Here is a 72,089-nt window from a genome sequence, read left to right as displayed (position 1 = left end):
GGATTTTAGCACACATTTCTCAAACTCACACTTACTCTCACACACTTGCAAGCACAAGAGGCCGTCCCGACACCCTCGATTTCTGCACTCGAGCCCCCGATGAAGGTTCTACGCTACCGAGATCCCCGAGAAGCTCGAAGACGCAACTTTCCGCAGTCGAAGTTCTTCCCGACTCTAGCCCCACCCTCTCCAAACCGAACAAGTGAGTTCATACCCCTACTTTTCAAGTCTTTTCATGTTTTAGGGGGGGGGGGGGAATACAAGTACAATATAAGAAAACGTATCGTTATAAATACAACATCTATCCTACTTTACGTAGAAAGTATAGTATTTTACCAAGTTATTTTCAATAGAACATACTTTCTGGAAAAACTATAATGGGTATAGTTTACAAGTTACTCATACATTCTTACGTATACACATTGAAAAACGAAATACTTTCATCTAAAGTAAAACAAAGACTTTCTTATCGTGAATCTGTTTATACTAAGTGATGTGACATATTCAACTTCAACGTACTTTCTAGTATGCATTTCAAGTCCTGTATTATAAACCATAATCTCTTGGAGGGAGAGCGTGATACTTTTGTATGGATCTATACGGGATTGACAATCCCGCACCTAAACTGTTAGCTACAATTAGACCGGTAGGTCTGGGGTGACAAATGTCATAACACTACAACACTTGAAGAATGTTGTTACAGGCAGTCTGTATCGATAGCATGGTTATAAAACTCATACAAAAGTATAAAAACAAACATGATTTACGAGACTCATAAATACATTCGGTATTTACTTTATTTTGAGCACAAGATTTATCTTTATCATTGAAGTACGAAAGATACTAACGCCTTTCGACTTTGGGAACTTTTTGAAAACTATATGTGGAAAATATTGGATTTTCAGGAAACTACATTCATTTACTTTCCTCCAAAATGACATACTTTTCTATACAAAAACTCTTATGAACTCACCAACTTTATTGTTGACACTTTTTCGAAACCACTTGTATTTCTCAGGGAATCGGTAATACAGGTAACGGCCATCTTTTGAAGAAGGAACGCTATGGCATTTATTTTCAAACATTTTAAACCATCTTATTGTAATATTCTTTTGGAAACATGTATAATGCCACAATGAACGATTTTATTATATATATGATGGTTGTGTTACTTTCTTTACGATATTCGATTGTTATGATACTACGTGAAGTCATCCACCCCTGAATGTTTCCGCCATTCTGGTTTGGGGGTATGACAGATTGGTATCAGAGCATTGTTTATAGTGAACTAAGTATATCAAACCACATAATATATACAAACTATAAATGAAAAAGGGGACCAAAAACCCTCTGACAACACGTTTTCATAAACGACACATTTTCTTTTAAAAATAAACATTTTTACATGCATGCATCGGTCTCGTATCATAACAAAGTTTTCTAAAAAGTATTAAGACGAGTTGCGACGCTATGATTGGGTCTCGAGGTACGTAATCAAATCGAGAATAAATATAGCCTGATCAACTATATTTACCCTGGATTTGACCAACGTATGTCGAGGAATGGTCGTAGTGAACAACGAGTCAAAAAAAAAAAACTTACCAAATAAAAATTTCTACATTCTAAATTCTATAGGAGTATTATTATAAAATATAAGGATAGTAAAAACTTGCACAAAATATAGCTAAGCATAGGATGCCATAAAATAGAAATTTCTTTTCTTATAAAATTCTTATACCTCTATCCTAGTACAGACAAAATGGCCGGATTCCATATACCGGGAGATCCCTACTACCCAAACCAAGGTAACGACAGATGGATAGAAGAAGATCCGGAAGAAGACCCGAAGGAAATCGAAGAGGAAGTCGAAGAAGAATTCGAATTCGAAGAGGAAGTCGAAGAAGAATTTGAATTCGACGAAGAAGTCGAGGAGGAAGAAGAAGCTACTGATGGGACAGAATCCGAGCCGGAAGTAATCGACCCTCCCGCTCCTCATCCTCCCGAAGTTAGAAGGGCTTGCCAAACTCCCATTTCCATGTGGGGAAGCCATCTCTACTACTGGAGCCGCCAACTAGGTGTACGCCTTCCTTTCGGCATGTGTCGAAATTTTTACAATGTCAGTGGGGGAGGCTTAGCCGATCGAGCGCTTCCCGTTATTGTGGGCACTATAGCCACCCAAAACTACCATGCGGACATGCAAGTGGCCAGACTTCGTGAGATCAATGCTGCTGCACAGGGTAACGCCGCAGACATCCGTCGTTTGGAAGGACTACACGAAGGTACCCAACTCCATATAGGGACGCTTCAAAACCAAATGGAGGTAGCACTTGCAGAAATAAGATAGATGAAGGAACAACAAGCGGTTCTTGAAAGGCGTTTAATGGGAGTCAAACAGTCGGATGCAAAATCTAGCTCCAAACGCACAACACGCCGCAAGTAGGACTTGCCCAACTCCAACAATTTTGATATAGAATAGGACCTCGGATAAAGTTATTCTTATTTTCCTTGAAATTGTACTCGGAGACCTCTAGATAGGTCAAAATTTTCCTAAAAACATGAAGCATAATGTAACGCACCGTAGGTGTGCCATATATATATATATATATATATATATATATATATATATATATATATATATATAAAGTATGTCTTTATATACCTCTCGAAACTCAACGGATTATTAAAAATTGCTATATCTACTTTGAAACCATTAACTAATGTCAAACAAATTACAAGATATGACTAACCCTCTAGTGCACAATTGTCAATTCATTAGAAACTTATAGTCGTTATTATTATTTCTCTACCAGAACATGCCTCCTCGTAGATCATTATGTAGAAACTCAGCTCCAACACCACCTCCACCACCCCCTCCAACTATGGATACAACGATGTTCCAAGTTGCTATAACAGCCGTTGTAACCGCAGCGATGACACAAATCAGTAACAATGGGTCAAGAGGAGGAATAAACAGCTCTACAAGTGGCCATAACCAAGGTCGTACCGGGGAATGTACTTACAAGGACTTCACCAACAACAAACCTATTCCCTTTAATGGAACTGAGGGAGTAATGGCTCTATCCCAATGGATAGAGAAAACGGAAGCCGTGTTCGAGATTTGTGCATGCCCTGATGAAAGCAAAGTGAAATTCGCCGCTTATACTTTCTACTAACGAGCCCTAACGTGGTGGAACGGTCACGTCAAGGCACTAACCCTACCGGTGCCGAACTCCATGGGTTGGGAGAACCTGAAACGAATGCTCCTACAAGAGTACTGCCCTAGAGGCGAGATTCAAAAGCTTGAACAGGAACTGTGGGACCTTACGATGGTAGGCTCGGACATCGCAGGCTATACCAATAAATTCAGCGATTTGGTAATACTTTGCCCAGGAATGATGATCCTGGAAAGCCAAAAGGTGGAAAGGTATATTTGGGGACAATCACCCTAACTTCGAGGGAGTGTGTTAGCCTCCAAACCCATGACATTCGACAGTGCCAAGGAACTGGCGCAATCTCTCGTCGATCATGGTGTTTGTCAGAGTGTCACGACCGTCGTCACCGAACCAACCAAAGGAAGCAACAACAACGACAACAATGCAACAACAACAGCAAGAAGAAGTTCTGGAACAAGAGGAAAGGTCAAACTTCACAAGAACCTTCAAAGAAACAAATGGTGGCGGTCCATGCCGCTACTACCCCCACTGCAACCCTTGCTACCCCTACGCCAACAAAGTAATATGCTAGGAACCTACCAAAGTGCAACAAATGCAATTACCACCACCACGGTAACTGTCGTGAAATGCACTGTAAAAACTGCGACAGGAAAGGGCACACTGCTCGTTTTTGTAAGGCACCGGCGCGACCAATCACTCAAGTTCCTGGTACTGGAGTAATCCAGGCATGTTATGGGTGTGGAGAAACTGGGCACTTCAAGAGGGATTGCCCCAAGGCAAGGAACGCTGGCGGTGTTGGGAGAGTGCTGGCAATAGGACAAAATGAAGCAATAGCGGACCCTACGGTAGTTACGGGTATGTTTCTCCTCGACAACATTTATGTATGCATACTATTTGACTGCAGTGCGGAGAGAAGTTTTGTGAGTCATAAATTCAAACACATACTTAATCAAAAACCCCAACCAATCAATAAAATATTCACTGTAGAAATGGCAAATGGTAAAACGGAAAGCACAAGCAATATGTACGTAGGATGCACATTAAATTTAAACGAGCACTTATTTCAAATCGACCTTATGCCCATTTCAATAAGAAGTTTCGATGTCATCATCGGTATGGACTGGTTAAGCCTTCACCATACCGATATACTTTGTCACGAAAGGGCCGTTCGCCTCAATCTGCCAAAAGAAGAAACTCTTGTCATTTATGGTGACAAACCTAGTTCAAATTTACAAATCATCTCCTGTGTTAAAGCACGAAAATATCTTCGCAAAGAATATCATGCCTTTCTAGCCCACGTAGTAGACAAGAAACGAGAATCGAAGAACATTAAAGACATTCTGGAAGTCTGCAACTTCCCAGACATCTTCCCAGAAGACCTTCCAGAAAATCCCACCAAAACGGCAAGTCAAGATCAGAATCAACTTAATTCCCAGAGCTACTCCGGTAGCAAAATTGCCATACCGTCTAGCCCCGGCCGAAATGCAGGAACTGTCCAGCCAACTAAACGAGCTGCTGAGCAAAGGCTTCATCAGGCCAAGCTTCTCACCATGGGGAGCACCAGTCCTATTCGTGAAAAAGAAGGACAGATCCTTCCGCATGTGCATCGATTACAGAGAACAAACAAACTCACCAAGGAGCGAGCATATTTGTTCGATCAACTACAAGGAGCGAGCTACTTCTCAAAGATCGACCTAAGATCTGGTTATCACCAACTGCGAGTACTGGAGGGAGACATCCCCAAAACGGCATTCCGAACACGCTATGGTCATTAAGAGTTTGTAGTGATGCCATTTAGATTGACAAATGCACCAGCGGTGTTCATGGACTTGATGAACTGAGTATGTCGTCCCTTCCTGGATAAATTCGTAATCATGTTCATAGATGATATACTCATCTATTCAAGAAGCCAGGAAGAACACAGCCAACACCTCCGCCAAGTTTTGGAAACATTGAGGGCAGAGAAGCTATACGCGAAATTTTCAAAATGCAAGTTTTGGATTCGGGAAGTAGACTTCCTAGGTCACGTTGTAAGAAAAAAGGGAATACATGTGGACCCCTCAAAGATCAAGGCAATAGAGATTTGGACGACTCCAAGAACCCCAACAGAAATCCGACAATTTTTGGGACTCGCCGGATATTACCGAAGGTTCATACAAAACTTGTCGAAGATTGCCAAGCCACTTACCACCCTAACTCAGAAGAGTGTGACCTTTGACTGGGGAGAAAAATAAGACATCGCGTTTCAGACACCAAAGCGAGCCTTATGTAGTGTGCCCATCCTAACCTTGCCAGAAGGAACAGAGGACTTCGTAGTCTATTGTGATGCGTCAAACCAAGGACTTGGGTGTGTCCTAATGCAACGAGGGAAGGTCATTGCCTACGCCTCAAGGCAACTAAAGAATCACAAAGTAAACTACACGATGCACGATCTTGAACTAGAAGCAGTCGTTTTCGCTCTAAAGATATGGAGACACTATCTTTACGGCATGAAATGTACAATCTTCACCGATCATAAAAGCCTCCAGCATATCCTCAACCAGAAAGAACGTAACATGAGACAAAGATGATGGGTGGAGCTACTAAGTGATTACGAATGCGAAATTCGATATCATCCCGGAAAGGCTAACGTAGTGGCTGATGCACTCAGTGGAAAGGAATACTCGGGTCGCAGAGTGAAGTCTCTAACTATGACAATCCATTCACACATGTCCACGCAAATCAAGGAAGCCCAAATAGAAGCTCTAAAATATGAAAATGTAACAGGAGAAGCCTTAAGGGGAATGGATAAGAAGCTTGAAGTCAAGAATGATGGAGTTTGTTACTTCATGGATCGGATCTGGACACCGAAGTTTGGTGGATTCAGAGAAGTCGTCATGAACGAAGCCCATAAGACACGATACTCCATACATCCCAGCTCTGATAAGATGTACTTGGACCTCAAGAAACTGTACTGGTGGCCAAACATGAAAGCCAAAATTGCTACCTACGTGAGCAAATGTCTGACGTGCGCCAAAGTCAAGGTGGAATACCAAAAGCCCTCGGGATTGTTACAACAACCAGAAATACCCGAATGGAAGTGGGAGCGGATAACCATGGATTTCATAACCAAATTACCCAAAACGGAAAGCGGACTCGACACCATCTGGGTGATCGTCGACAGGTTAACTAAATCCGCGCACTTCCTACCGATCAAAGAAATGGATAAATTGGAGAAGCTAACTAGAACATACCTCAGAGAGATTATACAATTGCATGGTGTACCAATATCCATTATCTCGGACTTAGACAGTGGATTCACCTCAAGGTTCTGGCAGTCGCTGCAAAGATCCCTAGGCACGAGACTTGACATGAGTACTGCATATCACCCACAAACCGACGACCAGAGTGAGAGAACCATACAAACCTTAGAAGATACGTTGAGAGCTTGCGTCATCGATTTTGGCAAGGCATGGGACACCCATTTACCCCTGGTCGAGTTTTCGTACAACAATTAATATTTTTAATCGGTGTTGATGTTTATTAGTAGAGTACAAAAAATTATTATTTTTGGTATAATTAGTTTTTTTTTATAAAAAAAAAGCTTAAATATTGAAAAAAACAAGAAAATTAAGTGCGTTTTTTTCGAAAAAATAAAGTTCGTTTTTTATATATATCATCATGGATCTCTATGGAAAGAGGACGAAAAATTATGAACAACGGTATATTCGGATTTTTTTCGATAAAAAACTTGGCCTGAAAAAAAATTTAAATAAAAAAAAGGAAGTGGGTTTTGTTATAATCCGATACATGTGCGTCCATTATAAAAATTTACAACCCTTTCTTTTGCCGTTGATCGCTTTAAATTCCGACGCTTTAGATTGGTTCATTGAATAATAATGATTATCTATTGAACATTTCTATATATATATATATATATATATATATATATATATATATATATATATATATATATATATATATATATATATATATATATATATATATATATATATATATATATTACATGAATGACCCATTTGATTTTGGTAGTCTACATGTTTGGTCCCTTATTCTTTTTTTATTATTATTACTTAGACCATCCTATAATTTTTTTTGTTTCAAATTCAGTCCCTACCAAACATTAAAAGACAATATTTCCTTTTTCTGTTTCTTTTTTAGTATTATCATTTTTTTTTAAAAGTCCCACAATCACTCTCTTTCCTTATCAACCACAACCACATTTATCAAGCTATATTTATTTGTAAACAAATCGTTGTTAGCATTCTTACACATCCATATTTATCAAGAAAAGTTTATTCTTTGACAAAACCTAACTCATATAAAGGACATTTCCCATTACATTAACCATTTATACCCCATGTCTATATTTTTATATGCTTATATAAAACACATATATCAAAGAAGATTGATTAGGGAATTAGGGAGAAGAGTTAAGAAGATTGATTTACTTTTCTTATTTCTCGTAACTTACGCTTCCAAAAGCATTACCATTGTAACCCATCTCTTCTAGTTTCTCCATGCAGATCAAAACCATGTTTGCTGGTTTCTTGTCGGAAAGCTCGTCGATATCGTTCGTTCATAGGTTTATACCCATTTTTTTCTATATCGCATCGTTAGAGAGAGGGGGAGAGTTTGAGAGAAAGAATAATGGTTGAGATTTTTGGACATATCTATAAGCGAGACTTCTGTTAGTAGGGGTTCTGAACCTATAGGAAAAATAAAATGGGAGAAATTTTTGTTCATTGAAAAACTCATGAACTGTTCGACATTCCGACGCCAATAGATTGAATCTACCACTTCTACAATAAAGACATAGATAAAAACAAGGTAGTGCAAGGGAGTACGGTGAGGGTAAGGCCTTTTCCGATGAAGTCGATTTCCAACGATGGTGTTTTTCTGGTGAGAGAGGGGGAAGGAAAGGAAATATGGCGATCTTAGGAGACCACAATAAAATAAAATAGGGTACCCATTAGGGAAAATGGGTGTGATTTAAAATGGGGGGTGTTCCTAATAGAGTTTTGTTTACTAAAATACCAAATAAAAAATCTATTAAAGGTAATTTTGACATTTTAAGTCGACTAGGAACCAAAATTGTAAAAATCAAATTAAAGGGATAGTCTCAGTTACAACAAAAAAATTAGAGAGCAAGTAAGCATAATAAATATACCCTAAATATAGTCATTATTCATTATACTATTACATATATATTAAATTGACATTATTATAACAATATGGTTTAAATATAGTTTTCTTGTTTTAATAAAATAACACCTAACTAGAATTAATAATATAATTAATAATATAGAAATAACTAATTTGGTTACAATTTTGTAATTATATAATTATATAGAAATAAGTAAAAATCTAATAAGTTGAAAGGTATTTTTGACAATCTAAATAAATTAAAAATATTGTATGGTATATATTTTTGGGTTTTAAAAATAGTATAGGTTGGAGATGAGATATTATTTGTAGGGTTGACCCAATAAAAATTGAAGTTGGGTGACAACCCGGATCCCGTCTTAATAAGCCTCAAAAATTATTTTTAATATATATATATATATATATATATATATATATATATATATATATATATATATATATATATATATATATATATATATATATATATATATAAAAAGTGTGTTAAAATATTGTTAAATTTGTCTTTATTTGAATTGGTTAACATGCATTTCTTTCTAGGCCTTTTTTGTATAATCTGGATGATGATTTTAGGTTCATTTATATAGGGATGAGCATACGACCCGTTGGATCGAACCGAACCTATAAAAACCCGGATCGGACCTAGACTCGGACAACCCAAACCGGATTTTCATTTTAGTGGCCGGTTTTCGGGTTTTGTTTTTATCAATATTTGGGTTTTGGGTTTGGTCTGGACCGAACCCGATATACGGGATTTAACCCGCACCGGACCGAAAAACCAAATGTTATTAAAAATGATGTTTTTTCTTGTTAAAAATGTAGTTTTTTTAATAAATATTGCAGTTTTTTTTTTTTTTTAAATAAAATGAGCTGTTTTTATAAATAAAAGCAGTTAAATGCAGTTTTTTTTTTAATAAATTTTGTACTTTTTCAATAACTAGTGCGGTTTTTATAAAAGGAACTATTTTTTTCTGTTTTTTATAATTTTCTTTATAATTAAAAGTTGTTAAATACAGTTAAAAAAATGTAGTTTTCTTGATAACTTTTGTATTTTTTTTGTAGACACCTCATTTGCATGTGATCAAAGTAGAGTCCTGCAACGTACGATAATAGAAGAGGTGTAATGTTCACTGAAACGTCTAAAACAAAAGCAGAGTTGTTGCCGGTTTTGTGAAAACCGTTGGTACAAACTGTTTTACAGGAAATTATAGATGTTGATCAACATCTAGAAACGTGTTCAACAAAAGTGCATCTTTGTCACATGATCCCCGGACATGCGTAACAAATACAAATATTCATGTTCAATAGAAAAGTTGAAGGATTTCACGTGTTTTGACGTAAATAACAAAGACACGAAACCCATTTTGTAACCTGGAACATGATCAGACCAAAACTGTAAACAACACGGTCAAAGTCTAATTTGGTCCAAAACCCAAAACCCGGTTTCGTACCCGAAACCGGACCAGACCAAACCCGAACCCGATACACTCTAAATCGGTCCGATATTTGGGTTAGTTAATTCACGATCTTCGGTCTTCGGGTAGGTCGGTCCGGTCCGGCCCATTGTTCATCCCTACATTTATGCCTAATATTTTAAAACTTTCGTTCACAATGGCCTTTTAGCACGTTAGTGTGACAACCCGATATTTTTCCAAAGCAATGTAACACGTAAAAGTCTAATACAACGAAACTATTTGAAATCAACGAGATTAACCTCAAAAATAAAATGTTCACAATCTAAAGTTGGGATGCATCAAATGATAGATATCGTGTCAAGGTTTCCAAAAACATAAAGAACATTCAAAACCGAGTTATAATGAAAAGATTTCGACTACTCAAATATTCACGACACACCCGGTAAGACATTATTAAACGTAAAATAATAAATTTCAATAAAATGCATTTTAGCCTTAAGTATCTAAAAAAAGTCGTAGATTTCGTTAAATGGTGAACGTGCATAAAAAGATCACCCAAATTGGGCCTCGTATGAAGAAGTTAAGAATTTTTAAAGTTTCGTAACGGTAGTAGAAAGCTAAAAACTCGAATTGAAGATCGAACGGTATTTAGCTAACGCGACCTAAACGAGAGTTGAAGGTCTCCACACTGGGAGTAAGATGATAAAAAGACAAACGAAAACAGATGCCGGATAAAGAAACTATGAATTTTTAACGGACTTTAGCAGTCCCGTCCTATTAAAAACATAGTATTAAAAATAAAGTCAAAACTAGCCGATGGAGCCTAAATGAAAGTTGTAGAGCATAGTCTCACCTACGCGTGGATATAAAGTACGCAAAAAACGGAGCTCGTACGCAAAAGTTCTGGAATTTAGAAGATTGAAGCCGGGATTACGCCCATCGTAATTCAGGAGTACGCCCAGCGTACTCTGGTGCAGGGTCGAGTCCCATCGGCTGCAGCTCTACGCCTAGCTAGACCGGAGTCGTAAGCCATGATGCAAAGTTACGCCCAGCGTAACACATACGCCCAGTGTACTCCGGTGGTACGCCTAGCGTACTCGCGCCCTCAACTCTATAAATAGAGGGCATAAGCTCCGAATTTTAGCACACATTTCTCAAACTCACACTTACTCTCACACACTTGCAAGCACCAGAGGCCATCCCGACACCCTCGATTTCCGCGCTCGAGCCCCCGATGAAGGTTCTACGCTACCGAGATCGCCGAGAAGCTCGAAGACGCAACTTTCCGCAGTCGAAGTTCTTCCCGACTCTAGCCTCACCCTCTCCAAACCGAACAATTGAGTTCATACACCTACTTTTCAAGTCTTTTCATGTTTTAGGGGGGGGGGGGAATACAAGTACAATATAAGAAAACGTATCGTTATAAATACAACATCTATCCTACTTTACGTAGAAAGTATAGTATTTTACCAAGTTATTTTCAATAGAACATACTTTCTGGAAAAACTATAATGGGTATAGTTTACAAGTTACTCATACATTCTTACGTATACACATTGAAAAATGAAATACTTTCATCTAAAGTAAAACAAAGACTTTCTTATCGTGATTCTGTTTATATTAAGTGATGTGAGATATTCAACGTCAGCGTACTTTCTAGTATGCATTTCAAGTCCTGTATTATAAACCATAATCTCTTGGAGGGAGAGCGTGATACTTGTGTATGGATCTATACAGGATTCACAATCCTGCACCTAAACTGTTAGCTACAGTTAGACCGGCAGGTATGGGGTGACAAATGTCATAACACTACAACACCTGAAGAATGTTGTTACAGGCAGTCTGTGTCGATAGCATGGTTATAAAACTCACACGAAAGTATAAAAACAAACATGATTTACGAGACTCATAAATGCATTCGGTATTTACTTTATTTTGAGCACAAGATTTATCTTTATCATTTAAGTACGAAAGATACTAACGCCCTCCAACTTTGGGAACTTTTCGAAAACTATATGTGGAAAATATTGGATTTTCAGGAAACTACATTCATTTACTTTCTTCCAAAATGACATACTTTTCTATACAAAAACTCTTATGAACTCACCAACTTTATTGTTGGCACTTTTTCAAAACCACTTGTATTTCTCAAGGAATCGGTAATACAGGTAACGACCAACTTTTGAAGAAGGAACGCTATGGCATTTATTTTCAAACATTTTAAACCATCCTATTACAATATTCTTTTGGAAACATGTATAACGCCACAATGAACGTTTTTATTATATATATGATGGTTGTGTTACTTTCTTTACGATATTCAATTGCTATGATACTATGTGAAGTCATCCACCCCTGAATGTTTCCGTCATTCTTGTTTGGGAGTGTGATAGTTAGGCTCTCCCAACCGATAACGAAAGGGATGGCATGGCGGTAACAAGTATCTTGGGTTTCCTTTATTTACTCTTTAAAAAAAAGGAGAAAAATGCAGTGCTACTCCAGCAAGGTGCCTCCATGTTTGTTTAAATAATGTTGAATAATAATACATAATCTCAGAAACACTGATATGATTAAAACTATAAATCTTTAAATATTATTAAAAGAGAAACCTTGTGATATCATTTTCAACAATCAGGGTCATTAATTGTGTTTCTTTCATATCTTTTCCACCTTTAGATCGTTACGCTGACATCATCATTTGGTCAACCCTTTTCTTTGGTTCACCAATTTTATAAAATCTATTAATGACAATTACTTTTAACATTAGGAAATCTATTAATGACAATTAAATGTCTCCAAAAATAAAATTACTTTAAAAATTAGGAAATTTATTTATAACAATTAAATCTTACAAAAATAAAATAAAATAATACACCACCCCACCCCCTCATTGTGCGTTTCTTTTGTTCTGGTTTGAAAATCACAAACACATGCATTATTTTCCTTTCAATTTATTGTAAGGAAGAAGATATGAAAATCAATGGTGCTGAAAGATATATAAGAGATTATCCCACTAATTTCAATGATGTGTACGTCTTCTTTCACAACGATTCAATCGATTCTCCCTTCCACGACCTTAATTCCAGATACAATTTCTCCTCCAATGTCTATGTGCACAAACAATCCATAATCTTATCTCTTTTATTCCTCCTTGTGTAACCTCGAATCCCTTTCATCTTATGATCATAACCACAAGCACTCATCTATTTCGTCTCCTTCTTGTTCATCATATTTCTTGCGTTTCACCTTAGGGCTCTTCTGTCACACCCCAAAACCAGAACGGCGGAAACGTTCAGGGGTGGAGGACGACATGTTTAGTATCACGAGATATGTATATGGTAAGCAAGTAATGAACAACCATTTTATTTAGAAAGAAAGTGTTTACAATATGTGTGTTCACAAAACATAGAGTTCATAAACAAATAACAAAACAAGACTTGAACCTATAATGCTTCATCTTCTGAATCCCCATCAGGAGCACATGGCTAATAGCCTCCTGAGAATACAAGTTATTTGAAAGAGTTAATCAGCAATTAAGCTGGTGAGTTCATAAGATTTTAGTGATGTGAGTAAGTTGTAAAGCGTTGTTGAAAACGTATATGTAAAAGTGGTGTAAGCTGTAAGTTCTGTTTTGAAAAGATTCGCCTGTTCCCCCTATAAAATCATGTATTTCCTACTTGAATGAAAGTTAAGTAAAATGATACTACAAGCCTTTCTATGGTTACTAAGTGGGTACAAGTTATATAAGTCTCAGAGTAAACAAACAATCGATTGTGCGTATCTGCCCTAAGTTTACAACCCAACGAGGAACAAAAGTAAGGCGGATAGCACACATCCCATTGGTTGTTAGACCGTCATCATATATAACCCTGGTGTATTCACTTATTACTCATGGAGTTAGTTGTAATGATTCCTTTATATCTAATGAAAATCTCTTTAAGAAAACCTATATTTCTTATAGTAAAAATAGTGACCACAGTGATTACTTTTATAATAGCTTAGTTTATACTGCTATATATAATTTGATATCAGGTAGAAAGTTAATTGGGTGAATCTGCCCTAAGTCCACAACCCAACGGGGAACAGGAGGTAAGGCGAAAGACACACATTTAACTGACTATTGGGTATTAGTTTTATATATCAACATGGTGTATAAACTAAGGTATTATAGGGTTACTCACCTAAAGTCTTTAAAATTGTACCGGTTTAATAAAATGGATTAAACCCTTTACTGGGAAGTTTCTAGTTTTGAATACTCAAAAGTACTGACTTTGGAAAGTACGTTTTCTACTAGAAAATCGTGCTCTGACTCTGTATCCTATAACCAGACCCATATCTGGTACTCTTATGATGACTTACTGTATACTAAGCATACATATATAAAGAATCAGATAGATAATAGATTCAGTGAATCTGTTCCAAGCCCACAACCCAACGAGGAACAGGAAGTGAAGCGGAGAGCACACATCCTATTAGCTATCGGAACCTATTGGTATATATGTATCCTGAGATGTATACATTAAGGAATCATAAGACTAGCATTATGGTTCTATCCATTAATCGTAGCCTTCTACCAAGGCATCTTCTACTCTGTGCTAGACCCGACTGTTCCTTTGTCGATTTGTAAAAAAGTATATTTTCCCTAGTTTATAATTATCTTGACTAGAAAATAGTTCAACTTTCGAGTGGTACTGTCACTTTATGAAAGTAATAGGAAAACAAGTACACAGATGTCGTTTATAATGACATACGGATGTACTAAATAACCTAAAAACATATTTGTTTTATTACGGTCATAATGTGAAGGCTAGAACCCCTACTAAACGCTCTCCTTGTCAAGAGATTAAGGGAACCAAACGCGACCCCTACAAATTCTTGCAAGCCGTGTAATTCACATTAAAGCTATATGATCATGTATACCCAATATAACTATCACCTTTTGTTTAAAACAATCAGTTAGTGATTCATTGGTATAATTAGATCTTGTTTGTGTGTTCTCATGCTATAGCAACCTATCTTTTTTGTTATGTTCTGTTTTGTTCTGTATCTCTTTACTACATGTTCTGTATGGTATTGTTTGATTCTCTTCACTGTTTGTTTGATTCTTGCATGAACTGACTCTTTGTGTGCTTCATTGTACTAGAAGTAATGAATAGCATCTTCTAAACTACACCTATTATAGTTTACTAATGTTCTACTTGCACTATTATTGAAAAGACTCATTTATCTACTAAGTTATGTATGTACTTTAAAAACGGAGTTTTGTGTAACTATAAAGTAACATAATTTTAAAGAGTTTTGAAATGTTTTGACAACTTATAAATAACATAAGTAACATTTTGAAAGATGTTTAACAACAAACATTTACACAATTATCATTGTGTTCAACTTGTATCCCCCCCCCCCCTAAACAGTTTAAAACAGTTAAAAGATTCGTTATGGGGTATGAACTCACATGATGTGGGCGATTAAATCGGGTATGCGGGTAAGGATGATAAGTTCCACGAATGAAGTACCGAGACACAACAAGTCCTAAATGACATATAGGGACACATATTGACATGCATATAGTGTTTATAAACAACTATATGAAAGAAAACACCTTCCGGGACTAGGAAACACATTGGTTAAGTGTTGGAATCACATGTGATTCATCAAAGGGAAGTGGAATGACCAAAACATGAGTTTAAGGCCTTGTGACCATCACTCATTGAGTTTAAGGTCGTAAACCCATGATTTTACTACTGTAAACTCATTACACTTTGACCATTTTGAGTTTTGAAGTCTTCCAAGTCATACTAAGCATCCATACTTCATGTTTAAGCCTTAGGGAGTGTTTGTGGCATCACCACACTCTTAAATTGAGTTTTCGGCCCATGGACCACTTTTCCATGTGGTTGCGGCCGTAAACACATATGGGTGATGGTATTTTGATTGTTTTGAGTCCTAAACACATCAAGGTAAGGTGCCAGGCTAGTTTCCAAGGCATTAAGAAAGGATAAGGCACACTTTGGCACCAAAATTAGGTTTTACGACCCAAGATGTTCTTGGACCGTAACTCTTTGTCCTTGTGATATTTGGATGATTTCAATGATATCTAGGCATGTAATACACTTTAATACACTCTAGGGTTGAATTACTTACAATTTGGGGCGAACGGTTGAAGATCCTTGGGAGAGAAATCGGGTTTTCTCTAGTTGAAATGGAAGAAATGAACTAAAATGGCTAAGTCTTACTTATATAGCCTTGAGGGTTTACGACCCTAATGTCATTTTGGGCCGTAAACTCTAAACTCTTGGGGTTTTTGGAACCTAATTGATGTATAATAAACACTAGGGCATCCTCTCTCCAGTTATCTCTTGAAGCACTAACTTTAAACCACTCAAACTTATTCTAAAAACTTTGAAAGTTAGCAGAAACAGTTTTGACTTCAATTGAAGTTGATGGTTGTACAGAATAGAAATTTTTGGGTTGTCACATCTTCTTCTTCCAGTCAATTATTTGTTTCTCCACACAACGGCTTATAATTAATTTGTTATGTTTCGATTTCTAGTGCTTATTTCTCTATTTTGATGAAAAAAAAACCTAAATCTACACTTGCTTTCAGGAATTAAGGGAATCGTCGCTCCTTCTCCGCCTCCCTCTTTCTATCTATTGCAGAAACTGGAAAGACGACATACACACACAGTTAATGCGTTCGTCATTTTTAATTTGTTCATAGGTTTGTTTTCTACACCACACCAACCTCTTGCTTTGCATTTTATACGATTTTTGTTACGGTTTCTTCCTTTCCCTCAATTTTTTTTCACCATTTTCTGTTTTTTTATATCGCTTTTGTGTGTTTACTTTTTTCTTTAGGGCTATCTTGATGTTGATTTTAGATTTTTTTAACTCAATTATGATATGTGTTCTTGATGCCAAGTTGTCAACTGGCATTCACCCAATACCTCAAGAACATCTAATACCATTTTGCAAATACCCTTTGTTGATGGTATCGTCAGATGAAAGATAAACAAAAAAGGGAATAAAAAAGAGGAGTCAATTTGCATCAGGTAGCAATTCAATCTTCAAATATGTTTCTTGCAAGATTTTTTATGTTGTTAGTGATGGAACATGTAATATGATAGTTAAATATATCTCTTTTTTGTATTTGCCTTTAGCTGTAGAAAACGATAAAATAGACAGAGATGTTGTCGTCAAAGGATATTAGGTGAGTTATTAGTTCCTTAAGTAGTTGGTAAAATAATATAAAAAATGGTCAACATTTATTTGTATGATCATAAAAAATAGAAGTGGTAAAATATTTTTATGATTTTGCCTCTAAAATAAAATGAAACTTTACTTTTGAACTAAAAAAAAGAGTATCTTGGGGCAAAACTTAGAAGAACTCCCAAAATAAGACGCCTAACACTACGGTTGCAAACGAGCCCGAAAATAAAATGAAACTTTACTTTTGAAGTACCTGAAACAATAAATTGAAACGGTAAGCCCGAAAGCTTAGTGAGTTACCCCCAAAATACCGATACACATACAGTCTACATAACAACATCAATGTTAACATATTATATCAATCAAAACAGAACATCATGCACTGGGTCCACAACTTTACAAGCTGGACTACCCCTGGGCCCTAAGTACGAGTCTGGAATGCCTATCGGGCCCTCAACTAGATCTGGAATGCTCTCAAGTCCTCAGTATGAGTCTGGAATGCCTACTGGGCCCTCAACTCATATCTGGAATACTCTCGGGTTTGTTGGCTACCACACGGAGCAGTACAACCTCAACCCACTCCACATAACATGTCGACATGTAACAGATAAATGCACATACACGTAATCAATTAGTATCACAGGCAGTCCTATAGATCTACCCGACTAGCATATCAACTGGCATACATTACTGACTCAACTCAACATACCAATAACTACTAGGATATCAAATCCAATAGGCCGGCCTTGGTGCCTTAGACCCCTTAGTATAGTGAGAATAACTCACCTCGCAACTGACGCCAGAAAACTAGAAAACTTCAACTCACGGATCACCGATATGAACTTCACTACCTATAATTACCATACAACCCTCTTTTCATAAGTTCCCAAATTATCAGAATACCCTCAGAAGTCATCTGGTCAACTCTTGGTCAAAGTCAATGCCCACAGTCAAAGTCAACAGTCCATGTTGACTCAACTCGTCGAGTGCAGTTCACCGACTCGTCGAATCCCTTTTGGACTCGAGAACTTGTGAAATCCTTGATTGGCTCATCGAGTCCTCCTTTAACTCTCCAAGCTCATACGTGTCCAAGAAACGGGGGAACTTTAGTCGAATCGCCGAGTTTTCTAACGACTCGTCGAGTTTAAGGCAAACTTCAACGGACTCGTCGAGTTGTTCTTCAACTCGTCGAGTTGTTCATCCAACTCGCCGAGTCCTTGCAGGCCTCCATCCATACAGACGCTTTTTAAGCAATGGCAAGGCTCTAGAGTACAGATCCAAGCCTCTAAGGCATTTTTATCACGTAAAGTTGCGAACTTTACGCACATGCAAGGTTCTAAAGGCTCTAAATGACCAATCTATGCTTCCAATGGAGTTTTACACCTTGGGAGAGTCTCATTCTTGCACAAGTTGGAAACTTTATGTACTAAGAAGCCCAAAGGAGCTCATTCTGACTAGGGGTGTAAACGAGCCGAGCCGAGCCCGAGCCCGAGCCTGAGCCTAACAAAGCTCGAGCTCGGCTCGTTTAATTTGAGGAAGCTCGAGCTCGAGCTCGAGCTCGATTCGAGCCTTAAAATGAAGCTCGAGCTCGGCTCATGAACAATTTAGTGGGCTCGCGAGCCTAATCGAGCCTAAACGAGCCTCTATGTGTGTGTGTCTATATATATATATATATGTGTGTGTGTGTGTGTGTGTGTATATATATATATATATATATATATATATATATATATATATAGACCCGTTTAAGCTCGTTTAGGCTCGCGAGCCCATTAATTGAAGCTCATCTCGAGCTCATTTAATAAACGAGCCTCATATTTAGGCTCGAGCTCGGCTCGGGCTCGTTTAATTCGATCTCGAGTCGAGCTTTTAACGAGTCGATCCCGAGTAGCTCACGAGTAGCTCGGCTCACTTACACCCCTAATTCTGACTTGTATTTTGTAACCATGCTTATTATAAGTTGATATGTACTAAGAAGCCCAAAGGAGCTTAATTCTGACTTGTATTTTGTAACCATGCTTATTATAAGACAAATTAAATAACTAATACCTACTTTTTTTAGTTTATTCATTTGCATAGATCATTAAAGTGATTTATAATAAGCATGGTTACAAAATACAAGTCATATCAACTTATTCTTAATATTTTGTAACCGTGCTTATTATAAATCACTTTAATGATCTATGCAAATGAATAAACTAAAAAAAGTAGGTATTAGTTATTTATATTGTCTTTCCAGCTTCAGAAAAATTAGCTTATGGAGTTATATAAGGAAAAGACAATATTAAAGAAAAAGAAATTAAAGAAATAATTGAATATTAAAAGAATTCACTTATAAGAAATTATACCTTGAACAGATCATGGATGATCCATGTGTTTATGTGCTTTTCTGGTTTTTTGGTTTAGGTCCATTATATTATTTTGCAATTTTGGTCCGTGCTTCATGGTTTATTACTCACACCGTTAATTTAAGTTTCTCAAGACTTATTAAATGACTATTTTGCCTTTTTATATTTTGTATTATTAATCATCTTTATAACTATCCGTAGGGCCCACCACCATCCACCTCTTTCCCGTTACACAATCTTCCTTACGTCCCCTATCAGTTTTTGCTATTAGCAGTCCTTACTCAACCCTTTTTGCATGATATAATTTTTATATTTTGTACTATTAATAAAACCAACACCCTGCAAAGTAGAAAAACGCAATGCATACACCATGGTGTTTCAATCCAAAACCAGAAAACTTGTTTCCATAATATATTATATTTTTTGAGATGAGGGAAATGTGAAACGTAAGTGAAAAGGTTGTAGGACAAGTGGGGGTCAATGAAAGATGTTAAATTTGACATAAAGACTAAAAATGCTAAGAAAACAGGAGTTAAGTACTAAAGCAAAGAAAATTTTTGAAACAATGTAAACACAAGACAAAAATTTTGTAATTTGGTTTTTCTTTTACCGTACATAAATAATTTTGAGTGGTCACTCATTTGATCAATGCATCAAATATGTAGAATATCTGCATTTAATGGAAATGTGGTCACTCTTAAATCTTAATAATATATAATAAGAAAGAAAAAATTGCAAAAATGGTCCTTGTGGTATATAATTTTGGGGTTTTAGTCCAAACCTCGAGTTTTTGTGAATTGATGGTCCTTTTGGAGTGGTTTGTATGTGAAAATAGTTCATCCGAAAATTGAAATGACTATAACACCCTTGGGGTATTTATTTTTCATTTTTGTTTCATTTTTTTAATTTAATATTTATTTATTCATTTTAACAATTAAAAAAATAACAGAGGTTCTCTCCCTCCCTTCCTCCCCCCCTCTCTCTCTCTCTCTCTCTCTCAACATACATGGTAATACACTCACGTACACCTACTCTCAATTTTTCCAGATTTTTTTTTGGTTTTTAATTCTAAACACACACAGTGCTCAAAAATCGATTTGTATGTGTATGTTTTCGTTTTTGAAATCGATGTGTATGTTTTCGTTTTTGAAATCGATATGTGTGTGTATGAATCTGAAATCTACCGTCGCCTCTTTCCTCCTCTATGTCTACTCTGATTACTTAACATCTTCCCACCGCCTCAGGTGGATTACGTTCTCAGAGATAACCCTAGAAGGGAGGCAGCATTAGGGTTTTTGCAAAGGATGTCATCGGAGAAGGAGGGAGAGGAAGTCGTCGTGGGTGTTCTATGGTGGTTCAATGATGACGATGCTACTCACAGAGGTTCCATATGCTCCTGCTACCCCAACACAAACAACAACGACCCTTCTCTACCACTGCAATCTCCATTGTGCTCTTCAGCCTCCTCTACTGTTGCCATCTCCACTGTCTAAAAAGCCCCTTTGGCACCCCCAAGCATCCCCCATCGATGGAGATTTAGATTAAGTTAATGCTGAAAGTGATCGATCAGAAAATTGAGTCTACTTCAGCGGGTTTTGTAAGTTGAATCAAATTGATTCAGCCAACAGAGTGTTAGATCGGATGAGAAATCAAGGGAAACTTGGATTTGCTATGAAGGTGTTTGATAAGCTACTGGAGCTGTAAACCTATGGTGATTACTTACACAATTTTGATCAAGGCCACCATTTTTGATGGTGGGATTATTGAAGCGATGAAGCGTTTTGATGAAATGTTGTCTAGACGTCTTCAACCCGATATGAATGTGATTTAGGGATTTTTGAAGTGATTGGAATAGAAAAAGGCGGTAGCAGTAGGTAACGCCGAATGTCTTGGTGGTCGGAAAAACGACTCCAACTCCGGTGGGGAGTTCTTGGTCGTAAATGAAGGAGGGATGGAGAGAGAGAGAGAGAGAGAGAGAGAGAGAGGTAGGCCTTATTATTTTTTTAATAATTAAATGAATAAATAATTATTAAATTCGAAAAAAAATGAATTTAAAAATGGAAAATAAATATTTCAAGGGTAATACAGTCATTTAACTATTCACAGGAACCAAAAACGCAACGAAACTAACTTAAAAGGACCACCAATCCAAAAAAGTCATGGTTTAGACTAAAACCCCAAAAAAATGCATACCACAGAGACCATTTTTGCAGTTTTGTCTATAATAAATAAAGTTAATATTGTTAAATATAAGACTAAACTGCACAAATGGTCCCTGTGGTTTACACAAAATTGCCACTTTGGTCCAAAAACGTTTTGGCTAGCACCACAAGTCCAAAGTTTCCATTTTCTTGCATATTTGGTCTAATGGGTTAACTTCCGTTTGTTTCTCTCTGTTAAGTTATGTTTGACTAGTCAAATCAGGGGTATTTTGGTCATTCCCTATTTATGCCCTTTATTTTATATTAATAAAGGAGAGTTCGTATGTATGCATTGCCATACGGATAATATCGAGCCTAATTCACATTTATAGTCCTTAAAAACCGTGAGTCGATACAATTTCCCTCCTCATTGACTGAGGATCAAGAACCCTAAACTGATTAACAAGGTTGATAGCTTCAATCAGGCGAGTTTCGTAGTGAATGCATATACCAATGTGGCACTTAAGGTTGTCAAGCACGTCATTCGACCCAAGGGTGGTTTATGGTACGTAATTTTGTTTTTGATCATTTTGTTGATTTTCTTACAAGAAATCATACCTTCTGAACTTTTTTTTTTGCTCTTGTGTTGAAGATGGACACCCTACATTGTTTACCATCAAGCTACATCATGGAGGTGAGTTCACAAAGTTTCCAAATGTCAACTACATTGAGGGTACTGTGACGTATGTAGATATAGAAGAGTTTTCTATTCACGAGATGGATGCGATTATGAAAGGGTTAGGATACTCAGTTCCTCCGGTTATCTACTATCATTTTCGAGTGCCAAAGGGAGACATGCATTTTGGGCTACGGGCCCTGGGAAATGATGATGATGTCCTCAATCTTTCCCAGTATGTGAAGGAGCATAAACTGATAAGGGTTTACACCGAGCATGGTATTACTAACTTGCTTACTTACTTTATGGCTCCTAAACCTGTAAGAAAAGTTATTATTGAGCAATTAGAGGAGATCGATGAACATCAAACCCCACCAACTAATAACCAACCCAGTGGCATGCCACAAACATGCATACCACCTGTGATAGCAAATGAAGCTGCTTTAGCCTTGTCAATATCCCCTGAATATAATAAAAAAAGGGAATTTATCAAGGACAAACCATTATCATCATGTATTAAGAAATTGGTGATGGATGATGTTAGTGTTGATAGGATTGGTGGGAATAAGGATGATGCAGATAATGAAATTGACCACGGATTTAATGAATTTGATGAGGAATGTAATGATATTAACCGGGATTTTAATGAATTTCATGAGGCATGTAATGATATTAACCAGGGATTTAATGAATTTGATGAGGCAGCTAATGACTTTGATATTGGATTGTACCAACAGATTTTACAGTCTAATGAACAGAATGTAGATGATGAGGTTCATGAAGGTGAGGAAAATACAGTTAATAAGGAAGTCACTGAAGAAGAGAATCATGACAGAAATGAAATGAATGATGAGAATGTAGAGATGAGAGATTTTGCAGTTGATGATGGAAGTGAAGATAACATAGAGATTGATGAAGACAATACTAAAAGAAGTGATGAGAGTGAGGACAGTGATGATAGTGATTTCTGGGTGGATGAAGACAACATCATCCCTGATGTAGAAGTAGACATGAGGGATTTTTACATGAATATAGATCTTGAAGCAGAATTTCTTGAAAAAAGATTACCAAAGCATAGAGAGAATGACAGTGATGAGGTCAATGAAGAGTTGGGTGTTATAGATAATGATCAATGGGATTCATTGGATGAGGGTTCTGATATAGATAGGAAAAGAAGAGCTGTAATAAAGGAATTGGGGAAGGAGACTAGGTGCTCTCAAGGTGAGATACACAAGGTAACTTTTAGGATAGGACAAAAATATAAAAATAAGAAGGAGTTAAAGGAAAAGATACAATTGCATGCACTGGAAACAAGAAGGAATATATTCTTTGTGAAAAACGACAAAATGAGGTTAAGGGCAATCTGTAAAGGAACTGTGGCCTTTAATGATGGTCATGTCAGTGAACCTACCCCTTGTCCTTGGGTGATACAAGGTTCTAGGTCAGATGTAAATAGTAATTGGTTCATAAAAACTTACAACCACGAACATAAATGCCTCCAGACAAGAAAAGTTAGATCTGCAACGGCAAAGTTTATCTCTAAGCAGATAATGGACCAGATTGAATCCAACCCAACAATCCCAGTCAGAGCTCTTCAAGAACAACTTCAAAAGGATTATCAAGTTGGATTCTCTATTCACAAGGTATTCAGGGCCAAATCAACTACAAAAAAACTTGTCCAGGGTGATTACAAAAAGCAATATGATGTTCTTAGAGATTACATCCTGGAGTTGCAGTCTACTAATCCAGAAACCACTGTGAAGTTAGAGTTTGATTCAGAACCCAACCTAAGTGCTACCTCAAGAAGGTTTAAAAGGATGTACGTGTGTTTGGGTGGAATGAAAAAGGGCTTTAGAGCTTGCCTGAGGGATTTTCTAGGTTTTGATGGGGCATTTATGAAGGGCCCTTTCCCAGGACAAATTTTAACTGCAGTTGGGGTAGACTCCAACAATGGAATATACCCCCTAGCTTATGCCATTGTTGAGACTGAGAACACTGACAGTTGGAAGTGGTTTCTAGAGTGTATTGCAGATGATCTGGACCTACATGCAAACTCAAACTTCACATTTATAAGTGACAGACAAAAGGTTTGTAATTTGTTGTTTATATTTGACATATTTGGATGTGCTATATTAACTATGTTTTAATTCCTTTACAGGGATTGCAGACTGCCATTTCTCAGTTGTTCCCATGTGCTGAGCACAGGTTTTGCCTTAGGCATATACATGACAATATGAGAAAAACATGGAGAACTAATGAGTACAAAGAACACTTGTGGAATTGTGCTACAGCAACAACAGTACCAGAGTTTAATCATAGGATGCATCAATTCAGCTCATATGATGTAGAAGCTTATAATTGGTTGAAGCAGATTCCCCCACAACATTGGGCAAGAAGCCACTTCACAGGTATATACTTCAACTTCCAAATTTACCCTTTTGTGTTGGTATATGTTTGATCCTTTTGTATTAGTATATGTTTGATCCTGACAATATTGTGGTGTTTTCAGGCAGAGCAGTTTCATATATGCTTCTAAATAATCTTTGTGAAGTTTTTAATAGCAAATTGATTGAGGGAAGGGACAAGCCACTGATATCCTGCTTGGAGTACATTAGGGAGTATATGATGAAAAGAATATGCAATGTCATAAAGGTTCAAAAGAAGTGTGTTGGTCCACTAACCCCATCTGCAACAAAGATCATGGAGAAGAATGTGAATTGGGCATCTCAGTACACAGTTAGGTGGAATGGGTCAGATAAATACCAAGTGCAAGGGCCATGGCAGGATCAACATGTTGTTGATATGGTTGAAAGAGTATGCAGTTGTAGGAAGTGGGAATTAACAGGACTCCCTTGTAAGCATGTCATTGCAGTCCTAAATGACAAAGCAGATAATGGTGAGGAAGTTGGAGAACTGCACACTTATGCCCACAGGGTGCACTGGCTAGAAACATGGAAAGCAGCTTATGTGTACAAAGTAGAGCCTATTAAAGGTCGAGCAATGTGGCCTATAAGTGAATGCCCAATTAAAATCACCCCTCCTATACACAAAAATCAGCCTAGAAGGCCAAAGAAAAAGAGGAGGCACTCAGCTGAGGAGAAAAGCCAGAAGAAGGGAGACAATGTTGCTAGTGGTAGTGGGAGTCAAAGCAATATTGCTAGTAGGAGTGGAAAGCTTACAAGAAAGTTTATCCAAGTAACCTGCAGCAAGTGTAAAATTAAAGGGCACAATGCTAGAACTTGCAAAGGGCAAGGGGGTAAGTGATTGGATTTCAAGGGATTTTGATGTTTGTAGGGGTATAAGTGTCTTTTTGGGATAATGTTATGTTTATGTGTATTGTATGTTTAGTACTTTCTGTGTTTTGGGGTTTAACCATTTTGGATGTTACTTTTGGTACTTGATAGTGTACCCCTGTGATGTATGGGAACAATTTACACTGGATTTAATGTAATGATGTCTTGATGTTATTGTAATGTATAATTTTTTGTTGTAGAAGTTGACCAGTATACCCTTTTAAACAAAACATACATTTGTCATTGATAATGTGTAAACTACATACAAAATAAATTGATCAATATGCCCTTTTAATCAAAACATACATTTGTCCATATACAAAATAAATAGACCAATATGCCCTTTTAAACAAAACCACAAGATAAAACTGCACACATGGTCTTATGGTTTACACAAAATTGCCCAATATAAATTGACCAATATGCCCTTTTAATCAAAACATACATTTGTCCATATACAAAATAAATAGACCAATATGCCCTTTTAAAAAAAACCACAAGACAAAACTGCACACATGGTCCTGTGGTTTACACAAATTTGCCCAATATAAATTGACCAATATGCCCTTTTAAACAAAACATACAATTTTCATTGATAATGTGTAAACCACATACAAAATAAATAGACCAATATGCCCTTTTAATCAAAACATACATTTGTTATTGATAATGTGTAAACCATATACAAAATAAATAGACCAATATACCCTTTTAAACAAAACCACAAGACAAAACTACACACATGGTCCTGTGGTTTACACAAAATTGCCCAATATAAATTGACTAATGCCCTTTTAAACAACACCACAAACAAAATAAATTGGTCAAAATGTACATACCAAATATAATCACCATTGACAAATTGCTGCAAAACATGTCTTACATTGCTTACATTATAACCAAAAAAGACTACCACAAAGTATTGCCCAAAAGATTACATTGCTTAAACAAGATACTACCAAAAACCTTAAAACACTACCCAAACCATTACATTTCAATATACTGCTTAGAAACCAGCCAAACCATTACACTTACAAACCACCCAAACCATTACACTTCAATCTACTTCTTATAAACCAGAACAAACACGAACAACACCCAACTGCATAACAGGTAACACTTGAGTCTTGTGTTTTGTGACTTCACTTTGTTGATTGACCTCAGCAGCCCAGGTATAATAGCTTTTGAACGTTCACAAATTGGACCATCAAACCACCCAATAAATCGACATTTGGATCCCTTCAAAATTTAAGAATCAAAAGAAGATCGTAACATCTAATGGGAGATTTATACTGAAATCCAAAAAAAAAAAACAAAATGCGTACCTCAGTAGGGCATCCCCAGAAGCGTCTACCTGGATTTTTATCAGTCCATGCTGTGCGAACTATGGCCATTTTACCACAAAAACAAAGCACCATTTTTGATTTTGATTTCTTGAAGAAATCGGTCGGAGAGTTGCAGAAGATCAAAATGAGAACGACGACAAAGAAGATGGATTGGGATTCGTTCTTATTACTCTCCTTTATTAATATAAAATAAAGGGCATAAATAGGGAATGACCAAAATACCCCTGATTTGACTAGTCAAACATAACTTAACAGAGAGAAACAAACGGAAGTTAACCCATTGGACCAAATATGCAAGAAAATGGAAACTTTGGACTTGTGGTGCTAGCCAAAACGTTTTTGGACCAAAGTGGCAATTTTGTGTAAACCACAGGGACCATTTGTGCAGTTTACTCTAAATATAATAAACACACAAGCTCATAGGTGTAGAGAAGTAACCAAAAAAAACTTACTGATAAATATTTAAAAATAATAATATGATGGTTAAAAGAGTTCCACACTTAGCAATGTGGGAAATCTAGCCTACTTTTCCAATCTTAAAAGTGTAGTGATGTAGGTAATTTGTCCACGTTTTTAAATTTGGAGTTTTAACTTTTTTATCATATATTAAAGTGTAAAGATTTAGAAATAACTTGTCAGGAAACATTTCTTCATCCAAGTTAATAATCTTATACACTTTTAAGTGTGAATACATCCAAAGAATTGTGTAGAGTTTATTTATTTCTTGTAGTGTGATATGTATATTTGTATATGTCCATACGTATACACACTCACACATATTTACATACACATATTTACATACACATAGACACATAGAAATAGAAATGGAAATTTCAATGACATCACATTCGGATGAGGATATCATAGCTACTTTCACCTTTCATCCTCCACAACTCTCTTAGCTTCCCCAACTTATATACATGAATGCATCTCAAATTGCTACAGTGTTTTTCAATTTCACCAACACAACTCATCTCAATGTTAAATAACATTTCAAAGCTTCCAAAATAACTAACATGAAGCTCTTCCAGACGACCCAACAAATACATGTGATTAACTGGAAACAAATTCACAAGATTATTATGTTTCTTCACTTCATCTTTCTAAAAATCTAGCAAAGATTATGCATTTTAACACACCCAATGTAATTGCTATCGATCAACGAATTTGCATTTTTAAGATTCTGCACACATGTTTTTGTCCTGTCTCTCGCATCTACCACAGCAGAAACATCATTTAACAATCGTAAGCCCTACAATCGTAGGGCCTACGATTTTTAAATGATGTTTCTACGGTGGGAGATGCTAGAGACAGGACAAAAACATGTGTACAGAATCATAAAAATGCAAATTTGTTGATCGATAGCAATTACATTGGGTGTGTTAAAATGCATAATTTTTGTTTGCTTATGTATGGAGATAGACTTATGTATGGATATAAGTCTCTTGTGAGTTCCTCGATTGGAATATGAAAGTCATCAAGAAACAAACCACAACGCAGAAAAATCCTTTTTTTCTCCTCATCTATTAAATAGGTATAGCTTATCTCAATGAGTTTAACTGCAACGGGCAGAAAACCATCTAATATCACTAAAACCTTTTTGTCCTTCAAACATCTTCCCAAACCTTATACGAAGACAATCAACACTTGCTGTTATACTCATTTCTATTAGAGGTTGACCCATGTATTATGCTAGAGCTTGTTGAATAGATAATATGTTAATCATTTGTCCAATGACCACCTTCACAATCCAATCAAACATTTTCTTATCTTCTGCAGCCTTTTTCAATTGTTCTATCATTGTGGTTGTCCCCATACCTCCAATTCCACATAGGGTTATCACTTGGCTCGTGTGATCTTGTTGAAGGAACTTGAGTGCATCCTTAAAACTTTTCTCTCTCGATTTCAAGTAATTTTGGGCATCACCATCCCACAATGTTGAAGTAGATGTGTTTTGAGAATTCACTTTTCTAAGAAGTTTTTGAGCATCACTCCAAATTATCTTACTATTTTCTTCAATAAGACTTCCCATCTCCTCTGTAATCTTTAATGCATTTCTTCCTGCTCGATACCTCATTTTCAAGTTAAAACATCCATTCCCTTTACTTGAAATGATTTGAGCATCTTCTTTAATCTTTTCCATATCTTTTAACCACCTTGTTACACGAGCACGAGCAGGTATATCCAGATTACTTATGTTGTTTGTTTCCACGTGATTTTTGACATCACCGCTTGTACAATCCGGTTGCTTCATTCTAGTATTCATGTCCCTAACATGTTTTGTGGAGGAATAGAGATAATCTAGCTGTTTTTTGACAGGAAACATTAATGATTCAACAATAGGACTAAGGATTGCAAATACAAACCCCATCTTTAGATTTTCAAGCTCCTAACATGTTTTGTGGAGGAAAAGAGATAACCTAGTTGTTTTTTGACAGGAACCACTAATGATTCAACAATAGGACTAAAGATTGCGGATACATACTCCATCTTTCAATATTCTAGCTTTTACATAGACCTGCAAACCATGTAACAGATATAAAATAGGGATGAAATTGTTAAAAGTTGTTACTTAGTATACAATATCCATGGATATTTTCAATATTAATTTGCAGAATTATCTTTTTTCAAATATCATGTATAATCCATAGATAATTAACATTACAGAAATTGCCTTCAGGATTTAAGACACATAACATGTTTAGTTGGTAAATTAATGTGTATGTAAATTCATAGTTAATATGATGTTTGTCTTCCCTTGTCAACTTCACTTTTGTTTTCTTTAAATCGACTGAAAGCGGGAATAGATTGTTAATTTTAGCTCTTCACCATCGTGTAAAATTTTGAGAATGATGAGGAAGAAATAGCGTGCCTCGAAATAGGGGATTTATTAGGGCTAGAACTGATATCTACATAGAAGCATCCATCCTAAGAAAACCTCTAAAACATTGTTCAATAATCAAAAGAAGGAAATTGAGGAGCCATAGTTATCCATTTAAACATTTACTTGAATTTATCCGTAGACCATTCACAAACAATCAACAACGAGTAGCAAAGAAAACATTTTTTTTCCAGATATATACTTTCGTCAAGGATCGATAGATCCACAACAAAAACAACTAAGACAGGTGATTCTTTAACAAAGAGAAAAACTTTCAACAAAAACGTACCTCGCTCTATGCGGTTGTGCTAATGCTTGCTGTTTTGTTAAGTATGTTTGTGAACAAGTAGTTCGAATTGTGATGAAGAAGCCCAGTATCTCACCAGTCCCATTGTTTGCTTTTATGAAGGATAATGTCAGTTTCCACCCTTGAAGATGTAATATTTTTCATTTACACCACATATTTCTCTAGTTTTCGCGCATCACTTCCCAAGAAGGAAAAGAGAGTCTTAAAGTTTCAAAATAATCGTATTTGTTGCAAATGATTATTAGTTGGTTTAATATTTCAAAAACATTATATTAATTTCATTTAACCAGGAAAAAAAACATGTGTTTTTTTGTTTATTGGCGAATCAAGAATGGTTCTTGTTTCGAGTTTGGTCGGATGCCAAGTTAAAATGACAATACGTCTGTTATCATTTTTTTTTTTTTTTTTTTTTTGTATAATTATCATATTATTATCAAGACAATATACACCCACCCACTGTACCCCATTATCCTTGTCGTCTCTTATGTATTAGCACTAATGTGCCTCCACAATATTTACGGGCTCTAATAAAAAATAATAGCGATTTTCGGCTGTGACAATTTGGGCTTCATATAAATTGATATTTAATGGGTTACCTCCACATTACGAAAATGACCCAATTTTACAAGACAGACATCAGCCGTTTAATGTTGGTGTACCGCAAAGTCCGCTCAAATGAGCTCTTAAATTACCCTAACAATGTGGGTTTCCCTACATCAATCTTTCATCTTATTGGGCCCATTCTAGCAAGATAAAAATCAATAGCTAATGATCACGTGTTGCAAGGCGGTCTAACAAAGTCAAAATCCAAAAGATACATTGTGGTCTAACTCGACGTTCTAAAAAAGAAAGAGAATGAGAGAGAGAGAAGGAAAACGAGTGGTGCTTAAATTCGTTCCACACGTAAAAAGAGGAATAAGGTAAAGGAAATTGGGCGTAATTGGGCTCCCACTAATTCACAAATGGGGTGTCACCATTTTGGATTTTTCTGCATGCGCTATCACAATCTTTATTTTGGGCTATCACTTAAGCAACAATAATAGGCTATTTTTGAAAATCATCAATTAGCCGCTCAAGGCCCGAATGATGCAATTCCACAAAACAAAATAAATTTTCAGAATATAAATTGTGGTCAGCCCGACGTTTCATCAAAAAGGGGGGGGGGGGGAGAGAGAGAGAGAGAGAGAGAGAGAGAGAGAGAGAGAGAAGAGTAGTATGCTGTTGCTGCTACTCGTGAAGCATTTCAAAATAACCCTCAGCAATCGTGCTGCTCGACTATCGGTAGTTGCATTGACCAACTTCAGGCAGTCTCGCTACTTAGCCCTCACCATTTATGTTGACTGGCCCCCGCTAGTCTCGTTGCCCAACTCTCAATAGTCGCGTTGCCTGGATCTCAACACTCGCGCAACCCGATCCTCAACAGCCATGCGAACCAGCTTAGTAGCCGCGAAGCCCAGTCGTCAGCAGTTACGTGGTCCGATTCCCAGCAGCCGCACTACCCAGCCTTTGTCGGTACTTGTGTCGCCTAGCTTTTTCCAACAGTTATGTCGCTCAGTTTCTAACAACTATACATCGATTGTTCCCATCCTCCACCTCCCTTAAGAAAATGGGTGGGAGAAGAGTAGTGCATTATTGCTACTTCTACTCGCAAAGCATATCAAGATTATCGCAATTTTAATCAGTTTATTATTTCAAGAAAGTATACTAACTATCAAATCTGATTGTGTTGTCTTTTCAGATAGTTGCTCTAGTGTCGCAACACTCAGAGCTCGCCGACGAAGCAAAGCTCGGCCTGTAAGACATGAGCAAGGGACTTGCAAACCTGTACAAACGAATGAGGCTCGAACACGCAAGAAACAAGCCAATATCATATATCCATTTATTCTTAATCCTCACCGTTTCTAAAAAGGGGGAAGTAGAGGGATTAGCACAACACTATGCAAAAGTGTTGTTTCTATTTCGAGTAAAGAGTTGAATTACATAACGAGCTGACGTTGTATACGATTATGCATCCTTGGGAAGAGATTGGTGTTATGAATGAAAGAGAAGCTTCATAGCCCAACAACAAACATCAACCACGTTGCACAACTATCAACAACCGTGTTGGCCGGCCCCGGGCAGTCTCGCAGCTCAGCTCTCAATAGACATGTTGCTTAACTCTCATCAGCTATGATGCCCAACTTTTTATAGTATTCATACGGCCCAACTCCCAACAGCAATGATGCTTAACTCTCTACAGCTAATGATGTGGCAGAACATCAAGTGTCGTTATACCTCAGCTACTCTTGATAACTCGGACCAGACACATAGATTGTCGGTCGCTACTCCCAAACCCGCAAAGGTCTAGTATCTTTGCCTCGAGTCGCATGGCTTCTCAGCTCGACTCTATTAAAGTGGAAAGCTATGCATGCAAGGTCCAGTATCCTTGCCTTGAGTCGTCTGGATTCTCAACCCGACTCTATTATAGCGGCAAGCTCCGCGTGCAAGGTCCAGTATCCTTGCCTTGAGTCGTCTGGCTTCTCAGCCCGACTCTATTATAGTGGCAAGCTCCGCATGCAAGGTTCAGTATCCTTACCTTGAGTCCTCTGGATTCTCAGCCCAACTTTATTATAGCGGCAAACTCCGATTGCAAGGTCCAGTATCCTTTCCTTGAGTCATCTGGCTTCTCAGCCCGACTCTATTATATCGGAAAGCTCCACATGCAAGGTCTAATATCCTTGCCTCGATTCGTGTGGCTCCTCAGCCCGACTCCATTATAGCGGTAAGCTCCACCTGCAAGGTTCAGCACCTTTGCCTTAAGTCACTTGGCTTCTCAGCCCGACTCTATTCTAGCTGCAAGTTCCGTGTGCAAAGTCCAGTACCTTTGCCTTGATTCGTCTGACTCCCCAACCCGACTCCACTACAACGGCATGCTTCGCCAACGAGGCTCAAAGGCTTGCAACCTTTGCCTATATGATTCCACGTGATGCTCTCTTGCGTGATGTATCTACGATTGTTGGCAGCTGAACCCGATCCATTCTACGCGATGCTCTCCCGTGTGATGTATCTGCGATCGTTGGCTGCTAAGCCCAAACTATTCTTCTAAGTCGCGCAACATAAGTCATGTATTTTCGCACATCGTAAGTCGTGCACCATAAGATTATGTCATGCTTAGCACCACATTTGGTGTCTCTTCCCTTATAATCAACATGGTTTTCCTATGCTCGGACGATCAATAAGGCGTCTCCTACATTACATCTTGCTATTGCAAGGTTACTCTTCAAAAAGAACGCTACCAACAGTAACATTGTCACTTGTAATCCATCAACAGCTATGGTGTCCAGCTCTCGGCAACAGTCTGGTTGTCTATTACCATGGAAACAACCTCGTTGCCTATTCTTATAGCAACCTTGCCATATGCACGATAGTCTGATAGGGCTACCTATGCTACCCACATCAGACTGGGGGGAATCCAGCTAGGTATAACTCGAGCAGGAAATACCTTCAGAATGGTTATTAGTGCTCATGCAGAACAGACTATGAAGATAATTATCGATGACATTCCCCCAAGATGATAAAAATGTTGTGACATCTGTGTCATACACTCTTTAGCAGCCCCGCACCGCATAACATTACCAGTAATAGTTACGCTGCATCCCACCGACCGGATCACACTCCTCTCAATGAAGGAGTGTCAAGTCAGCTCAGGCTACATAAGCAATGATTGGCTCACCGCACAACACCACGACTCATGTGGGCGAGGTTCGGTTGTTCTCTTTATTATTTAATGCATTAGTGCTTTGTCTAATCTGATCTGATCGAACTAGGGGACTTGACGACACACAGTTTATATGACTAAGTCCAGTCCAATGTCATTGGTCGTGTACCGATAACATCGGACTGGAGGGACTTGATGATATATGGTCCATTGGCATGGCCTATACAGCTCTAGTGTGCCAGTCTTGCCTGGCGCTCCATTACCAGCCTTGCTAGGGACTCCCTTGCTAGCCTCACTGGGGACTTTCCTGATGGCCCAACTTGGCGCTTCCTTGCTTGGCGCCCCCTTCCCAGCTTCTTGCTAGTTGGGGCTGAATTGGACTCCCCAAGGCCTAACCTAATTCCCCATGACCTGGTTGTCCACTATAAATAGAATAATGCCTCCTCCATGGAAAGGGACTTCAGCCAATGGCTCAACCGCCACCCATATCTCTCCCCTTGGCTCAGCCGTCACTCTACACTCCGGCCGGGTGGCTCAGCCACCACCCACCGCTGTCAACCAACATACACCACCACCAGCACCAAGATGGTCCTCTCCAGCTACGAGAACCAACTCAGATATACCAGCTGATCTAACTTGATCGTCGGAGCCTGCTCCCGAGGCACAGTCTTTGGGGTGGTTCTAACATATCTCTCTGATTATGACTAGCAGATCTCTCCGCCTTAGATGTCATCAAGATAAGAGAAGACCAGAAGAATCTCTAACGACACTCCCTCGCAAAATGGCCATGTCTGCGACAATTGTGGCACCCAGTCGCTGATCGACATACACCTTCATGCACTTTCCCGCACTTGCCACAAGTGTGGTCCCTCTGTCCTCCAGATCGCGAATTAGTGGATTTGAACCGCTTCGCTGTTGGTTGTGTCTGAAATGGGGGCTGCCACTTCTATCTGGTTTGGGTCTCAATCTCAATCTCTCTCCTCCGAGCGAAAGATTGTAGCTCAGAGAGATATCTATACCTCTAAGTCGATACAAACTCGTGGATCTCCGTCTTGAACATGATCTAGTAATACGACATCTGAACCTGCTCCGAAGCAGCATACTCGGGGCAGAAAAGAGCTCTATCAGTAAACATATTAGTGATATCCATCACCGACTCTGTCGTCTTCTTCAACGATAGATACTCCTAAGCTAACCTCTCCCTCTTAACCAATGGAACGTACTCGGTACAGAACATCTCTATAGGAGAATAAGCACTGGTCACCAGCTTCCACCAGTCCTTCGCCCCCAAATGAAGAAGGTTCAAGGAAAACTTAACCTTCTGGTCCTCTAGGCATGAGAAAGTGAAAAAACAACCCTCCACATCAGATATCCACCTCATAGAAACAATCGAGTCCTTGACCCTGTCAACCTCCGGGGGCTTCGTGTTGTTGAAGTCTTGATACTGAACCACCTTCTCCTCTAGACTCCCACAACAGCAATAGTTGCAATGGCTGTAACAATAACAACCTCAGTAATGGCGGAGTATCTCTCATAAAAAAGCTCAATCATTGCGGTCTTGACAAACCCAAACATCTTTGGGATGGACTCCCTAGCAGCCATGGTCACCTGAGTGGTGATCATCTCATGAATCTCATCATCAGTCAATCCTGGCCTCTCTAGGCCGTCCGCTCCAAATCCCAAACCTCTCATGATCGCCATACTGAAAACAAAATGAATACATCAGAAAAGCTACAATTCATACCACATCATCACGAAATCACTAAATCCTAGAGGTTCATGACTTCCTTAATATACGTATGGGTCTTGTGCTTCCGGACCACCCGACCGCCAAGACCAAAATACTAGGATACACATACATCCTATACTAGGATCTCATGCAAGAGTCCTAAAACTTAACCATACTTCAGATCCAACACTTATCTCAACAAAGGGACACTAGAGATCCATAAAGTTGACAACTTTATGGACCCACATCATTATATCAAGCCTAAGCATGAAAGATGGTACATAAAATCCTAGATATAAGCTTATTGACTCATAAAGCAATGAACTTGGAAACTCACAAGGGTATAAAAGGTGTGAAAATGGATGGTGGTAAAACTTGAATGTTGATTTGATGCACCAATCTCTATATCTCCTTCTTATTGTCTAGAAAACACCCAAATGGAGCTCAGAATCAACTATGGAGGATTAGGGTTTCAAGGGCAAATGTTAGGAGGTGATAGAGGCTAAGGGTCGGCTAACCCTAGCCCTTACTTCTTTTAAATAGGGGAAAGCTCCCTGAAATTAGGGTTTGGCTCACAACAAATTTTACGATGTGACCCATAAGTGGTCACGTCGTGACTCCTAAATTCATGCTCGATTTCGAGAGGCCATGTCATGTTGTGACACATAAGTGCTCACATCCTGACCTAGGTTTAAGCCCAAAATCTGGTTAATAAATTAATAAAATGATTACCTGAACTGGGTGTTACATAACTTATATATTTGTTTGACTAATAGGATATTTATTTAGAGCATGTAATATCTCAAATATAATATTCCATTTAGATCTTTGTATCTGCAATTGTTTTCTTTGTATCTACAATTATTAGAAATGGTATATGGGCTTAACTCATATACTTGTGGAACATTCATATTTTATTCTATCATCAAATTCAATTGAACATGAGTTAGTCAGTTAGAAGACAATAAAGAAATTCATATTTGTATCAAATGACATGTGGCGGCAAGCCGTTTGAGATGGCCCTACGTTTTGGATAAGAGAATGGATAACATATTTACATTTGGGAACCATTCCTTTTTCTACACCTCATGTATCTGTTTCCATCTCATTTGCACCGTACACCAACAATTCCATCCAATGGCATCCATAACAATGTCAACTACATTCCTTGGTGCCAAGAAGAAGTATGATCCTATATGTGTTACTATGCCAACTGCATGTATTTTCCTTAGCTTATTAAATTGTATCATTATAAATGTTATGTTTTCTCTCTATGTTGAATTCTATCTTGTAAAGATGCATTTTTTTTGTAAGAATTGTATTTGACTTTCTATATAAAAACAACCACCATAGTAATTTGAACAAGACAACGAAAATAGTAATCTTATTTTATTTGGATGACTTTTATTCATCATGCTTGTTGGAAATTCGTGTATTGGGGATAACAACTATATTCATGCATAAATGAAAATTTCTCAAAGAACGAATTTTCGATTTACAGTCTATGGATTCAAACCTTGAAGGAAAACAAGTTGTGTGTCACTATCCATTCACGAGTGCATACAAAACCAAGTCCAAGCTTCTTGAAGCATCTATATTGTGTACTTACAATGGTAGTTTTTAAACAGACATGCGTTTGTATTTTTCTTCAAAAGAACTATAAGAAGGTAAATATTCACCTTTACGATCACTTACATGTACGAAGACATACCTAAATAGGATGATGTGTCACGTGTGCTCCAATCTCTAGTTGCAAACTTTCCTCATTGAATTCAACTTCTAACACCACACTAGAAGGGTATTTGAAAACTCGCCGTTAGAGATGTATTTAAGGGAGCCTTAATCTCAACCCTGCTCTAGCTAAACCGTTTATCAAGTGGTTTGATAAATTTTTTTGAGTCCGGATAACTTTGTGGATATCACTATATTCATGATCTACTCACAAAATGGACGAAAATGTATCAAGTAAATATGATTTTGTTGTCATGGTTGTGGACCGATGAAAAGAATCGAGTCATCAAAGATACCAAAGCTCTCTTAGAATGGAAGATCAAGAAGTTGTGTTACAAGAAAATTGAATTGCTTTTGGTGATATGGTAGCATAGCGTTGGGTCATATCTGAATAACATACTTGAAGTTCATCAGATTGAGTCAACTAGGTAAGTCAACTGAAACCCTTGTAGCTTTCGGTTTATGTTGCATTTAATGTTATAATGTGATTATCAACCTCATGTCACCCTTGGGATCAATTGTCGATATGGAGTAGCATTTGTAAGTTTGGTATAACTAGGTTAGTCGAAATATTGATCGAAAGCTAAATTTTGAATTTCAAGTTCTTGAAACCATTTTAAAGAGTTTTAAGAATCAGATGAGCAATATGAGAATTTGTGAAGTACAAAAACAATCCATGCTACATAATAACTGAAAACTTATTGATATAAAACATCAGGAGATGACAATATCAAACTACTCAAGACTACATCAAAATTCAAAACTGAAACACATACATAAACAGAACCAATCAAAAGATCAAATGCTACTCTGAAATAAACAAAACAAAAAACTAAGTCTCAAACAAACCTTGATTTAGAAATGGAATCAACACCTAAATTGAAACGCATTAGAGCATCATATATAATACAAAGTGGCAAAATATACACTTATTCCTCCCTCCAATTTCAGTAGGCGATGGTGAGATGTTACTTATTGGCTTTTGCCATTTTGCTATGAAGCAGCAAAATTACGGATGACTTTGTAACATCCATAAATTTTACTCCAAATTAAAACTTTTTCAATCATAAATAAAACCCAATGGTATTGTTTACAGAAAATGTTTTCAAATCATTATTCAATCAGAGTGTCCTAAAAGCCAGATCATAAGGATGAGGAGCGGTACGGTCATGCCTTCACCTTGCCATGATCTCCTGAAGTACCTGAAACAATAACTGAAAACTGTAAGCCCGAGGGCTTAGTGAACTACCCCCTAAAATACCAATATCGCACTGATAATGCCATATAAGCAATAATCAATCAATCAACATGCATACTGGGTTATCGGTCTGATTGGCCCGCCCTACAGGGCCTACAGTCTAACTGAATCTATACCGAGCGTTCAGCATGACTGGACCGCCACGTGGGCCTACAGTCTCCCCGGACCGCTCATAGGGTATGTTGGCCTTCAGCACAAAGCAGGACAACCTCAACCTAACCAACAAGCAAATAATCAAGTTCGCATAACTAACATATACTGGCATATACAGACATCAAATATATCTATCTTACGGATCATCAATCATAGCAATCTTTCATAACTAGAGCACATGCCCAGCAGGCCACTAACATACCAATCCATAAGGATCATAAAAACATAACACACTGTCTATCTTGATTCCGATCTATCAGATCATAATCACATATATCATATCATAACCATAACAACTAAAGGGTCGACCTTGGTGCCTTAGACCCTTTTGAACTTCTGCCAGAAACGTGAAGTAAACCTGACATCCCGATCGGAGACAATGGAGACTGGGTCCCCATGATGAGAGACAATCTCACGGACGTACACGTCGGCTAAGTTCTCAGCCGACAAACTCTCCCGTATGGCCAAGATATGGGCACTCTTGGTCAATCGATCCACAATGACCCATATAGCATCGAACCCCTTCGTCGTCCTCGACAACTTCATCATGAAGTCCATCGTGATCTGCTCCCATTTCCATATGGGAATCTCCAGAGGCTGCAGCTTACCATGCGGCCTCTGATGCTTGGCCTTAACCATCCTACAGGTCAAGCACCTCTCCACATACCAAGCGATTTCTTGCTTCATACCAGGACACCAATAACTCAAACTCAAATCGCGGTACATCTTGGTGGCCCCTAGGTGAATGGAAAAGTAAGACTTATGAGCCTTTTCCATCACTGTCTAGTGGACCCCTCCGGACATTGGAACCCAAATATGACTGTATCGAGTTAATAATCTGCGGCTATCCTGAACAAACCGGGCGCTCTCGCCCCTAATCCTCTCTAACTTCCAGTTTTCCGATCCCATACCCTCAACCTGAGCATCCTTAATCAAGCTCACAAGCGAGGAATCCACCGCTATCCTCATACACCTTGTTGGGGTAGAAGACCCAACTGACTTGCGGCTCAAAGCATCCGTAACCACATTCACTTTACCAGGATGGTAAAGGATCTCACAATCATAGTCCTTGACCACATCCAGCCACCTGCGCTGCCTCATGTTCAGGTTCGGCTGATCCATGATGTGTCTCAAACTCTTGTGATCCGTATATATAGTGCAACGGACTCCATACAGATAATGCCTCCAAATATTGAGAGCGAAAACCACCGCTCCCAGCTCAAGTTCGTGCGTAGGATATCTCGTCTCATGCGGCTTCAGCTGCCGCGATGCATAAGCTATCACTTGTCCCCTCTGCATGAGGACTGCCCCCCAAGCCCGAGATGGATGCATCACAAAATACTACAAAATCCTCGACTCCCTTGGGGGGTGTCAACACCCGCGCCTTGCATAAACACCGTCAGAGGGTCTCAAATGCCCTCTGCTGCTCAGGGCCCCACCAGAAATCCACCCCCTTCCTCGTTAAATGAGTGAGGGGTACTGCAATCTTGGAGAAATCTTGAATGAATCTCTGGTAGTACCCTGCTAAACCCAAGAAACTCCTGATTTTTGAGGGAGATTTCAGAATCTCCCAATGCATAACCGCCTCCACCTTGTCCGGATCGACCAAAATCCCCTCCTGGTTAATGAGATGTCCGAGGAACTGGACCTCTCGTAACCAAAACTCACACTTCGAGAACCTAGCATACAACCGTTCTCACCGTAGAACCTTCAGCAGCTCCCTGAGATGCTCCTCGTCCTGCTCTCGGGTCTTGGAATACACCAAGATATCATCTATGAACACAATGACCGAGCGATCGAGCATCGGTCTGCAGACTCAGTTCATCAAATCCATGAACATAGCCGGCGCGTTGGTGAGCTCAAACGGCATCACCATGAACTTGTAATGACCATAACGAGTCCGGAACGCGGTCTTATCCACATCTTCCTCCCTCACCCTGACCTGGTGATATCCGGATCTCAAATCGATCTTGGAGAAACAAGATGCACCCTACAGCTGATCGAAAATATCATCTATCCTTGGGAGTGGAAAACAGCTCTTCAGCGTTAACTTGTTCAACTCCCTATAGTCTGTGCGAACCGTCCTTCTTCCTGACGAAAAGGATCGGTGCTCCTTAGGGTGAACTACTCGGAAGAATAAACTTCATGCCCAACAGATCCTGCAGCTGAGATAACAGCTCCTGCATCTCAGGTGGTGCTAGACGGTACGACACCTTGGCGATAAGGGCCACACCCGACACTAGATTAATCCTGAACTCAACCTGCCTCTCCGGAGGCACTCCGGGTAACTCCTCCGGAAACACGTCAACAAACTCCCTAACCATCGGGACCTCTGAGACTGAGGGTTGCCCTTTATCCCGCGTATCCACCACATATGCTAAATAACCGGCACACCCGTGCTGAATATACTGCCGAGCCCTGGCTGCCGAACAAAACCCTGATCCGATCCTTGTGCCCTCGCCATATACCACCAGTTCTCCCCCACTTGGGGTTCAAACCACCACTTGCTGTTCCTCACAGTCGATCATGGCACCAAATCGACTGAGCCAATCTATCCCTACTATCACGCATACTTCCCTCATGGGAATAGGAATCAAGTCTATCGGGAAGGATACCCCGAAAATCTCCAACTCGCATCCTCGGTAGACTGAAGAAGCAGAAACCCCGTGCTTGTTAGGGATCAACACTCGCAACAGACACTCAAGCTCATCCACCGACACACTGAACCCTCTACTGAAAGCCTGAGATACAAACGAACGACTCGCCCCCTGAGTCGAATAATACCAAAGCAGGCAAAGAATTTACTAAAAACGTACCGGCAACCATATCCGGTGCTGCCTTGGCCTCCTCGGCCGTAAGCTAGAAGGTGCGCCCCTGAGCCTTCGGAGGCTCCACCTTAACTGGCCTCCCATCCCCAATCCTCAAAATAGTCGGTGTGGAACCCTGCGTTGGCTTGGCGGCAAGCTGCGGACAGTTGGTCTTCACGTGACCAACCTGATGACAATGGAAACAAATCCTCATATCTGCTGGAGGGGCGGACTGGCAACAGTCCTTGGCATAGTGCCCCTCCTTGCCATATTTGTGGCAACCACCTCCCGCTCGACAAACCCCAGAATGACCCTGACCACACTTTCCACAAGCGCGGCTCTGCTGACCCCCGGTCCGATTATCAGCGGTCTTAGACCGCTTAGGTGCCAGCTGAGACTGTGCTGGAACCTGACGTTGCTCCCTCAACTGCAGCTCAATCTCTAACTCACACCGCCTCGCGGATTCCTGAAGATCCACGAGGGTATCACAACGCTGTGTAGCCACAAACTGTCGAATATCCGTCTTGAGCATACTCAGATAACGAGTCATCTGAGACTGCTCTGAAGCAAACTCCGGGAAGAACATTGCCCTCTCCGTGAACATACGAGTAATCTCCATCACAGACTCCCCATCCTGTCTTAAAGTCAAAAACTCCTGAGCCAGCCGCTCCCGCTCAACACGTGGAACGTAGCAGGTGCAGAACATATCCCGGAACTGCTCCCAAGTAACAGTAGCTCGCTGGTCATCAGTGTACAACCTTGTCGTTAATCTCCACCAATCCTTTGCCCCAAGCCTCAGCAGGTTCAGGGCACACCTGACCTTATGGTCAGTAGGACATGAACACGTAAAGAAACAACCCTCCAGGTCAGACAACCACCTCATAGCCCTGATCGCATCCTGTGTACCATCAATTTTCGGGGGCTTCGTGTTATCGAAGTCCCGATACTGGAAAGCCCGACCGGCTCCTCCTCCAATCCCTGCCGCGGTTACAGCTGGTGTGGCTGCAGTGGCTGCTGTCTCTGCTAGAGTTGTATATCACTCATCAAAATATTCGACCATCGCGGTCTTAATCGACCCAAACATCTCCGACAACTGTGCTCGGAAGGCCGCAGCGACCTCATCATGCAGAATCTCCCGGATCTTGGCATCCAACTCCTCTGTCCCTATCTGAACCACGGGCTCATGTGCTACCGGCACCTCCGACCCTCTGTCTCCTACTCCTGACCCTGATCCGGATCCCAATCCTGATCTGGACCCAGTAGCAAAACGTCTCGTTACCACCATACTGAAAGATACACTTAAGACATCAGATAAACAACATAATATCTAGAGACCGAAACCCACAAATCCTAGGGGTTGTGACTTCCTTGTTACGCGTGTGGGTCCTGTGCTTTTAGTGGTATGGGCCCATACTACCTTCCACACCTACCCATATTTGTCTCAAGTATCACCACAACACCCTAACACTATCATCGACATAATATGCACTCAACCCTCGCTCCTAGGGGAGCATTGCCTATCTCGCAACTGACCTCACTGATCCTACAACTCACACATCCATGAAACTTCCATCAACCCATGTAGTGCTAGTGCATGCTAGTCGCACATAACACTGGACCCAATAGACTTTCGAATATCCAATCCTATCCGAAGACTGAATCCAAAATTCTCAGGCTATACGATCTTGATTATGCACAACCGTGATTCCTACATTAACAACTACAGTAATGATGTCAACTCCATATACAAGAAACCCTAGGCCAGTAGGCATCATATAATCAGGCAAGTCTATCATGTGATTCCTGAAGATCCCTAGCCTAGCACTAGCATGCTCTTCTAACATATCATAATATCAAATAACTATATGGTAATTTGGGGTTTACTTACGGCTCCGACTAATCATACCCTCTGCATCCTCCATCCTTTATTTTGAAAAATATTTTTAAAAAACAATTATTTTCTGACCATTCCCTTGATTTGAGACTGGATTCACATGAGTGTTCCTCCAATTCACTCAAACCGAGGCTCTGATACCAACTTGTAACATCCATAAATTTTACGCCAAATTAAAACTTTTTCAATCATAAATAAAACCCAATGGTATTGTTTACAGAAAATGTTTTCAAATCATTATTCAATCAGAGTGTCCCAAAAGCCTGATCATAAGGATGAGGAGCGGTACGGTCACGCCTTCGCTTGCCATGATCTCCTGAAGTACCTGAAACAATAACTGAAAACTGTAAGTCCGAGGGCTTAGTGAACTACCCCCAAAATACCAATATCGCACTGATAATGCCATATCAGCAATAATCAATCAATCAACATGCATACTGGGCCATCGGCCTGACTGGACCGCCCTACAGGGCCTACAGTCTAACTGAATCTATACCGAGCGTTCAGCATGACTGGACCGCCACGTGGGCCTACAGTCTCCCCGGACCGCTCATAGGGTATGTTGGCCTTCAGCACAAAGCAGGACAACCTCAACCTAACCAACAAGCAAATAATCAAGTTCGCATAACTAACATATACTGGCATATACAGACATCAAATATATCTATCTTACGGATCATCAATCATAGCAATCTTTCATAACTAGAGCACATGCCCAGCAGGCCACTAACATACCAATCCATAAGGATCATAAAAACATAACACACTGTCTATCTTGATTCCGATCTATCAGATCATAATCACATATATCATATCATAACCATAACAACTAAAGGGTCGGCCTTGGTGCCTTAGACCCTTTTGATATAGTGAGGATAACTCACCTTGTAGATGTCGACTCGGTTGATGAACTCCAACTCTCGGATCACTACCAAAAACTCCACCACCTCCAAATGATGCTAACTGAGGTAGATTTCTTATTCCCACACCTTCCTTGCTCCTAGTCTCTTGCCCTCCAAGCTCTTCCTTTCCAAAAACCTTCTTTCTGAGAATCGGGGCGTTACAGACTTCTATTGCCAATTGATGAGCACTCTTGTTCTCAATTCTTGCAAGTGCATCCACAGCTTCAAATGTTTCCTTATCAATGAAAAGCTTTAAGTAGTATCATGATGATGATTTTGGTATACCTTCCCATTTGTCCACTATTTCTTGAAGTTTCTCAAATCCCTAAATTGTTATTCAATAATAAAAGCTAAATTATTTTTTTAATTTTAGTTTTATTCAAATATTTATTTATTTATCATAAATTTATATAACTGAACTTATTGTTTTTACTTATTTCAATATATAACAAGGGTATTTTGGTCTTTTAATAGGAAAAGAGATATGAATCTTACGACACAATTTGTGAAGTCGCTAAATGATTCTTTAGATTTCCTCTTGGATTTCCAGCTATGGAATAAGGGTTCAAAGACTTTCTCAAGGTCCTGGATCTTAACCTTGTTCATGAAAGTTCTGGCTAATGCAGTTTGACATGGTGTTCCCCCAAGCCATAGCAAAAAAAAAAAAAAAAACTGATGTCATTTTCTTTTAAATATCTAATAGTTTATCACAAAAGAAATAATCAAAACTCCAAGAAACTAGTATAAAAACTAAAACACTAAGGTTGTGTTTGACACGCCATAGCTAGCTGATAAGCTACCTTATTTTTAGAGTTTTTTTAAGTTGTCATGTTTGGCAAGCCAAAAAAGTAGCTTATAAGCTAGCTTTTTAAAATTTTCCAAATACACCCTATAATTAATTATAGAAACACATCCTTTTAAATATCCTTTTATGTCATTTTATATCTTTCAACTAGCTTTTCAGCTAGTTTTACCAAACACCATTTTTACCGGTTAGTTTTTCAGTTAACTGCTAGCTTTTCAGCTAGTATACCAAACATAGCATAATATTGCATTTTTACACAAGGCAAGACTAATCAAACATTTTAGGGTTATTTTCCATGATGAGGACATAAAGGGCACTTACGTCTTTTGCACACATGATCAAAAGTGAACCCCTGTCCACACCTCCACACCTGACAAAAAATTGCTACTTTTTTTATCATTGACGTCAGACTTTGTCTTGGGTAGGACAAAAACTTGTAGCTTTTGTCTCATTGGCATCAGTCGCACCTCTCAGTTATGTTAGATGTAGTACAACCTGTTTTGTTTTGTTTTGTTTTGTTTTGTATTGTGTAACAAAAAAAAAGTGAAAAGTTCCGGATAGCTATTAGGACCATCACCAACTAATCCAAGTTCAGCCATGTAGGGTCGAGCACAACCATTAGGGCAACCAGTAACTCTTACTACTATTGATTCATTATATGGAAGACCAACCTGACATCACAATTTCATACTCACTTCTTGATAAAAATCACATGAAAATTTAAACAAAGTTTGTATTATCTTTTTGTTCCGTTGTTATAAAATTTTGTATTTATTGATGACATGGCATGTCAACAAAAAGTACAATTTTGAGAGTTGTACGAGAAGTTTGAGATATTTAGGTGGAGATAAATAATAATGAAAGTTGATTTCTATTTAGAGAAATAATGAAACTAATTCAATAAATACCTTCTCAAATACAGCTCGAACCCGTTTAAGAAGGTCAGGAATTCCTCGTTCAGCTTCAGTGATTGCAAGAGGACAAAGAGGATGAGCAGGGCATGCCATTGCAGTTATGTTAAGGGGATCCACATAAGTAGGAGGCTGCAAAAAACAATTAAGTCTTCTTATTTACATTTCTTTGTATTTTTCAATCTTTTTTTTTTCTTATTACAAGGTTGGTCCATGTGTTTATGTGTTCATCCATTTTTTTTTGTTTAGATCCATAAACGTATTTAAATTTTAGTCCCTGTTTTATGGTTTATTACTCACACCGTTAATTTATGTTTCTCGAGCCTTATTAAATGACTAATTTGCCTTTTTATATTTTGTATTATTAATCATCTTTATAACTATCCGTAGGTCCCGCCACCTTCCACCTCTTTCCCATTTCCCAATCTTCCTCACGTCCCCTATCAGTTTTTGCTATTAGCAGTCCTTACTAAACCCTTTTTGCATGATAGAAATTTTATATTTTGCACTGTTAATAAAACCAACACCCTGCAAAGTAGAAAAACACAATGCATACAACATGGTGTCTCAATCGAAAACCAGAAAATTTGTTTCCAAAAGATATACTTTTTGAGATGAGTGAAATCTGAAACTTAAGTGAAAAAGTTGTAGGACAAGTGGGGGTCAATGTAAGATGTTAAATTTGACGTAAGGACTAAAAATGCTAAGAAAACATGAGTTAAATACTAAAACTGCAAATAAATTTTTCGAAACAATGTAAACACAAAACACAAAACACAAATTTGTAATTTGGTTTTTCTTTTTTACGATGCATAAATAATTTTGAGTGATCACTCATTTGATCAATAGATCAAATATGTAGAATCCTTGTATTTAATGGAAACGTGGTCGCTAATCTTAATAATATATAATAGTAATTGAAGTTACTATTTTTAAAAAAACAAAAACAACCTGCTTATAAATATGTAAAAATAATAATATGATGATTAAAAGAGTTCCACACGTAGCAATGTGGGAAATCTAAGCCTACTTTTCCAACCTTAAAAGTCTAGTGATTTAAGGTAATTTGTCCACGTTTTTTAATTTGGAGTTTTAACTTTTTTTTTTTATCATATATTAAAGTGTAAAAATTTAGAATTAATTTGTCAGGACACATTTCTTCATGCAAGTTAATAATCTTATACACTTTTAAGTGTGAATACATCCAAAGAATTGTGTAGAGTTTATTTATTTCTTGTAGCGTGATACGTATATATGTATATGTCCATATGTATACACACTCACACATATTTACATACACAGACACATATACAGAAATTCTCTAACATCAAAATAGAAATAGGAATTGAAATTTCAATGACATCACATTCAGATGAGGATATCATAGCTACTTACACCTTTCATCCTCCACAACTCTCTCTTCCCCAACTTATATACATGAATGCATCTCAAGTTGCTACTGTGTTTTTCAATTTCACCAACACAACTCATCTCGATGTTAAATAACATTTCAAAGCTTCCACAATAACTAACATGAAGCTCTTCCAGACGACCCAAAAAATACATGTGATTGATTGGAAACAGATTCACAAGATTATTATGTTTCTTCACTTCAATCTTTCTAAAAATGCAAGTATCAACTTCGTCACTCCTACTAAATTGATAAGGCCATATCTCTTTCAGCTTATTCATCCTCACAATTAACAATATCTTCAAATTTGGAATCAGCATCTACACAATAATTAAGACATGTTAAGCATCAATAGGGAAATACAAACTGTCATTACAATGACAATCCTAGTATAGAGGTACCTCATTGTTAAAGATAGGTTGAATTGCAGAGATATTATTGGACATAGAAGATGTTACAGATGTTTTCTCAGGATAAATGCTACTGAAATCAGGAAGACCATCAAGTATCAACTCCACCAGCTTTGGTAGCTCAATTACATTAGCAGTGTTGCAAAGACTGGCTAACTTTGGTAGACTATCCAAACATAGAATCTATAGCTCCTTCAATTTTCCGATTGTGGATGGTAACTTCCTGACGCCACAATGAGCAAAACTGAGAAATTTTTTGTGACAACCCGAAACTTTTATCATGTACAATCGATCCGTATATCAATATTTCACTCGAATTTACCATCTTATAGAGAAATTTTGAGTTCATATGAGTGCTTTGGGCTTAGTATATCCTAGATATGAGTCATAAGAAGGTTTAGAAAGTGAGTAACATCGAAAAATCGGGCCAAACACACCGAGGAAGGTGTGTGCGGCCGCACACCCGAGTGTGCGGCCAGCCAGCTGCACACCCATCCCCAGCCTCACACTTCCCTCTATATATAGAGGAGGACCCCCTTCATTCATTCTTTCCTCCTTTGGCTGCTCTCCACTTTCTCTCTCTACTTTCCCTCTCTAAAAATTTCATCCAAGAACATCATTAAGGACTCAAAAACGGGAACTACTTCATCATCCAACTTGTTATAGTGGTAAGACACTTGAAGTTAAGCCTAAAACTCATAGTGTTCTTCGTGTCCTTCGTCCTTTGAAGGTGTACGGCCGCACACCTTCATAAGGTGGCCGCACACATTCAAAACTCTCCAAAGTGAGGAGAAAACACTTCAAAATCGACGTTTTGGACTCAAATGAGGAGTGTACGGCCGCACACTCCTGTGTACGGCCGCACACACCCTCTGTACGGCCGCACACTCCTGTGTGCAGCCGCACACACAGCTTGACCGCACTCCTTAGCCGCACACTCATTTTTATGGCCATACACCCACCTTAATGCTCATATTTGGCTTTAAACTTGTAAAGATCCCTAAGTATGAGACATAGAACACTTAGTTCTAGTAGTTCCAAGCCTTTTGGGTGGTTTTCCATCATGATGTATCATGGGATACTCAATTTGATACATATATGTGCAATATATGTTCTTAGGTTCTATACGCGTGCAAAACACCGGTTAACACTCGACGCTTATAACTAATCGCAACATCGAATCCTACATTAAACTGTGAGTTCATACCCCTACACTTTTCCGAGTTTTTCATGTTTTCAGGGGGGATACAAGCTAAACATAAAGGTTTTCATAATTTAAAAACTGATGCAATTACAATGATTTTCTATCAAATGTTTAGATACAATTATCCCTCTTGTATTATGCGGAGCATATGGGATGTTTTCAATTCATAATTGCATGGTTTTCAAAACCATACCCGAACGTAACAACCATTCAAACTATAATAGGTATAGTTTGGGATTTCATTATCAGTCTCACATGTTTAAACATCATGCAGAGTCAAACATATAAACTATATGAGATTTAGTTTATCCATTACCACGAATACAAAACTAGAGTATCATGCTAAATAATTATTTTATGTATAATTATTATACTCTATACCGTTACAAACGAATTCAAACTCGAGGATAACCGAACAAACACGTAAACTAGTTAATACATGATTGTGAGACCATCTTCGTTTTGCTCATCGGGGTACCAATAAATCCTCACCGGTAGTTTAACCAGAGTCTCCTGGAGGGAGAGCATGAAATTTGTGAATAGATCTATTCGGGATCGACAATCCCACACCTGAACTGTTAGCTGCAGTTAGGCGGGCACGCCTGGGGTGATAAATTTTGGAATCATGCGACGCCTGAAGAACGTCAAGGAGGTCATCAGTCATATTAGTATAGTTATACGACTCACAATAAGTATAAACTAATCATCATTACGAGATTTCTTTCTTCTATAGTTTTATTTTAACTAATAAAACTACTTCTCTACTTTCTGGAGGGTATTCCAGGGACAAAATCTATAGTTTTATTTTAAGTAATAAAACTACTATACATACTGGTGGTAATCAGGGTTTTTCCAAACGATTATACATTACATACCGGTGGTAGCCAGGGTTTTCTGACAAAACGTACCTTTCATTCAGAAATCAACAAACATGTTAGAAAATATTGGATTTTCTTGGTAAGCATGCATACGTATTTCAGAACTTGGTAACAACGATTTTCGATACAAACGATATTTACTTATAAATGAAAGGGAACATTTATAGAAATTCAGTGACTAGTTTTCAATACAAAAACATGCTTATGAACTCACCAACTTTATGTTGATATGTTTTCAAAACCGATTGTATTCTCAAGGCAACGATAGATAGGTACCTAGTCAACTTTTGGAGAAGACGGAGCATATTTGGAGTATCGTCTTTATCTTTTGTTATATAATACTATGTACCTACTTTGTTTTCAACTGATGTAAATATTCATATCGTAATGTAATGGTTGTGTTTACTATGCTTGCTATGACATGATTGTTGTGATACTACGTATGACGTCGCCGCCCCGAAACGTTTCCGCCATCGGTTTCGGGGTGTGACATTTTTCATATGCTAAAACTTCAAGATTCTCCATTTTTTCATAAAACTCTTCGGTAAACCTAAGAGACTTATCTCCATACATAAATCTCAAAAGTGATAGGTTTGGGTACTTAGAGTCACTAGGAAACTCAGACATACCTGTGCAAGTAATATAAATTGTTTGGTAAGACTCTCATTTCAGCTCTACTCCAATTTGAAATATCACCATGGTTGATTATCGATGAAAAGTCACCATTAGTAACTCTAGCAAACACAAAAGCTAGCAAAGATCATGCATTTTAACACACCCAATGTAATTGCTATCGATCAACAAATTTTTATTTTTAAGATTCTACACACATGTTTTTGTCATGTCTCTCGTATCTCCCACATCAGAATCATCATTTAATAATCGTAGGCCCTACAATTGTTAAATGATGTATCTGCTGTGGGAGATGCGAGAGACAGGACAAAAACATGATCTTAAAAATGTAAATTTGTTGATCGATAGCAATTACATTGAGTGTGTTAAAATGCATAATCTTTGCTTGCTTATGTATGGAGATAGACTTACGTATGGATATAAGTCTCTTGTGAGTTCCTCAATTGGAATATGAAAGTCATCAGGAAACAAACCACAAAGCAGAAAAATCCTTTTCTCCTCTTCTTCTATTAAATAGGTATAGCTTATCTCAATAAGTTTAACTGCAAGGGACATAAAACCATCTATAGCTTATCCCATGTATTCTGCTAAAGCTTGCTGAATAAATAACATGTTAATCTTTTGTCCAATGACCACCTTCACAATCCAATCAAACATTTTCTTATCTTTTGCAACCTTTTTAAATTGTTCCATCATTGTGGTTTTCCATATACCTCCCATTCCACATAGGGCTATCACTTGGCTCGTGTGATCTTGTTGAAGGAACTTGAGTGCATCCTTAAAACTTTTCTCTCTCGATTTGAAATAATGTTAGGTATCACCTTTCTAAGAGGTTTTTGAGCATCACGCCAAATTATCTTACTATTTTTTTCAATAAGACTTCCCATCTCCTCTGTAATTTTGAATGCATTCCTTCCTGCTCGATACCTCATTTTCAAGTTAAAACATCCATTCCGTGTACTTGAAATGATTATTCCCTGTACTTGAAATGATTTGAGCATCTTCCTTAATCTTTTCCACATCTTTTAACCACCCTGTTACACGAGCACGACCACGTATCTCTAGATTAGTTATGTTGTTTGTTTCCATGTGATTTTTGACTTCACGACTTGTACAAGCCGATTGCTTTATTCTAGTATTCATGTTCCTAACATGTTTTGTGGAGGAAAAGAGATAATGTAGCTGTTTTTGACAGGAATCATTAATGATTCAGCAATAGGACTAATGATTGCAGATACAAAGTCCATCTTTCAATATTCATGCTCCTAACATGTTTTATGGAGGAAAAGAGATAATCTTGCTGTTTTTTTTACAGGAACCATTAATGATTCAACAATAGGACTAATGATTGCAGATACAAACTTCATCTTTCAATATTCATGCTCCTAACATGTTTTGTGGTGGAAAAGAGATAATCTAGCTGTTTTTTAACAGGAACCATTAATGATTCAACAATAGGACTAATGATTACATATACAAACCCCATCTTTCAATATTCATGCTCCTAACATGTTTTGTGGAGGAAAAGAGATAACCTAACTGTTTTTTGACAGGAACCATTAATGATTCAACAATAGGACTAATGATTGCAAATACATACTCCATCTTTCAATATTCTAGCTTTTACATAGACCTGCAAACCAAGCCATGTAACACATATAAAAAAGCGATGAAATTGTTAAAAGTTGTTACTTAGTATACAATATCCATGGATATTTTCAATATTAATTTGCAGAACTCTCTTTTTTCAAATATCATGTATAATCCATAGATAATTAACATTACAGAAATTGCCTTCAGGATTTAAGACACATAACATGTTTAGTTGGTAAATTAATGTGTATGTAAATTCATAGTTAATATGATGTTTGTCTTCCCTTGTCAACTTCACTTTTGTTTTCTTTAGATCGACTGAAAGCGGGAATAGATTGTTAATTTTAGTAGCTCTTCACCATCGTGTAAAATTGAGAAAGATGAGGAAGAAATAGCGTGCCTCGAAATAGGGGATTTATTAGGGCTAGAACTGATATCTACATAGAAGCATCCGTCCTAAGAAAACCATTCCTCTAAAACATTGTTCAATAATCAAAGAAGGAAATTGAGGAGGCATAATTATCCATTTAAACATTTAGTTGAATTTATCCGTAGAGCATTCACAAACAATCCACAACGAGTAGCAAAGAAAACATTTTTTTTCCAGATATATACTTTCGTCAAGGATCGATAGATTCACAACAAAAAAACAACTAAGACAAGTGATTCTTTAACAAAGAGAAAAACTTTCAACAAAAACGTACCTCGCTCTGCCCATATGCGCTTGTGCTAATGCCTGTTGTTTTGTAAAGTGTGTTTGTGAACAGGTAGTTCGAATTGTGATGAAGAAGCCCAATATATCAACAGTCCCACTGATTGCTTTATTGAAGCATAATATTAGTTTACACCCTTGAAGAAGTGATATTTTTCATTTACACGACATACATTCCTCTAGTTTTGGCGCATCACTTTCCAAGAAAGAAAAGAGAGTCTGTTAAAAGTTTCAAAATAATCTTATTTGTTGCTAATGATTATTAGAGCATCTCCGTTTCTCAATATTTTTGGCACATCATTAATCTAATACTTTTAACCTCTGATTAAATGGATTCTCCAATGATTAAGCTTTTTTCATAGCTTTTTTATTTTATTTATTTTATTTTTTTTATAAATTTAACTTTGATCTTTATCTATCTAAAATGTTAATACAACCTCCTCATTTAATTAATAGTTTTTAAACATATTATAATTGAATAGAAAATATTTTAAATTAAGATTATCACTAAAAATTAGTATATAAACATTTAATAAATGAAAAACTATGATAAAAATAATTAAATAGTTAAATAAATGAAAAACATTTAAAACTACAATATAATTAAGGGGGTAAAAATAAAATATGTTAAAAATAGAAGGGGTTAGATGCTTAAGGGTTTATACTATATAATGAATGGTCAATATAAATACACAAAAAAACAATACTTTAAATGAAAATAAATGATAAATCAATAAAAAAAACTCTAAAATAAGTCCCCATTGGAGATGCTTTTAGTTGGTCTAATACTTAAAAAATATTATATTAATTTCATTTAACAACGAAAAAAAAGATGTTTTTTCTTTTTTATTGGCGAAAAGCAAATTAGAAGAATGGTCCCTATAGTTTAGTAATTTGTACGTTTGATCTTTATCGTTTTTTTTTTAATTTTTTTTTATTTTAATTTGGACGGATCCTTTGGTTTGGTTTTGTTTTGAGTTTGGTCACATGCCAAGTTAAAATGACAATATGTCCCTTATCATTTTTTTTTGTATAGTTATCATATTATTATTAAGACATTATCCACACACCCACTGCACCCCATTATCCCTCCCGTCTCTTATCTTATGTATTAGCACTAATATGCCCTTCGGTGAGTCCTACCCATTACAATCGACATGATCACCTATTATGTCTGCCACGAAAATTTAATATTTTAAATTGTTTGTATAAGTCATTTCCCACTTTACTGGTCTAAAAAGAAAAAATTTAATTCAGTTACCATTTAAACCCTAAAGTCAAACTTTATGAGTTTTTCATGACAATAACTCTTTACTCTATTATAGTTTATAATATATAGAGAAAATTGCAAAAATGGTCCCAGTGGTGTGTATTTTTTTGGGTTTTAGTCAAAACCATGACTTTTTTTGGATTGGTAGTCCTTATGGCCTAGTTTGACTGTGGTTTTGGTCTCTCGAAAAACTAAAAAGACTAAAATGTCCTTCTTATATATATTTTTATATTTTTTCTATTTAATTTAATGTTTTATTTAATAAACATTGGACCGAACCTCTCTCTCTAGGTTTGTGTTTGATAAACACCTAAGAACATGTTTATAGATTCAAAGAACACTCAAGAACATCTTCCACCACCACTACCATTTGACCACCGTCCTCCACTACCACAGTCCGGCGCCACCATCGTCTGCCACCTCTATCTCCACCTAAATTTTTTCTACCACTTCAACTCAGCCAAAAACCATCTCAGAAACAAAAATCATACACAAAATCAGGGTTTTTTCTTGAGTTCACCCCTATTTGATGAACAAACACACACATGAAATTATATATGATGAACATACATACACAAAAATCATATCAGATGAACACACACACAAATAAAATCATTAATACACACATACAAGAAATCAAATGAAAACACACACACACGAAATCTGATGAACACGCACATGAAATCAGATCTGATGAATACATGTGTTTGTTAGTCGTTAATCTACCTTGCAACACATAAATCAGAACGGGACTTGAACATTTAAGAACAGAAGAAAAACTCATGAAAGTAACTGAACTTCAAATCCATGGCAAGAAGCCAAGAAACAACCAGATGAAGTAAAACAAAGGTGAGAAGTGATGAACTTGCCAGATCATATGCGATGGTGTTTCTGTTTTTAGGTCCACCGGAAACAACAACTGGCGCCACCCTTTTATTGCACACACTCTCCATCTCCTTTGTTATCAGAAACCTTTCCTTCTCCATCATTGAATCTGAAAACCATCATAAGCTTTTCCCTTTCCGTTTCCAGATCTGAAGCCACGTCCATTTATGGATCAAAAAACCATCTTGGGTCTGTTTATCTCAAGCCCTCCACACTTTCAGTTTTTGTTCCTCCTTATTTTCTTGGTTTTTTTTCTTAAACAACACACACTCCAGATTTTAAGATTTGTTCTTAAGGAAGAAGACGATCAGAAGAGAGAGAGAGAGAGAGAGAGAGAGAGAGAGAGAGATGGGCCTAATGTTTATTAATCATAAAACATTAAATTAAATAGAAAAAACTATAGAAAAAGGGCATTTTAGTTTTTTCAGTTTTTCGAGGGACCAAAACCACAGTCAAACTAGGTCAAAAGGATTACCAATCCAAAAAAGTCGTGGTTTGGACTAAAACCCCAAAAAAACGCATACCACAGGGACCATTTTTGCAATTTTGTCTAATATATATATATATATATATATATATATATATATATATATATATATATATATATATATATATATATATATATATATATATATGATAAATTACATGAATGGTCTCTTTGATTTTGGCAGTCTACGTGTTTGGTCCATTATTCTTTTTTTTTTTTTAACTTAGACCATCCTATAGTTTTTTATTTTTTATTTTTTTTTTCAAATTCAGTCCCTACCAAACATTAAAAGACTATCTTTCCCTTTCATGTTTCTTTTTTAGTATTATCATTAAAAAAATAGGTCCCATAATCACTCTCTTTCCTTATCAACCACAACCACATTTATCAAGCCATATTTATATGTAAACAAGTTGTTAGCATTCTTACACAACCATATATATCAACTAAAGTTTATTCTCTAATATAACTTAGCCCATATACATTGCATCAACCATTTGTATCCCATGTCTTTATCTTTATCTTCTTATATAAAATACATATATAAAAGAAGATTGATTAAGGATTTAGGGAGAATAGTTAATAAGATTGATTTACTTTCCTTATTTCTCCTCACTTACACTTCCAAAAACATTAACTTTGTTACTCATTTTTTCTAGTTTCTCCATGCAGATCAAAACCATGTCTATTAGTTTCTTGTCAGAAAGCTGGTCGATACTGTTCGTGCATAGATTAAAACCCATTTTCTTTCTAGATCGTTATCGTTAGAGAGAGGGGGAGAGTGTGAGAGAAAGAATAATGGGTGAAATTTTGAGGGATATTTGTAGGAAAAGTAGGGGTTTTGAACCGATAGGACAAGAAAAATGGGTGAGATTTTTGTTCCCCGAAAAACTCATGAACTGTTCGACATTCTGGTAAGGTTGCTCAAGAAGAAGCCAATAGATTGAATCTACCACTTCTAAAGTAAATATTTTCTAACTTTGTCGATTTTTGTACCATCGATCTTGATATCAAATAATTTTTCTAAAAATGAAGAATAATGGTATCATTTACAAGGATTCCAAAAACTCAGAAAGACAAATTTTTTAAGTTGTAAATGTAACATCCGTATAATTCATAAAAATTTAAACTTTCCTAATATCCAGAAACCACCATTTATTACAAATTATTTTCAAAATAGTTTAACATCAGAGAAGTCCTAGAAATCATAACATAAAATGTGAGGAGGTGCACAATCAAGCCTTCGCCTTTCCGCGATCATCTGAAGTACCTGAAACAAAATCCACAACTATAATCTCGAAGCTTAGTGAGTTTCCCCAAATTACCAACACCAATCTAGATAACATATACAAATGACAGCATGCATACAACATGCATACAGGCCTCCAACATGACTGGAATGCCCCACCGGCCTACAGTCTATCTGGTACACCCACAGAACCTTCAGCATGACTGGTACGCCTCACCAGGCCTTCAACCTATCTAGAATGTTCGCTGGGCTTTCGGCTTGATTGGTACGCCTCGCTAGGCCTTTAGTCTATCCGGGACGCCCTGGGTTTGTTAGCCTTCAACACAAAGCAGGACCGCCTCAACCCACCCACCATCAAACAACATCACATATCATATCAAACGCTAGCTAGCATATATAAATAATCACACATGCCTAATAGATCCTCAATCATAGCATCATCTTATATACTAGGATACAGATCTAACATATCACTACACCTAGCATCATACGATAAACCGGAACACAATCAAAAAGTACGACCTTAGTGCCTTAGACCCTGTTAGCATAGTGAGGAGAACTCACCGCACAATGTCAAACTGCACTGAAATCCACGACTGCTGACTCACAAAAAACACCGACTATCACAAAAAACAAACATCCATTTAATAATTAGAAAAACATCCTTGACCAAGGACTCATATGTGACAACCCGAAATTTTTCATTTGTACAAACTCTAAAGTCAAGTACTTCAATTAAAAGTCAATTACATTTCTGATAATTGTTAGCCAATTTAAAGTCCGTTTGAGTGTTTTTAGTATTTATTCTTCAAACGAACGAATGAAAGGAAGTACCGTCTCGGGTCTTAGAGTTGCAAAACCACATATAGCACCCTAATAAGGAGTTCACGGCCAAAATTTTAGAGTTTGGGCCGTAAACTCCCATGTGGCCGTGAACTCATGCCTTAGGCATGAGTTTACTCCCCAAACTTTTCATTTCTCACTTCCACCCTCAAGAACACTCCCCATTCTCTCTCAACTATCATCCCGTTCTTCACCCGATCTTCCGAAAACGTAAGTGTTTCTCGACTTGATTTGTTGTTATAACCTAACATATAGTAGTTATACATAATTTTATCCATTCATTCTTGCTTTTCAACTAGATCTTCAAGTGTTCTTCAAAACACCAAGAACACACACTAGTGTTCTTGGACCTTAAACACCCAATCAAGCTTCTATCTTGTAAGTACACTTGACCTAGCTTCTTGTGTGATTAATATGAACTTGATAACACTTGAAAATCATCAAGATTCATAAGAACAAAGGAGTTTACGGCCAAGGATGTTCTTGGGCCGTAAACCCTTCTTAAGGTGGTTAAATGGACCCTAGTCCCTTCCCAAGCCTTGGATGTCAACCTTGATCCTTCCTAGAAGTGTTTAAGACCTTAAACAACAATCAAAACAAGTCCCCATAAGAGTTTATGGCCGTAAACACCTAAGGAAGTGGTCCTTAGGCCGTAAACTCTACAAAGTAGTCTTATTGTGCCCCTAATGCTTTCCTAAGGCTTGGACTTGATCATTGATGCTCAATCATGACTTGTAAGACCTCAAAACACAAATTGGCACTTAATACCATGAGTTTACGGCCATAAACTCATGGGGAAATGGTCATGGGCCGTAAACTCCATAAGGAGTGGTCCTTGGGCCATAAACTCCAATGTCATGCCATACAGCCCTTAGATGCAACCCGTTGGTACCTATAACACTTGAATCAAAGTGTTTCCATGTCCTAGGGTGTCTTAACTTGATTAATTAGTGGTTAAATGTCTAATTAGATACATATATGTTTATTATATGTTAACTAGGATCATTGTGTGTGTTCAAGTCCTCACTTGACACCTAGCACCTTGTCCAACACTTCCGTACAAACTACTCACTACAGGTGAGTTCATACCCCTTTAATTAACCTTTGAAATGTTTTTAAATGTTTTAAATGCTTTTATGGGGGGGGGGGGATACAAGTTGAACCATGTTAATTATTAGATCAATCACATGTGATTAATAACTAGCATACTAATGAATTTTTCATACTTTAAACTATTTTACCAAACAAATGACTTCAAACTGTTTATCAAACTATTTTACATGTCAAACTCTTTATCAAATTCACTTTTGTATACTAAACCTTTCTTTTACAGTTTTCCAACTTATATATTGTTAAAACCATGTCTACTACATATATAGTTATATAAATAAGGTTTGAAGGACTTAGGAGAGATAACCCACTTTATTTCCTGTCCTTGTTTGGTTGTGGACTTAAAGTACCTGGTTGTTTGTCCGAGTGTCGTTGAATCCTTACTTATATATTATGTATATATGTATAGATATAAAGACTTTTATCTCAGTTCAGTACATTCGGTCATACAAACAAGTCTTCTAATAAACTATAATAGGTATAGTTTAGGGTTATACTACTTACTACTTCTAGTTCAATGAAACATACAAGAGTCAGTTCATTCATGAGTCATTACTTACTACTATGAGAACTTATACAACTATACTATGATGAGAACATATACAACTATACTATGACGAGAAACAATACATTCATTACACAAGTACATACATTACATATACAAGTATACGATAACATAAATATGATCCACTGTATCGGAACATGCCTTCATTGTCATGGCCCGAGTTGTAACCAGAATCTCCTGGAGGGAGAGCGTGAGTTTGCGTATAGATCTATATTGGATTGACTATCCTACACCTTGCTGCTAGCTACAGCGGGACCTGCAGGTCTTCGGGTGCCAAATGTCATTACTTTTGACGACTTACATTGTTTTGTTCATAGTCGATAGTATGGTACAATTAATCACATGATACCTTAATATAAATATGGTTTAAGGTAGTTAGTACAACAGTAGTTCCTATAATACAACACTACAATACTATATTAATTTACCCTTTACATTTAATTGGTGATTACTTCACTTAAACATTAATGTACAAATTATATTTTGATAATGATAGTTACACTTGGGAAAATTACACGCTTTCACAAGAAACAAACATACAAAACAGTTGTGCCTTGGTAGAAGGCTACTTTTAGTAGAAAATATAGGATTTCCTAGGAGTTACAGAATTTTACAAACACTTACAAACATATTCATACTTTTACTACAAACGTTTACAAATTTGTACTTCAAACACTGTTTCAAACATTTTGATACAAACATAGACACTAAATACTTATGAACTCACCAGCTTTAATGCTGATAAACTCTTTCAATATAACTTGTATTCTCAGGTCATCAGTAGACAGGTACCGAGGCCGGCTTTTGAGAAGATGGAGCGCGTACAAGACTCATCTTATATTTTGATTCATACCTTGGTGTCTTATATACTACAGAACACACTTGTATTAAAATTATATATTTAATGCAATGGATGATGTTGTTTACTTGTTTACTATTATACTGCGTTGTGATACTTTACATGACGCCTCCGCCCTAGAACGTTTCCGCAATTCTTGGTTTTGGGGTGTGACATCATACTTAGGGTAAATGTCCATTTTACCCCTTTTCTCCCAATTGAGCCTAGGCCCATATCCAAATCTATATCTAAAATGGCCCAATATACAATCCTAGGACCAAAAGAGTGAGTTCATCCAGGAGTCCAATACTTCAAAGTCCTTAGTCCAAAACATGGGCCCAAATTACTAAGCCTATACCCAAAACCAAGTCCAAGGAAAAATGTTTGACATCCCACTTATGCCTCAAACGCACGGCGTTCCCTAGTGGAGCATTGAGCATTCTCCATTGACTCAGATCGCAGACCCAAATCGGAACGCAGGGCATTCCTCGACCTACACAACGCGTTCGCGTGCTGATTCTAAAAAGGCTTATTAAGCACTTAATGCTTAAAGCCACTCGACCAAAACATGGATTTGAGTCCTAAAGAGCATATAGGACCATAATGTCACTGACTTGGTGACTTGCATGCCCCAAAAGGTTCCAAGTTCACAATATAGCATTCAACTCTCATAAGAGGAGAAAATCAAAGCCTCAATAATGATCACAACTACAAAATCTTAACTATGGGACCAAAAAGGGATAAATATCAATGGGAACCTAGATCTTAGCTTTACATGAACAAGATTAGAGCTTTATACCTCAAATGAGTTGGAAATGAAGCAGAAAATCGAGATCTATGAGCTCCTTCTTGAATCACCACCTTGCACTAAGTTTCCCCTCCTTGGATGAGCTTCAACACACACCAAAAACACACTCAATGGACTCACAATACTCTTGGAGGTTCTAGGGTTCGAGATTTAGGTTAGAAGGCTTTTGGAGGTAGAGAATGAGGCCAACACCTGAGGCTTAAGGTGTTTAGATAGGTCCTAAACCCTAAAAATTAGGGTTTGGTCTCTGCACGTGAATGCACTGCATTCCCTAAGGGAATGCCCCGAGTTCAAGATCTGCCACTAGAATCCGAGTTTGGCAGAAATGGTCCCTTTTCTCATTCCAACTTTGCAAAACAAGTCCAAAAACAAGAAGTAGTATATATAAGGGTCCAAGATAATAATAATAAAAAAAATACCTGAGTAGGGTGTTACAATTCTCCCCAACTTGAATTAGACTGCGTCCTCAAAGTCTGCTGCAGTAAATAGATCTGGGTAATGCTCCCGCATCTCAGCCTCTGGCTCCCAAGTCCACTAGGAGCCCCTCTGATGCTGCCATCGTGCCTTTACCAGAGGTACTTCCTTGCTTCGCAAGACCTTCACTTTCCTCTCCGGAATAGCTACAGGCTTCTCAACGTAGTTCACACACTCATCAACCTAAATATCATCCAGTCATACCACTACACCTTCGTCCAAAACGCACTTCCACAACTGCGATACGTTAAATGTGCTATGAATATGACTGAGCTCCTCTGGAAGATATAATCTATATGCAACCTTGCCAACCCTGGCAATAATCCGGAATAGTCCAACATATCGAGAGCCCAACTTCCCCCTCTTCCTGAAGCGGATCACACCCTTCCAGTGTAATGCCCGCATTTCCAGTCAAGGCATTATCGTTGATGTGATAGTCTAGGTTAACCTTTATAACTCTTTTTGAAGTATTAATGATGAAATATTTGAGTATTATGTGAATTAGGTGATTTACGTGTTTGTTTTCTTAATTATTATAATTTAATGGATTAAGAATAAAATAAGCGTCAAAAGTAAAGTGTGAGATAAGCCCGATATCTTTGCTTGAAGATGAAGTGGTTGAAACAAGGATTCCGGAGATATAAAGAATGCCAAAATCTGAGTTATAACAAAGAAGTTATGACCTGTCGAAGTTTCGCGGCAGGACCAGCACGACGCTGAATGACGTAAAATGTGAATTTGAGATAGAGCGATATTTAGCCTTAGTGATCTAAACAAATGATGTAGAGTTCGTTAAACCGAGAGCGTGCATAAAAAGATTGTCCAAATCTGACTTCGTATGAGGAAGTTATGATTTTCCAAAGTTTCAACATAGCAGTATGTAGCCCGAACCTCGAATATGAGATCATGTGATTTCTAGCCAAAGAAATCTAAACGAGAATCGAAGATCTCGTCATTAGTAGTGCAACGATAAAAAGACAGACGAGAACGGACATCAGATGAAGAAGTTATGAATTTATAACAGAGTTTTCCTGTCCTGGCCTACTAAAAATAAATAATAAAAATAAATCAAAATTAGCCGACGGAGTCTAAACGAAAGTTGTAGAGCGTAGTTTCACCTATGCGTGGATATAAAGAACGTCGAAAACGGAGCTCGTATGAGGAAGATATGAATTTCAGAAGTTTTTAAATAATTAATATATATATATATATATATATATATATATATATATATATATATATATATATATATATATATATATATATAATTTTAATATAAATTCGGATATTATCCGAAGGAGGGGAGGAGTCATCGATCTGATCCAAACAACGCCCAGCGTAGTGCTGTATGCCCAACGTACCATTATGCATGAACCACTCGAGTGTTCCGCGTTCGTATGCGATGACGACTCCGGTCTAATCCGGACTATGCCCCGCGTACCGGAGCATTACGCCCAACATAATGCGAGGAATCAGACCCTATATAAAGGGTGCGAGGGCAGACGGCCTTGTTGCTCATTTTCTCTTCTATCTCTCCACTTTTACATCGTTTTTTGTGCAAGAAATATCCCGAAGCCCTCATATCATTCCTGAGACCCGAAGCAAGTCCCGAAGCCCCCGAAGATCCCGAGAAGTAAAATTCCCGAGCCGAAGCTCTGCCCGTGAGAAGCCCGGTTTTTTGTGAAGATCTCCCAGTTTCACTGAATAATACTACTTCTACAAGCCGTAGTGCTATCCAATCATCTTCTAATCACGTGAGTATGTAGTTACTTTCTTCTAATACATAAATACGAAGTATTTACTATGAAATACGTGTTATGTGTTTATATATTGGTGTTGATTTGAAGGGGGTACATAATCTCTTTCAAATGCACGATTTTATACAAGTATCGATTTAACGTACTAAGTATATGTGTTATGTGAGTGTATCGATGTTATCTTGTAATCTCATAGATATGATTTATTCTCTATGAAATACGTGTTATGTTTATGTGTCTCATCTTTGATCTGGAACGTGTTTTGAATGAACATACTATACAGGTTTTAAACTATGTATAAAAATGTATATTTTATCTACTAAAATGTTGGGTAGAACATGGGTAGATAGTTGTCTTGTGATAAAAAGATGAGAGGCCTCGATGTTTTTGATTTAGTCATCTAGCGGAGTTTAGATGACGACCATAGACTTTTCTAGACAGTCTTGTGGAACGCTGGCAGGCTCGCCACCTGTAGGTGTTAATGAACTTGGGTGTTCATTTGTTGTACTCCATCCCCCTCATGGTTGCCTTATTTGACATATATTGCTGGGAAACCCCCGAATGCATGTGTTGTCGCCCCGATGAAATATTCTTAGACTAGGTCCCTTATGTTAGTTGTCTTAGGGACGTAAAGTGAGAATAACGAGAATGGGTAATTGGGTTATTGTTGGTTGGTGGACTTAAATATAGTTATTTATTGTGGGTTGAAAACCCTATATGCTCACCAGGCTCCCAAGCCTGACCCACTCAGTTTTCTTTGTATTACAGGTAGTGGCGCCAGAGCATAAGTTGGATAACTTGTCAAGTTATTTTTGGATTATAGACCTGTTGTTTTATATAATTGTTGTAAGGTCTGTATTGTAATGTTTATGCTTTTCGTCTGTTTATCGAAACACGACATCCCGAGTTTTGTTATATAATGAAAATACATTTCTTTATGAAATGCTTTGGTAAATCTTATTTTATCATATTTCATTTTAGGAACAAATTCCGGAACTCTTTTAATCAAAGGATTAATCTGAAATTGTTTTAAAAACATAAATTAAACCGGTCTTTTCTGGCCGTGATTTTGTGGATGTCATAGTTGGTATTAGAGCATTAGTTTAAGTGAACTAGGAATTTGTAGGATTTCTAGACTTAAACTTAGAATGCTAAGTGATGATTTTGAGTTGTGTGTCTGCTGAATTATTGACACGAGCACTAGTTTATATTAGGAAGGTTGCCTAATATGCTTTTATGTTCTAAATGTTATATGTTGCCATATATGATATTATTTGTTCTGATCTATGGTCTGTTGCCGACCGGATCGGGAAACCTTATGTGTTTAGGATTCTAAGAGTAGGATTACGGTATTAGAACTAGCATGTAAACATTTCAGTGTGATAAGGATGATTTAATTATCTATCGTGATTGAAGATCTAAATTCACCTTATTCAGTGTGTAGATCAAAAATGGTAACAACTAGAAGTGGAGTTGGAAACGTGAACGAAGACAGGAATCAACCACCTATGGTTGAGCGAGTACCTGTTGTAGCAGCAGCACCTGATCCAACAACAATGGCTGATGTTCAATTGATGATTCAAATAATGTTGGATCGTCAGATGGAGGAGACTAGGCGGTTGATTCAGCAGAATCGCGAAGAACCTCCTATACATGTTGAACAACCCGAATTGAGTGAAGGGCACTCGGAAGGAGGAAAATTCAGTGGATCTGTTGGTCAAGCCAACCCACCGATAGTTAGGCAAAACAACCAAGATGGAGGGAATGATGGAATGGGATGCAAGTACAAAGACTTTTTGACTTGCAAACTATCGACCTTCACTGGAAAGGAGGATCCGATCAGAGTTTTGGATTGGATCTCAGAAATGGAGCTAGCCTTCATGACGTGTGGTTGCAGAGGCAAGTTGCAGACCACTTTCGCAGTACGTCAGTTCAGGGGTGGAGCTGTTCGTTGGTGGAACACTCTGGGGAAGACCCTAAGCCCTAATGAGCCACTACAACTGAATTGGGCAAAGTTCTTGGTGCAGTTCAAGCACAAGTTTTGTTCGGCCCAAAATATGTTGGAGTTGGAGAACAAGTTTCTGACATTGACAAAGGGCAACATGTCAGTCGATGAATATACTAATAACTTCACAGAAAAGATGGAGTTTGCTTTATGCATCGTTCTAGACGAGTTGACTAAAGTTAACTGGTACGCAAACGAACTCCTATGGGAGTACGCAGTGCCAGTACGTCAGGCATCTACTCTAGAGGCAGCTATTTGGGCTGCCAAGTCTGTTGAGGATATGATAAAGGGGAGAACCGCCAGCAAGGTTGAAGTTGGTGAAAAGAGAAAGTTTGAAGGAACTTCAGGTTCCAATAAGAAAAGTAAATTTTCAAAGTCAAATTCGAAGAAGTTTGGAGGAAAGGGAGGCAAAGCGAAATGGTACGAGAAGTGCAAGAAAAAGCACTTTGGGAAATGTAGTGAGGAGGTGACTTGCTACAAGTGTGGAAAAACTGCGCACTATGCCAATGAGTGCCCGTCCAACAAGAGGATGTGCTTTGGTTGTAATGAGGAGGGGCACATTTTGAAAGACCGTCCGAAAAAGAAAGAGGCAGCAAAACCCAACATTCCCCCATAGCCGAAAGCGAGAGCCTTCCAGATGACACTTGAGGCTGTGAAAGATGAAGCTGATGTCGCTTCAGGTACCTTTCTCGTAAACGAATTACCTGCTCAAATTTTGTTTGGTTCTAGAGCCAACTACTCCTTTATTTCACATGAATTATGTAGAAAACTAGCTTTGCTTGTCGATAGACTAGATAATGCTTTGTTAGTCGAAGTTGCTAGTGGCAAGTTTGTACCTGTTAGTCATCGTATGAAAAACATCTTAATTGACTTGAATGGGAATAAGTTTCATGAGGAATTATTGCCTATCAAACTTAACGGTTTCGACATCGTGTTGGGGATGGATTGGCTTAGCGCCAACGATGTTGGGATTTTATGCAATAAGAAGATAGTAAAAGTAAACCTACCAGGGAAAGACTCATTTGTGGTGTATAGGGACAAACATAGAGTAAATTCTGGGATCATTTCGCTAATGAAAGCCAAAAAGTGTTTGGCCAAAGGATGTACATCATATTTGGCATTCGTGATCGATGCTAAGAAGGAGAAAAAGGAGATGCAGAGCATTCCTGTCGTGTGTGATTATCCGGAAGTATTTCCCGAAGATCTTCCCGGATTACCACCTGATAGACAAGTGGAGTTCAAAATAGACTTGTTAACAGAAACCACACCAATAGCAAAGGCACCTTACCGATTAGCACCGACGGAGATGAAGGATCTGAGGATACAACTTCAGGAGTTATTGGACAAATGTTTCATTAGACCTAGTTCATCGCCCTGGGGAGCTCTGATGTTATTCGTGAATAAGAAAGATGGTAGCATGAGAATGTGAATTGATTACAGAGAGCTGAACAAGGCAAAAATAAATAATAGATTTCCGTTGCCGAGGATTGATGACCTGTTTGATCAGCTGCAAGGCTCAAGTTATTTTTCAAAGATCGATCTTAGGTCAGGATATCATCAGCTTAAAGTAAGAGAACAAGATATCGAGAAGACTGCATTTAGAACACGATATGGACACTATGAGTTCTTGGTTATGTCTTTTGTACTAACCAATGCTCCAGCAGCATTCATGGATTTAATGAACAGGGTTTGTAATCCGTTCCTTGATAAATCTGTGATAGTGTTCATAGATGACATTCTAATTTACTCAAAAAGCCAAGAGGAGCATGGCAGACACTTGCAAGAAGTGTTAGAAGTTTTGAAGAAGGAGAAGCTGTATGCAAAGTTCTCCAAATTTGATTTTTGGATTCGAGAAGTCCAATTCTTGGGTCACGTGGTCAACCAAGAAGGGATAATGGTTGATCCAGCAAAGATCGAAGCTGTGATGCAGTGGGAACAACCGAAAAGTCCCACGGAGATCCGAAGCTTTTTAGGATTAGCCAGATATCACCGAAGGTTTATCCAAGGCTTTTCTTCAATCTCTACTCCATTAACAGCTTTGACCCACAAAGGAGCTACTTATACTTGGAGTGAGAAGCATAAGGAAGCATTCGAGAAACTAAAGAAGAAGCTATGTGAAGCACCGATTCTTTCTTTACCCAGCGGAGTCGAAGACTTCGCTGTTGATAGCGCTGCATTTGGTGTTGGATTGGGTTGTGTTTTGACCCAAAGAGAAAAGGTGATAGCATATGCATCTCGACAGCTAAAAGAGCACAAAAAGAACTACCCTACTCATGATTTGGAGTTGGTAGCGGTAGTTTTCGCTTTGAAAATATGGAGGCATTACCTCTATGGCACGAAGTGCAAACTTTTCACTGATCATAAGAGTCTCCAATATCTCTTTAATCAGAAAGAATTGAATATGAGGCAATGACGCTGGCTGGAGTTACTCAAGGACTACGACTATGAGATACTTTACCATCCCGGTAAAGCTAATGTTGTCGCTGATGCTCTCAGTCGGAAAGTCAATGTTGAGAGAAAAAGGCCAAGCGCGTTGAGAATTGAAGTTGTCTCGACAATTGTGGAGAGTATAAAGAAAGCTCAAGAGGAAGCTTTAGAAAAGAACAACTGAAAGGAGGAACGTTTGGGTAAAACGTTAGTGTTCGGTATAAACAGTCATAGACTGAAGGTATTCCAAGATCGGATTTGGGTACCTAAGATAGGAGGAATAAGAGATCTTCTGATGGAAGAGGCTCACAAGACCATGTACTCAATTCATCCCGGTAGCACTAAAATTTATAGGGACCTGAAACCCTACTACTGGTGGCCGACGATGAAGCTTGATGTTGCAAAGTATGTGGCCGATTGTGTAACTTGTGCAAGAGTTAAGACACAACATCAAAAACCATATGGGAGTTTAGAACCTTTGCCTGTACCTATGGGTAAGTGGAAAGACATTGTTATGGACTTTGTGACTAAACTGCCCAGAACGAAAAGTGGTCACCACATGATATGGGTGGTTGTTGATTGATTCACTAAGAGTGCGCACTTCATAGTAGCCAATGAGAAATGGTCTATGGATAAGCTTGCGAATTCTTATGTGAAGGAAATTGTGAGGCTTCAGGGTGTTCCGTTAACAATTGTATCGGATCGTGATAGCCGTTTCACCTCAAGGTTTTGGAAAAGTCTACAAGAGGAAATGGGTACCAAGTTATGTTTAAGTACAGCTTACCATCCGCAGACTGATGGTCAGAGTGAAAGAACGATACAAACACTTGAAGATATGCTGAGGGCATGTACCCTAGAATTCCTAGGTAATTGGGATGAACATTTACCTTTGGTAGAATTTTCCTACAATAATAGTTTCCACTCGAGCATAAAGATGGCACCTTATCAAGCTTTGTATGGACAAAAGTGTCGTATGCCGTCTTGTTGGCTTGATGCTAGGGAAAAGCAGTTTATGGGGCCCGAGATGGTCCATCAAACCACTGAAAAGTTGAAAATAATTAGAGAAAGAATGTTAGCAGCTCAGGATCGTCAAAAGAGCTATGCTGACAAGAAAAGAAGACCGATGACTTTTGAAGTAGGGGACTCAGTTTTGCTTAAAGTTTCGTCGTGGAAGGGACTTATAAGATTTGGTAAAAGGGGAAAGTTGAGTCCAAGGTTTATTGGCCCGTTTAAAGTTCTTCAGAGAATTGGGAACCAAGCTTACAAGCTCGAATTAACCGAAGAACTAGATGGTATTCATAACACTTTTCATGTGTGCTATTTGAGGAAGTTCACGGGAGAAGTTCCTGACATTATTCTAATTTTTGAATTAAGATTGGATGAAAACAAAAGGTTGATTGAAGAACCTGAGGCAATCGTTGACTGAAAGACTTAGAAATTACGATGAAAAATGGTCGAATTAGTGCTTGTCTGTTGGAAACATATGAATGGGTCAAATCTCACTTGGGAAACAGAGAGTGATATGTTGAGTCGCTATCCGCATTTGTTTGTTGATGTGTGATTCCGGGGACAGAATCATCCTAAGGTGGAGAGAATTATAACGGTCGCATTTCTAGGCTTGGCATTGTCGTTGATGTAATAGTCTAGGTTAACCTTTGTAACTCTTTTTGAAGTATTAATGATGAAATATTTGAGTATTATGTGAATTAGGTGATTTACGTGTTTGTTTTCTTAATTATTATAATTTAATGGATTAAGAATAAAATAAGCGTCAAAAGTAAAGTGTGAGATAAGCCCGATATCTTTTCTTGAAGATGTAGTGGTTGAAACAAGGATTCCAGAGATATAAAGAATGCCAAAATCCGAGTTATAACGAAGAAGTTATGACCTGTCGAAGTTTCGCAACAAAACCGGCATGCCGCTGAATGACATAAAATGTGAATTTGAGATAGAGCGATATTTAGCCTTAGTGATCTAAATGAATGCTGTAGAGTTCGTTAAACCAAGAGCGTGCATAAAAAGATCGTCCAAATCTGACTTCGTATGAGGAAATTATAATTTTCTGAAGTTTTAGCTTAGCAGTATGCAGCTCGAAACTCGAATATGAGATCGTGTGATTTCTAGCCAAAGCAATCTAAATGAGAATCGAAGATCTGGTCATTAGTAGGGCAACGATAAAAAGACAGATGAAAACGGACGTCAGATGAAGAAGTTATGAATTTATAATGGAGTTTTCCTGTCCCGGCCTACTAAAAATAAATAATAAAAATAAATTCCAAATTAGCCGACGGAGTCTAAACAAAAGTTGTAGAGCATAGTCTCACCTACGCGTGGATATAAAGAACGTCGAAAACGGAGCTCGTATGAGGAAGATATGAATTTCGGAAGTTTTTAAATAATTAATATATATAAATTTTAATATAAATTCAGATATTATCCGAAGGAGGGGAGGAGTCATCGATCCTATCCAAACTGCACCCAACATAGTGCTGTATGCCCAACGTACCCCGATGCATGAACCGCTCGAGTGTTCTGAATTCGTAAGCGATGACGACTCCGGTCTGATCCGGACTATGCCCCGCGTACCGGAGTATTACGCCCAGCGTAATGCGAGGAATCAGACCCTATATAAAGGGTGCGAGGCCAGCCGGCCTTGTTGCTCATTTTCTCTTCTCTCTCTCTGTCTCTCTCCCGTTTTACATCGTTTTTCGTGCAAGAAATATCCCAAAGCCCACGTATCATTACCGAGACCCGAAGCAAGTCCCGGAGTACCGAAGATCCCGAGAAGTAAAATTCCCGAGTCGAAGCTCTGCCCGTGAGAAGCCCGATTTTTTGTGAAGATCTCCCGGTTTCACCGAAGAATACTACTTCTACAAGCCGTAGTGCTGTCCAATCATCTTCTGATCACGTGAGTGTGTCGTTACTTTCTTCTAATACATAGATACGGAGTATTTACTATGAAATACGTGTTATGTTTTTATATATTGGTGTTGATTTGAAGGGGGTACATAATCTCTTTTAAATGCACGATTTTATACAAGTATCGATTTAACGTACTAAGTATATGTGTTATGTGAGTATATCGATGTTATCTTCTAATCTCATAGATATGATTTATTCTCTATGAAATACGTGTTATGTTTATGTGTCTCATCTTTGATCTGGAACGTGTTTTGAATGAACATACTATACAGGTTTTAAACTATGTATAAAAATGTATATTTTATATATAAAATGTTGGGTAGAACATAGGTAGATAGTTGTCTTGTGATAAAAAGATGAGAGGCCTCGATGTTTTTGATTTAGTCATCTAGCGGAGTTTAGATGACGACCACAAACTTTTCTATACAGTCTTGTGGAATGCTAGCAGGCTCGCCACCTATAGGTGTTAATGAACTTGGTTGTTCATTCGCCGTACTCCATCCCCCTCCTGGTTGCCTTATTTGACATATATTGCTGGGAAACCCCCGAATGCATGTGTTGTCGCCTCGATGAAATATTCTTAGATTAGGTCCCTTATGTTAGTTGTCTGAGGGACGTAAAGTGAGAATAACAGGAATGGGTAATTGGGTTATTGTTGGTTGATGGAATTAAATATAATTAATTATTGTGGGTTGAAAAACCTATATGCTCACCAGGCTCCAAGCCTGACCTACTCAGTTTTCTTTGTATTACAGGTAGTGGCGCCAGAGCATAAGTTGGATGACTTGTCAAGTTATTTTTGGATTATAGACCTGTCGTTTTTATATAATTGTTGTAAGGTCTGTATTGTAATGTTTATGCTTTTGGTCTGTTTATTGAAACATGACATCCTGAGTTTTGTTATATAATGAAAATACATTTCTTTATGAAATGCTTTGGTAAATCTTATTTTATCATATTTCATTTTTGGGAACAAATTTCACAACTTTTTTAATCAAAGGATTACTTTGAAATTGTTTTAAAAGCATAAATTAAACCGGTCTTTTCTGGCCGTGATTTTGGGGATGTCACATCCAGGGTGAGACTTTCAACAACACCATGTCACCGACCTGAAATCCAACTCAGATCGACGCTGGTCGACATAACTCTTCTGCCGACTCTAAGCAATCAGCAAATGCTGCCTGATTTGCTGAATCATCTCTGTAGTCTACAGAGCCTCCTCGGTCCGACCCATGAACCTGTGGCCAACCTCTCCCCAGCAGACTGGGGTACGACACCTCCGCCTATACAACAACTCAAAAGGCGGAGCACCAATGATGGAATGAAAGTTGTTGTTGTAGGAGAACTCTACAAGGGGTAGGTTGGAGTCCCAGCTCCCACCAAAATCAATGATGTAGGCTAGTAACATATCCTCGAGGGTCTGAATGGTTCGCTCGCTCTGGCCGTCGGTCTGCGGATGAAAAGCAGTGCTAGAATGCAGTCTCGTGCCCAGTTCCTCATGGAAATTCTGCCAGAAACGGGAGGTTAACCGAACATCATGGTCTGAAACAATAGAGAACGGCACCCCATGGCGAGCAATGATCTCGCGGATATAAACATCGGCCAACTTCTCGGCTGACAAGTTCTCCCGTATTGCCAAAAAAATGGGCACTCTTTGTTAATCGATCCACAATGACCCATATAGCATCTTAACCCCTTTCCGTTCTCGGAAACTTGGTGATAAAATCCATTGTGATCTGCTTCCATTTCCACATGGGAACCTCAAG

The 72,089-nt window shown here is 38.0% G+C and overlaps 1 protein-coding gene and 2 long non-coding RNA genes across 3 annotated transcripts; all 3 read right to left on the bottom strand.

Moving 5' to 3' along the window:
• Window positions 1–27,469: 27,469 nt before the first annotated feature.
• Window positions 27,470–30,027, bottom strand: LOC145030993 (uncharacterized). Its single transcript, XM_078979423.1, has 2 exons — window positions 29,938–30,027; window positions 27,470–29,285 (listed from the first exon to the last, which is right to left on the bottom strand). The coding sequence occupies exon 2, from the start codon at window positions 29,136–29,138 to the stop codon at window positions 28,455–28,457; it is 684 nt and encodes a 227-aa protein (XP_078835549.1). The 5' UTR covers window positions 29,139–29,285; window positions 29,938–30,027; the 3' UTR covers window positions 27,470–28,454.
• Window positions 30,028–43,385: 13,358 nt separating this feature from the next.
• Window positions 43,386–44,786, bottom strand: LOC145030992 (uncharacterized). The gene is made up of 3 exons (XR_013676819.1): window positions 44,622–44,786; window positions 44,109–44,451; window positions 43,386–43,549 (listed from the first exon to the last, which is right to left on the bottom strand). It is a non-coding gene; the product is annotated as an uncharacterized LOC145030992 (long non-coding RNA).
• Window positions 44,787–51,703: 6,917 nt separating this feature from the next.
• Window positions 51,704–52,803, bottom strand: LOC145030991 (uncharacterized). Its single transcript, XR_013676818.1, has 2 exons — window positions 52,676–52,803; window positions 51,704–52,011 (listed from the first exon to the last, which is right to left on the bottom strand). It is a non-coding gene; the product is annotated as an uncharacterized LOC145030991 (long non-coding RNA).
• Between the last annotated feature and the right edge of the window lie 19,286 nt (window positions 52,804–72,089).

The sequence above is a fragment of the Lactuca saligna genome, chromosome 2, assembly GCF_052625555.1.
Source record: "Lactuca saligna cultivar CGN05327 chromosome 2, ASM5262555v1, whole genome shotgun sequence".
Taxonomy (NCBI): Eukaryota; Viridiplantae; Streptophyta; class Magnoliopsida; order Asterales; family Asteraceae; genus Lactuca; species Lactuca saligna.
Note: the sequence above shows the minus strand (reverse complement) of the source record. Positions and strands in the feature narration are given on the sequence as shown.

Excerpts from the sequence above, each read along its gene's own strand:
- LOC145030993 (XM_078979423.1), bottom strand. The coding sequence starts at position 29,138 with ATGGGGTTTGTATTTGCAATCCTTAGTCCTATTGTTGAATCATTAATG.